Source organism: Humulus lupulus, chromosome 1 (assembly GCF_963169125.1).
Source record: "Humulus lupulus chromosome 1, drHumLupu1.1, whole genome shotgun sequence".
Classification (NCBI taxonomy): Eukaryota; Viridiplantae; Streptophyta; class Magnoliopsida; order Rosales; family Cannabaceae; genus Humulus; species Humulus lupulus.
The window spans coordinates 105,653,188-105,725,276 of NC_084793.1; the positions used below are offsets into that span (position 1 = coordinate 105,653,188).

The 72,089-nt window shown below is 36.6% G+C and overlaps 1 long non-coding RNA gene across 1 annotated transcript; it reads right to left on the reverse strand.

Moving 5' to 3' along the window:
- Window positions 1-42,785: 42,785 nt before the first annotated feature.
- Window positions 42,786-45,980, reverse strand: LOC133815559 (uncharacterized). The gene is made up of 3 exons (XR_009884827.1): window positions 45,466-45,980; window positions 45,290-45,356; window positions 42,786-43,399 (listed from the first exon to the last, which is right to left on the reverse strand). It is a non-coding gene; the product is annotated as an uncharacterized LOC133815559 (long non-coding RNA).
- Window positions 45,981-72,089: the final 26,109 nt, after the last annotated feature.

Consider the following 72,089-nt stretch of genomic DNA (forward strand, 5'->3'; position numbering starts at 1 on the left):
TGGTGAATAGAAACTAGATCTTATCTTGCCAACGAAAAAAGTTTTCCCCATCAAAGCAATCCAATCTAACAAAGTCTTGGTGCATGACTTTGAGAGCCACCATGGATGTAGAGTCTTCTTCCATTATTGAAGATGATAGAGATTCACAAGAGTAGGATTAAAGGTTTTGGTTGTTGGGGGTAATCGGTTTTCTCTCAATAAACAACGAACAACTCAAGGTTTTAATCAATGACAATGCAGGTACACAAACTTAGAACATAATGTTAGGGGTTATGCCTTAAAAGGTTGTATTAGACATTTTCAATATTAAATAAAGCGAACAATTTAAATATGTTTGATTATTAAATTATTATTTAAATAATTTATAGTATATGAATATCCAAAAATTCCATATTCATTTATGAGGGTATGATCTTGTATGAGTACGAGAAAACTAAGGTCATACACAATAAATAATGTTGTTAGCAACATATTAAAGTATGAAATCTTTAATCAATGGTTGCTAGTACGATTTACTAAGCATGTTATTCGATGCAAGCAATTTAGATTCAGATTGTTGATGTAGATAAACATCTTAGTAAATGTGTTGTATATAATTATGATTATATATGACGGGACCGATATGAATTAATTTCTTTATAGAACTTGTCGTTTATTATAAAGACTTAATTCATATCACTTATGTTGACCTAGGATTTGGCCAACTGACACGGAGTCAGAATATGCTTGATATGAATGAATGTGTAGAGAAGAACGTAATGACAAAAAGTAATAACAACACGATATTTTTATAGTGGTTCGGCCCCAGGATCTGGTAATAACCTACGCCCACTTAGACTGTTATTGATTTAAGAACCAAAGGAGTGATCAAAGAACAAGGGTTCAATGAGTTTCACTAACCTCTCAAGAACAATACAATGTCACTAGGAGAATTACTATAGTCTCAAATGATTCAAAAGCAAAAGTCCCTTCCTTGAGCTATCTTTTGCTATTTATAGGCTCAAGGGGGATTACAAAAGATTGTTACAGATATTCTTTCTTGAATAATCGGATACTCAGGAGATTTTGTGAGTTAAATTCGGGATTTACAAAGATCTTCACAGTAATGTTGCTTTGTATGTGGAACCATCAACCAGACTGGTCGCAGGTAGGACTGGGTTGCTTACTGCTTCTAATGCGTCTTCTGGTCGATACTCTAGCAGAGCTTTTCGAGGTGTCAGCCACGTGTCCAGGGATCACTTGCCACGTCATTAATGCTAATTTTTTGGATAACAACTTAGATGATTAATTAGTAGATCAGTCTAAATCTTGAGTATTCATGAACTCCTGTTCATGTTTACTAAGTTCTTTGATTCACTAGTTAAAGTTTCTTTATTAATGAAGCTTACAACTTTTGTTTTGGGAATTTAGTAACATGGATGGCTAGGAACATGATTTACAAGATGGAATCATGACTTTCCTAATGGATCGAATATTAGTTCCCTTTCATTGTTAATTCTGGAACTGAAAAGTTGTGCACAAATTTAGATTTGATCTAAATTAACTTTCACTGATGAATTAATGGTACTAAATGATAAAGAGATAATTAGAAGAGTAAAACAGTAATTTTCACCAATTCTAATTATGAATCGATAATAGGAGGACAAACTAATGGTATTGATTATATCAATGGACTACTGCTAATAAACTTAGTAAATATAATTCTAGAATAAATAAGAGTGCAATTCCATATTTATAGTGGAGTAATACTGGAATTAATAAATAAGATTATTGTATTGATGAGTTTAATAAATAATCTGGTTTATTGGAGCTTAGTGTTATTGGTCCATGGTCCCCGGGTCGCCTCTATACCACACTGTCAAGGGTATGGATGTCACAAAATAAAAATGAAATGAGGATTTATTTTGCAATAGAAAAATAGTAATTATTTATTTTATAATAAATAATTAATATTAAATAAATTGGGAAAACACCATTGTCTCGACAAAACATATGTTGGTGTCACCTATGTTTGTTTTGACAAGGTGCGCCACCTATGCTGTTTGGACAACAACATTGCTGCCAACCAATGTATAAGAACAATGGTGGGCGCTTACATCATAGGGTGGAGCCCACTGAGTTTAATTTTGGATTATTATTTTAATTTAAAAATTAATATTTATTTAAAATTAAATTTAAAAGATAGTTATAGATATTTTAATGTGGTTGATATATTCTCTCAATGGTAGTTGAGAGATTCTCAACTAATGGTTGAGATATTCCCTCAAGTGGTTGAGATATTCTCTCATTCGGTTATTAGATATTTAATTATTTAAATATTTAAATTTGAAATAATATCTATAACAAAATTGATTAAAGATATTTATTTAAACATTTATAATATGATTATTTAATGTTTAAATAAATAAATATCTTTATTAAGTATTATTATCTTAACCTAAATAATCTTTTATAAGGTTAATTTAATTATATCTGTATAATCCTAAATCTATATGTCGATACATTTAGGAACCTAAAAAGGTTAATCGAATCATTTTATCCCTTCTCCCATTACTGTTCTTGTTCATGAGTTGAGACAAAAACAAGAACACATAATTTTGTGAATCCTATTAGCCCTCACTAATCCTTGAGTGTTGGGGTAGGCTTGGAAGACTACGGTGTGAGTTTTTCATCATCATCATTTTCTTCAGCTTGGATAGGAAGATTGTTTTTAATTCGAAAAGAAAGCAAGGACACTTGATAGGCATCAAGAGTTATTTTTATGTTACCATTATTGCTTTCAGTTTTAATATATGTCACATATGGGGGTTCCTTGGGGTCGGTACAAATAATTAACCTAAATGCTTCCGCTGCATACCTGATTTAGTACCGTAAAACCAAAAATTGGCATCAAAGTCAGGTTCCATATATTCATAGATTTAATGTTGTGTGGGTTTCTTGCATTTTATATATATGTGATATGTATCATTATGAATAGTATTGTTTTATTTTTTGAATATATGGTTAAATGGTGAATCGTTAATTGTATGGTAGCTATTGGGTGTAGGAAATTGCTTTTAATTTTTGTTAGAAAAATTGTAAGCCATTAATGGGGCATAGGAATTTTTGTAAATTTATTTTTGAAATTTATTTTGTGAAAATTATGATCACACCAAGACAGGAAGCTTGGACTCCATTTTTTGGAGTCCCAGCCTTGTCACCCCAACCGGAGCCACCGTGGACCACCGACCGAGGTTCCTCGGGTGCCGTGCCCCACCACCATCCGGAGTTGAACGACCTCATGGCCTTCCTACTGTGTGTTCTCCTGGGGATTCGTGTCCCCCCCCCCCCCCCCCTTCGGTCCGAGTTCGTAGGGACCGTTCGGTCCCCTGGTCTCCGCCTGTATGCAATCGTAGCAGCTAGGCACCCATCGGGTTCGTCGGTACCATCCGCATGCAATCAGTTGCATGCACGTGTGTGCACCCCTAGTGCCGCTGCCACCCATCTGTGGCTACTGGGCAGCCAGCCGAGTATGACTCGGCAGCTAGCATATGCATCCTGTGCGAACCAATTCGGCTTGGGCGAGTGAGGCTCGACCGAGCCTATGCGCTGCCAGCAACGTGGGACCCCTCGAGTCTTCTCGATATTGCCCCAGCCGTGCACCACCGTGACCTGGTGGCTCCTCCTTGAGCTATCGGTCACACTATGGGGTGCCCTAAAGGGACACCAACTAATTCCCTTTTTTTTGGATATTGTATTTTTTCCTTAATTTTAATTGTTTTAATTAAAAATTAATTATTATGTTTTAATTTATTTGTTTAAATTAAGACAAATTTAATTAGTTAAGACATTTTATGTCCTAAGTTTAATTAAATAACAAAATTGTTTTATTATTTATTAAATCTAATTAAAGATAAGATAAAAGGAATTAGTTGTCTAAATAAAGATTGTCTTTATTTTAGACAAATTAATTAAAAATTGTTTTAATTAATTTAATGGGCTTAAGGCGATCCTACAAAATTACAAAATTGACCCTAAAGGAGAGGAGAATCAAATGAGCTCAATTTTATGTAAATTATTATTTACAATTTTCCAAAGGTTGTAAAATTATAAATACCCAATAGTTACTCGGTTCATCATTCTTGTTTATTTATTTATTGTATTTAATTATATAAATATTTATTAATTTTTAATTGATAACATGACCATGCATTAGTAAATAACATGTCATACATGAAATCCCACACACTTTTATGTTAATCACACTTCTCATCGTAGAAACATGATTATTTAGGATTGTCATACATGTTTATATGTTTATTGCTTTAGAGAAACCAATAGCATGTAAATTACTAAGTATTAATTAGTTACAACTTGGTAAATTTTAAAATTAACCAATTTATTTAAAATGATTTTTAAATAAAATTTTAATGAATGTAACATGTAATTTAATTTTTATAAAATCAGGCTCTTTTATAATAATTAAATTAATTACATTCATAAAGGATTAATATGAATTAATTACAAAAACACATTAATCCTAAAATAGTGAGTGGAGAAGGTTGACATGTCAATGTAACCTACGGTCTCCATTATTAGTACAACAACGTTTGATATGGGGAGGGCCTCGCGACGATTTTGTTTTCGTCCCTGTAAGGAAGGTGTTGAAACATATATTTACATGGTTGGCTTATTTCGTAGATAGGAGGAAGTGATGTATCTTAGTTTGACTGACCCTAAGGCGACATTTCTAAGTTAAGTCATGGAATCTGAAATAATGGATTATACTCACAAAGTACAACTAAGCTTCGAGCGAATAGTTGTTACTTGACCAAAAAGCGGTACTTTAACTTTGAAAAAGAAAATATGAGTTATTTTGAGTTTCAAATGATAAAGATATGAATAGTCTTACAAAGTTTTTGAAAATAATTTGACCGACCCTAAGGCGGCACTTTAATTGTCAAAAAGTTTTATCGTGGAAAAATAAATGTTTATTTTATGTGTTTTAGTTGTTTCATTTATGCATCATGTTTATTTTCTAATACTTGATATTTATTTTCAAATGTATTTATTGTTGCTTCATTTATTTCAGTCATGTCTACTATGCACAACCCTTTAACTGCTTTACTAGCACTTGAAAAACCGAATGGAGAGAATTTCCTTAATTGGTAATCAAATCTGAATTTGATGCTGGTTTGTGAGAACCACAAATTTTTCCTCCAGAGGATTGTCCTGAAGAGCCCGTTGCCAATGCCTCGAAAAATGTTCGGGATAAGTATGATGCTCGGATTCAATCCAACAACAAAGCCAAGTGCTTCATGCTTGTGAGCATAGATGATGTTCTGCGCTAGACGCATGAAAAGATGGAGAATGCATATGAGATTATGGATTCTCTTCAAGCCATGTTTGGGCAACAATCTGATCAAAGTAGACATGATGCTACTCACAGCTACATGAACACTAAGATGAAGAAATGTGTATCTGAAAAAACTCATGTATTACACATAATTAAGTTAATGCATGAGGCAGAGATACATGGGGCTACAATTGATGAACGTACTTGAGTCCCTCACTCGTTCCTTCCAACAGTTCACCACAAACTATGTGATGAAAAAACTCCAATTCAACACGACTCAGTTGTTGAATAAGCTTACGATATTTGAAATCCCCAACAAGGATAAATCCAAGGAAGTTGAGGCAAATAACGTGGAAGAGAAGCCTACTTCAAGAGGAAGTGGAATGATAAGGACAAGAGAATCAAACCCAAGAACGGAAAGAAGACACCTAAAGCCAATGAGAACAAGAAAGACCCTAACTCCAAAAATAAGAAGGACCCTAAAGGGAAATGTTTCCACTGTGGAGTTATGGGACACTGGAAGAGAAACTGTAACAAGTATCTCGTTGAGCTGAAAAAGAAAGGTAAATTTGATTTACTTGTTCTTGAAGCTTCATTAGTGGAAAATGATAAATATTTATGGATTGTTGATTCGGGAGCCATTAACCATATTTGTTCTTCTATGGAGATACTTGTATCATCAAGGGAACTAGCTGATGGAGAGGTGTCTATGCGAGTGGGGAATGGAGCACATGTGTCGGCCGAGGGTGTTGGACGAGTCCGTTTAAATTCTGTAATAAGTTCTTGTTATTGAACAATGTTTATTTTATTCCGGATTGTATAAGGAATTTAATTTCGTTATCTCTTTTCCATGAACAACAATATGGAATTTCTTTTTATAATAATGAGATTGTTATTTTAAAGAATGATTTAAATATATGTTGTGCAAAACCAAATAACAGACTATATGTGCTTAAACCAAATGAACAATTTGTTTTAAATAATGAGTTGTTTAGAGTAGCTAATCCACAATAAACAAAAAGGCAACAAGTTTCTAAAGATGATGATACATATCTTTGGCATCCATATTGGCCTAGACAGACTAAACCGGTTAACAAGGGATGGACCTTTGAGAGAACGAGAGGTTGGAACTCTTTCGGTTTGCGAGTCTTGTCTTGATGGCAAGATGACTAAAAGAACTTTCTCAACAAAAGGCAATAGAGCCAAGAAACCGCTAGAGCTCGTACATAGTGATGTATGCGGACCAATCAATATTCAAGCTTGTGGTGCTTATAAATACTTCGTCACTTTTATTGACGATTATTCAAGATATGGTCATACTTACCTAATGGCTAAGAAGTCATAAACTTTTGGTAAGTTTAAAGACTTCAAATCGCTAACTAAAAAGCAATTAGGTAAATCTTTAAAAATGCTTCGATCTGATTGAGGTGGAGAATATTTGGATTATGAATTCAATGCTTTCTTGCTGGAGCATAGTATCCTATCCCAACTCACAGCATGTAACGCCCTGGATAACCAAGACCGTTGCACTGTGTGTTTAAAATAGTGCAAGACTTGCTAATCAAGTCATTTAAACAAAGTGTGAATTCAATGTCATCAACAGATTAGGAATAAAAGATTTTGGTCACAAACAGGCCATTTTCATTAAAAATGACAGTTTAATACATGGAAACTCAAAACAGGATTTAGACGTCCTAGTTACAACAAGTTCCAAGAGTTACAAATAATTCAAGCCACTCTAATGGAAAAATATACATTTTAGGTTTCCGTCCCTGTACAATTCCTCGACCGTGGCGGCCGAGCAGCTGACAATGTACACCTCGCCCCCATAGCTCTCCAACTCATGGTTGATTCAGCCTATCCTTGCCTTTACCTGCACCACGTAGCACCCGCGAGCCGAGGCCCAACAAGAAAGCATGATAACATAGCAAGATCAACATAATTTATCAAATATTTCACAATGCGCAACCAGGAGTTCAGCATTTCATAACATTTATCCATTCAGTGATATCACACAACAGATTAACAGTTTGTCATCCAGACAGCCAACAAATCACGTTCATAACACAATATTCACGATCATAATCAAATGATATTCAGGGTCAGCGCCTTTAGTCGCACCCTCTATTTAATACACTGTCTTCGGCTCTCTTGGGCCGCCCCCAGTGTAATACTCACTGACTCCGGCCAGCTTAACTGAGCTCAGTGATAGATAAGCTGCCTCAGCTACCAGTGGCCGAGCAGCGCCCTGTGCGCAAATATTGATTCTGACACTCTTAGGCCGGTTATCGCATGTCCCATGGCATAATAATACCATCTCATGACATGATATACAATTGTAGGGAGCTCTTAATCCCATCGTGTCCACATGGTTAATCACATTCACATAGCAATGCATACAAACATAGGGAACACTTAGTCCCAACCTAGCCACATAATCAGGTGCAACTTTCTTACCTTTGGCTTTCAAACGAGCTAGTTATAAGCGATGCTCCTTGAGCGCGATCCGATCCCCGAGCCCTAGCTTAGCACCTAGTCACAACCAAGATAAAGGATACCATTAACAATCTTAAATGAGCTTCTAAACCAAGTTCTAGTCCTCGGAACATTAAACTTCACCAAATATGGTAAAAGACTCAACCCCGAGAACCCTAGGTTAAATTCCCAAGCCTAAATTCTCAAAATCCCTTAAGCGTCGCGGCATGGACCATCCATGCCGCGGCATGGCCCCTGACAGAACCCTCCATGGGCACAAAAACAAGTAAGGGCCACGGCATTGCTTGGACCATGCCGCGGCCCGCCCTCCTTCCTCAGCATGCAACAACCTCGAAGGGCCGCGGCTCACCAAGAACCATGTCGCGGCCCGACCCTTCGAACCCAGAAAAATCCACAATTTTCAATCTCTAAACCTCATCTTAAGCCATCTCAAAGACCCCAACTCAAAACCAATTAATAACAACATCATTAGAATAATTTAAACAACGCAATCCAATCAGAAATCCAGCCTAACACTCACCAAAATCCCAATTCCAATTTCTGAGATTTCAAACCCATAAACTCAAAACCAGCCATGGTATTTCTAGAATTCGACCATCAAACTTTAAATTGAAACTTACCTTAGCAGTAGTATCACCTCTCCACAAGTTTCCCTGACCTAGCTTCAAAGTTCCAGCCTCAAATTCCACCCTAAATGCCAAAACCACAAATATTCAAAACTCAGCCATTTTTCTTAAAGTTCCTAACCACAGAACAAAAATCAATGCTTACCTTGGATCTAATTCAGTCCTTGATTAGTTCTTGAGCTAATCCTCTAGCTTATCCCCTTCAATTCCCAGAGATTAGCTGGTTTCCCTTTACAAAATCAGAGTTTTTCTTCCTTAAGAGGGAGAGGAAAGAGAGAGAAGGGAGAGAAGGCTGAAAGGTCGGTTTACATTTTCTATCTAGTATTTTCTAAGTCTTTCCAAGTATATCCTTAGGTTGTTAGACTAATCCCAAAGCTTGGGGGTACCGGAAACGTCCCCGAGGGCAAATTAGTAAAATTCCCCAGTACTCCCGCCTAAACATTCTAACCTCAAATATATCTCCATATATTTATTTTCATCACCCGATATTCCAAATCACTACATGATACCTAAAGTACCCCTGACTTGCCCAAAGTCAAGCATTAAGCCCCGTTGTGACTTTCCTGCTATCTAGCTCCCTAGGATCGCCCCAAGTCACCGGCTGCATATTTATCCACATGATAATGTAGTTCTCATATATTTCACATATATATATATATATATCTACCTATCCACATAATAATGTGGTCTCAAAAATTTATCACACACAATTATGTTTATGCCCTAACGGGCCAAAATTACGATTAAGCCCTTACCAGTCGAACAGGGCCCGCATGCTCACCCAATACTCATAAACATGCATTCTCACACTATTGATTCACATAACCTCCAATTTTTCCCTCCCGGCACACTAATCAAGGTCCTTAAACCTTATTAGTAATTTTGGGTCGTTACACAGCACCTGGAACACCTCAGCAGAACAGTGATTCAGAAAGGAGAAACAAGACCCTGTTGGACATGGTCAAGTCTATGTTAAGCTATTTCTCATTACCACTTAACTTCTGGGGTTACACACTTCAAACAATGACATATATTTTCAATGTAGTGCTATCAAAGAGCATAAGCAAAACTCCATTAGAACTGTGGAATGGCACAAAACCCAGTTTGTGCCATTTTTGCATATGGGGTTGTCCTGCTCATGTTCTTAGACCTAAATCAGGGAAACTTGATTCAAGGTTAGAAGTGTGTATCTTTGTGGTTTATGCTGAAAAGACATGTGGCGGTTGCCTCTACAATCACGAGGACCAAAAGGTGTTTGAATCGACAAATGCAACCTTCCTCGAACATGACTATATCAATAACTACAAACAACGTAGTTCTCAAGGAAATCAGCAGTAATCAAAATTTATTACCATCATCATCATCTGATAAATTACGAACCACATAAATCATTGTTCTCGTAAGGGAAACCCTAGTGCAAAGCCGTAGTGGGATGTAATGATCCAACTATCTAAGACCTTGGACCATTAAAACTACTAGACATAGCTACTCTTTTGGGAAACATACATAAGAAATAACATAACTTTATTTAAAACCCCAAAATAAATATTGTTCAAAATACAAAGTAAAATATGAAATATAAAATACGGTATGGGTACCCATTGTTTAATACCAAAAAAAAAAACATAAACCATAAACTTAAATCAATTGTTTAAAAAAAAAAACTAAGTGTAGAATTACAAAAGAAACATAATTCAAAAGACTTAAAAATAACGTCATCCTCGATTGTCACGCAGTCCATTCATCCTTAACACACAATCCAAGCTGCCATGAATGTTTCCACCTTCCATAATCATTTTCCTGCATCAAGCTAAAAATAGAGGAATTAGCCTAATGCCCAACAAGGAAAATCTACTAACAACATACATCGTATACATAAGACTATAACATAAACATATACTATAAATCATATGACTATAATAACATATATCATATAGGACTACAATATTAGTGGTCATTAACTCATTAACATGGCATGTGATAAACCATCTAGGTCCTTTGTCTACTAATCAAGGTAGGTTAGAACACATGGTAGTATATGATAACCCATCTAGGTCCTCTGTCTACTAATTGAGGTAGGGTAAATCATAACTCTAAACTATGAAAATGATAAAAATTCTTGGGGCTTGCTATCTAAGCAAGTCATATGCCCAAGCGACTATAAAACATATTTATACATATACATATTATAGCATAAAATATATCATAACATAAACATATAAACACATATAATCTATCCTATTTTCCTTACAAAAAACTGGGATATTTGAGAACAAGAATGGGATTGGATCACTCCTAAAAACCAATAGCAAAACCATGAGTATTTCTGAAGAATGAAGATGAAAAGAGAACTAAACCATCAAGAAGAAACTTACCGAAAAGAACCTTAAGTTTCAAGAAAGTTAAACACCTAACCAAGATTCATAAACAAGAGTTAGGATCTGAAAGAAAATAAAAGAAAACTAAAGAACCATAAAGAACTAAACTTAGGGATAAGAATACCTTAAATGATCTTATAAATTGATCTAAACCTTGATACCGAAATCTCACTATATCTCACTTCCCAAGTGTTTAGAAAAGCTTAGAATGATAAAGTTTTTAACCCAATACCCAAGTGTTTCTCTCTATAGTAACCTTAGCGACTTGGAGGCTCTAGACAAATGCTTAAAGAATGAAGAAAATCGATGAGTACTAGGTCCTATTTATAGAGTTCAAGGAGTGATACTAACCCCTTTTAATTTGAATAAATAAATGAATATAAAATGAAAAAGATTTGAATTTTTGTTCAACAGACGCCCTGAACTCAGTCAAAATTGTTCAAAGGCAGGTCTAAGTGGTTAAGGCTATTTTTAAATTTAAAACCACAAATTTTTTTTTTAAAAAAAAAGAGGGGGAGCTGATATATCGCCCTCTATAGGCGATATATCACCTCCTCCATATTCCTGAGCCCCGTTCGATCGTTTGTGCGAAGTCGACGTGTTTTTTGTATGTTCCGTAGGCGATATATCGGCCCCTATGGTTGTGATATATCGAGATACGTTGATATATCAAACACGTATTTGCACTTTTTCAACATATTTTGAATTGATAAAACAACTTTGACTAAGTCTAAACGTGATCCTAACTACTGCTGGAAGGTTCTAGAGCTTCTAGAACTTTCTTTTATTTAAACTATTCATCAAAAATTCTTAAATCCTTAATAAACATGATTATGACAATTGTCATGCTCTTAATAATTCTATCTAAACCGTAGGTTATAATAAATAATATTTCTAGAACCAACAATATTAATCAAACCTTATGTTATAATTAATATTCTTAAACTATAGGTTAAACTTATAAAATCCATTATTGTTGCTATGAGTTTCCAACTAAGTCCCGGCTTGAACCAAAATCCACGGAAACTAACATACTACATACTATACTAACTACTACTACTACTACTACTACTACTACTATCTAGCTAAGTAAAATTCCGGGACACTACAATTCTCCCCTACTTAAAAGAATTTCGTCCCCGAAATTTACTTACCAAAAAATTCCGGATACAATGCTAATATGTCTTCCTCCAACTCCCACGTTGCCTCTCGTTCAGAACTATTACTCCATAGGACCTTGACTATTAGAATACTCTTAGACCGTAATTCCTTCATCCCTCTATCTAGGATGCTAACCGATCGTTCCTCGTAACTCAAGTCTTTCTAGAGTGCTATCGTATCGTACTTGAGGATGTGAGATGGGTCTGACACATATCTACGCATCATCGAGATGTGGAGCACATCGTGGCTATCTGCTAGAGCTGGCGGTAGGGCTAATCTATATGCAACTATTTCCACTTTGTCCAATATCTCAAAATGACCTATAAACCAGGGACTAAGCTTGCCCTTCTTCTGAAACCGCTTCACACCTTTCATAGGAGATATCTTTAAGAAGACTTGATCTCCGACTTTGAATTCCAAATCACACCGTTTGGCATCTGCATAACTTCTCTGTCGGCTCTGAGCAGCGAGCATATGCTTTAGAATCAGCGCTACTGCATCTTGAACCTCTCTAATAGCTTCAGGTCCAAGAAGTTTCCTTTCTCCTACCTTGCCCCAATGTAACGGAGATCGACACCTCCTTCCATAAAGTAACTCATAAGGTGCCATCCTGATCATTGAATGGTAGCTATTGTTGTAGGAGAACTCTATTAGTGGAAAATACTTACTCCATGATCCTCTAAAGTCAAGTACACAAGCACATAACATATCCTCTAAAATCTGTATGGTACGCTTGGACTGACCATCGGTCTGAGGATGAACTGTCGTACTAAGACTTAACTTGGTACCCATGGCTTGCTGCAAGATTTCCCAAAATCTCGATGTAAGCACCGATCCTCTATCGGATACTATGGTTTTAGGGATTCCATGCAGTTGTACTATTTATCAGACATAAACATTTGCGTACTGATCTACTGTGTACGTAGTCTTGATAGGCAGGAAGTGAGCTGACTTGGTTAGTCTATCTACTACTACCCAAGCTGAGTCGTGCTGCTTATTTGTTTGTGGTAGTCTTGACACGAAATCCATGGCTATGTCTTCCCACTTTCATTCTGGAATACTAAGCAGTTGCAATAAGCCCGCAGGCCGCTGATGTTATGCTTTCACTTGCTGACATACTAAGCATTTAGACACATATTCTGCTACGTCTTTCTTCATTTCTAACCACCAATACAATGCCTTAAGGTCGTAAGTCATATTGGTCGACCTGGGTGAACTGAGTATGGAGTATTTTGTGCCTCTTCTATCATCTTAATTCCATAGTCATTCGGCACGCATACCCGGTCCTTATATCTCAAGAACCCCTATCCTGATATAGAGAAATCTATGGCCTTGACTTCTTTAACTGCAACTATGTGAGATACTAATGTGTCATCATGCCCTTTTTCGATCCGTATATATTCTAACATACTTGATTGGATGGACAAGTTAGCCAGTCTATCAATGACTACTTCTATTCTGACATTGATCAACTCTTGCTGAAACGACTTTTCTATTCCAGATAATGCTTGTAGATTCCCATAACTCTTCCTGCTTATCACATCAGCAACTACGCTTGCTTTTCCCGGGTGGTATAGGATTTCACAGTCATAACCCTTTACTAATTCTAACCACCTGCGCTGCCTCATGTTGAGCTCCTTCTGCATGAAGAAATATTTTAAGCTTTTGTGGTCCGTATAAATCTCACACCGTTTTCCATAAAGATAGTGGCGCAAGATTTTCAATGCGAAGACCACCGCAGCCAACTCTATATTGTGCGCTGGATAGCGTTGCCCGTATTCCTTCAGCTTCCTTGAGGCGTAGGCTATCACTTTGTCGTTCTGCATTAGCACACAACCCAAACCTTGCTTCGACACATCACAGTAGACTACAAACTTGTCGTTGGGTGTTGGTACACAAATTACTGGTGATGAGCATAGCTTATCCTTAAGCAACTGGAAGCTTTCTTCACACTTATCCGTCCAATTGAACCTTTGCTGTTTTCGAGTCAGGTTGGTAAGCGGAGTGGCTATCTTAGAAAAGCCTTCTACAAACCTCCGATAATAGCTTGCTAGCCCAAGAAAACTTCTAACCTCTGATGCATTCTTAGGTCCTGGCCAATCCCTTACAGCCTTTACCTTAGCTGGGTCTACAGTAACTCTGTCCTTAGATACTATGTGGTCGAGGAATGCTACTTGCGAAAGACAAAATTCACACTTCTTGAACTTGGCGTAAAGTTAATGTTCCTTCAGTCACAACATGGTCATTCTTAAATATTCCTCGTGCTCGACTTCGTCCTTAGAGTACACCAAAATATTGTCGATGAACACTACGATGAATTTGTCCAAATAATCCTTGAAGACCCAATTCATTAACTCTATAAATGCAACCGGAGCATTGGTAAAACCAAAAGACATAACTAAAAACTCGTAATGTCCATATCGAGTTTTAAAAGTTGTCTTGGGAATATCCTCTTCCCGTACCTTGAGCTGGTGATACCCAGATCGTAAATCAATCTTAGAAAATACGGTCTCTCATTGGAGTTTATCAAACAAGTCATCAATCCGAAGTAGCGGGTACTTATTCTAAATTGTCACTTTATTCAACTCTTGATAATCTATACACATCTGCATGCTTTCCTCCTTCTTCTTCACAAATAGATTTGGGGCTCCCCATGGCGAATGGCTTGGTCTGATGAAACCCAAGTCTAAGAGTTCTTGTAGCTGCGTCTTCAACTCCTAGAGTTTGGTTGGTGCCATCCGGTATGGTGCCTTTGAGGTAGGCTTGGTTCCCGGTACTAGCTCGATTGTGACATCAATTTACCGAGTTGGCGGCCACCCTGGTAAGTCGTCAGGAAATACTTCTGGGAATTCTTTTATGATGCGGACGTCTCCAACCTTTAGTGGTGTTTCCTTTACAACATCCATGATGCTGGCTAAGAATGTGTGACATCCTTTCTCTATCATCCTTTGAGATTTGAGAGACGAAATAAGAGATGTTCATAGTCCTGAAACTTTTCCCATAAAACATAGTCTCTGACCATTAGGAGTTTCGAACATCACTTGCTTGCATCTACAGTCGATGGTTGCGCCATGCCTTGCTAGCCAATCCATGCCCAGTATCATGTCGAAGTCTTTGTTCTCTAACTCTATCAGGTCTCCTTCTAGTTCTACGTCCTCGATTTTGATCGGTACGTCTCGTACTATCTGTGATGATAGGAATATTTCGCCCGAAGGCAATTTTGTCACAAACCTAGTTCTAAATCTTTCACAAGGTTTGTCTACTTTCTCTATCATTCCTAATGAGATATACTAGTGTGTTGCTCCCAAATCAAATAATACTGAACATATATTATTGAGGATAGGAATTTGACCTGGGACCACTTTGTTACTAGCTTCAGCTTCTCCCTACGTCAAGGCAAAGACTCTGGCAGGAACCATCTTGTTGTCCCTTTTCTCTTCTTGCTTGAGCTGTGGACATTCCCTCTTCTGATGATCTTCCTGGCCACAATTATAACATCCCTTGGTGTTTGCACGACACTCACAAGGATGTTTCTTTTGGTATTTAGAATACTGCGGGTATTATACATAACCTGACCTAGTGCCCTATTGTTTGTCCGTGCTCTTTTATCATTGTTGGACTGCTTATTGTCAGGATGCCTTCTCTTCTGGCCATTATTGTTGCTATTCTGATGGCTATTGTTGTGGTTCTGACCATTCTGAGGTTGATTCTGTTGTTTAGGTTCAGGCTTACTGGTCTCCTCCTTACTAACATTCGCCTGAAGCCTTTCCAATTCTATAGCTGTTTCTATAGCATCGGCGTAAGAAGTGGTTCTTCTAGGAGTTGCTAGCTTGACTCCTAGCTAAATATTTGGTCTGAGTCCTCTAACGAACTTGGTGACCCTCAAAAAGTCTGTTGGAACCAACTCTGGTGCATACTTGGCTAGTCGGTCGAACTGTCGAGCATTCTTTACTACCGATAAGTCGCCTTGCTTTAGACTGGTGAACTCTTCTACCCTTGTAGCAATGACTGCTGAGTTGCAATACTTCTTGTGAAAGAGCTCCACAAATATAGTCCATGTCATAGTGGCGACGTCATGAGTCTGCTGAACTAAATCCCACCAGATTCTAGCATCCTTCTTTAGAAGAGACAAAACGTAGGATATGCGGTCCGCATTGCCGAGATTAATATGTGCTAGGATCGACTCTACATTCCTAAGCCATTCTTCAGCCTTGAAGGGGTTGGTTGTCCCTTCAAATTTGGGAGCATGTTGCTTACGAAACCGCTCGTAGATTGGCTCCATGTACTCAGCTGGGTAGGATGCATAGTTCGCCATTGGCCATCCCCCATAAGGATCTACTTGTTGGGGTGCTTGAGCCATTTGCTGAGGCTGCGGTTACGGCTGAGGCTGAGGCTGAGGCTGAGGCTGAGGCTGAGGCTCAGGCTGAGTCTATGGCTGAGTCTGAGCCTGTTGTCGTTGTTGCTGCAGCAGTTATTCCACTTGTTGCCGTAGCCTGACAATTTCAGCAGTGCTATCAATCGGAGGCGGCAGTGCACTTCTATTAGCAGTAGTATTGGTAGCACGCATTCCCCTTTTGTGAACTGGAGGGGCTTCACTAGTCTCATGAGCGACGCTGGAGGCATTGGCATTTGTGCATGCAGACCTTCTAAGCGACATCTTCAGTGAAGTTCTAACAATCAAGAAAAACATGTTAGAACTTACCCTAATAGGCTCTAAGGAAAAACTTAATCTAAGAAAACATAACTCGGACCTACTAGTTATGATTTCTTATGAAGAATTAGGTAAACCTTCTTTATAATTAGGGTGTGTTTCTATACTTAGAAAAATAACCCATCTTTATTACTTTCTAAGTCTGTTTCTAATCATCCTATATGACTTAATTCTCAGGCTCGAAACTCGTCGCTATTCCAAACATAACCATATTGAGGGAGGGCTGGGATCAGTAAAATCGTTCCCACTACTATGGCCCCCTAAACTCTCAATATAGAACCTGGTTCATTAATTTGTATCTACCCTCATCGAACTTGGTCAGTATTTATTAGATTTATTATTTATTATGATTGTAAAAAAAAATCAAACTCATACATGTCATTCAAAAATAACAATAATATTCATTTGGAAAAAGGTTTTCACTAAGTACAATCATAAATACAAAATAAATAAATAAATAAACTAACATAACTAGGGTGAATCTAAAAATCAGGATCTTCTACATCTGACCCTTCATCTAACATATCATCATCTATCTCCTCATAATCATCATTGAGCCTCAAAATTTCCTCAGGGAGGAATCATAAAGATTCTATGCTTTTGCTCATTTGTGAATTGAAATTCCAACTTAGAGTTGAACCTAAGTACGAGAAAATAATATCTCATGGCTACTGATAACTCATCTTCATCATCTATAGTCTCCCGTATTTCTTCTAAAGTTGAAATTATAGAAGGAAAATCTATGAAAAACCTAATTACTAAGACATATTGCTCCGTAGCTCTCATCATAATTTGCTTTGTAGTCTGAAGATGAACTATCTCCTTGTGGAATAAGATTAATCTCTGAGTGATTCTTTCTAACACTCCTACTGTATTCCTTGGCTTTCTATTCCTTTTCAATGCCTTAATGGCTCGGATATCTTCTTAGGTCAAGGCTCCATCCATTCTTCACTGAAAATATAAGGGCTAAAACGTTAGCTAATAACATAAACATAAACACTTACATTGGCAGTTAGATTCGAAGCTTGTGCGTGTGTATCAAGGAGAACTTCATGCATATGAACCGTTTTCTCTGATACCAACTGTAATGACCCAACTATTTCTAAGACCTTGGACCATTAAAACTACTAGACATAACTACTATTTTGGGAAACATACATAAGAAATAACATAACTTTATTTAAAACCCCAAAATAAATATTGTGCAAAATACAAAGTAAAACATGAAATATAAAATACGGTATGGGTACCCATTGTTTAATACAAAAAAAAAACATAAACCATAAACTTAAATCAATTGTTATAAAAAAACTTAGTGCGAAATTACAAAAGAAACGTAATTCAAAAGACTTAAAAATAACGTCATCCTCAATCATCACGCAGTCCATTCAATCCATTCATCCTTAACACACAAGCCAAGTTGCCATGAATGTTTCCGCCTTCCATAATCATTTTCCTACATAAAGATAAAAATAAAGGAATGAGCCTAATGCCCAGCAAGGAAAATCTACTAACAATATATATCATATACATAAGACTATAACATAAACATATACTATCAAACATATGACTATAAAAACATATATCATATAGGACTACAATATTAATGGTCATTAACTCATTAACATGGCATGTGATAAACCATCTAGGTCCTCTGTCTACTAATTGAGGTAGGTTAAATCACATGGTAGTATATGATAACCCATCTAGGTCCTCTGTCTACTAATCGAGGTAGGGTAATCATAACTCTAAACCATGAAAATGGTAAAAATTCTTGGGGCTTGTTATCTAAGGAAGTCATATATGCCCAAGCGACTATAAAACATATTCTTGGGGCTTGCTATCTAAGCAAGTCATATGCCCAAGCGACTATAAAACATATTTATACATATAAATATTATAGCATAAAACATATCATAACATAAACATATAAACACATATATTCTATCCTATTTTCCTTACCAAAAATTGGGATATTTGAGAACAAAAATGGGATTGGATCACTCCTAAAAGCCAACAACAAAACCATGAGTATTTTTAAAGAATGAAGATGAAAAGAGAACTAAACCATCAAGAAGAAACTTACCGAAAAGAACCTTAAGTTTCAAGAAACTTAAACACCTAACCAAGAATCATAAACAAGAGTTAGCATCTAAAAGAAAATAAAAGAAAACTAAAGAACCATAAAGAATTGAACTTAGGGATAAGAATACCTTAAACGATCTTATGAATTGATCTAAAACTTGATACCGAAATCTCACTATATCTCACTTCCTAAGTGTTTAGAAAAGCTTAGAATGATAAAGCTTTGAACCCAAAACCCAAGTGTTTCTCTCTATAGTAACCTTAGCAGCTTGGAGCCTCTGAACAAATGCTTGAAGAATGAAGAAAATCGCTGAGTACTAGGTCCTATTTATAGAGTTCAAGGAGTGAAACCAACCCCTTTTAATTTGAATAAATAAATGAATATAAAATGAAAAAGATTTGAAATTTTCGTTCAACAGATGCCCAGAACTCGGTCAAAATTGTTCAAAGGCAGGTCTAAGTGGTAAGGCCATTTTTAAATTTAAAACCAAAAATTTTCAAAAAAAAAAAGAGTTGGAGCCGATATATCACCCCCTATAGGCGATATATCGCCTCCCCCCATATTCTCGAGCCCTGTTCGATCATTCGTGCGAAGTCGACGTGTTTTTCGTATCTTTCGTAGGCGATATATTGGCCCTTATAGCTGCGATATATCGACATATGTTGATATATCAAACACATATTTGCACTTTTTCAGCATATTTTGAATTGATAAAATAGTTTGACTAAGTCTAAATGTGATCCTAACTACTGCTGGAAGGTTCTAGAGCTTCTAGATCTTTCTTTTATTTAATCTATTAATCTAAAATACTTAAATCGTTAATAAACATGATTATGCCAAGTGTCATGCTCTTAATAATTATATCTAAACCTTAGGTTATAATAAATAATATTTCTAGAACCAACAATATTAGTCAAACCTTATGTTATAATTAATATTCTTAAACTATAGGTTAAACTTATAAAATCCATAACTGTTGCTATGAGTTTCGAACAAAGTCCCGGCTTGAACCAAAATCCATGGAAACTAACATACTACAAACTATACTAACTACTACTACTACTACTATCTAGCTAAGTAAAATTCTAGGACACTACATGGGAGGATTGTGAGACAACTTGTTCGCTACGAACACGAAGCACATGTCCTTGTTTCCGATATGGACAAGGAAGATCCATTGACTTTTAAAGAGGCAATGGAAGACCCTAAAAAAAGAGAAATACTGAAAGGAAAGTGAAGATGTACAAAGTAAGGCTTGTAGCCAAAGGCTATACACAAAGAGAGGGAATCGACTATGAATTAATCTTCTATTCTGTGGCCATGCTTAAATCCATTTGCATTCTCTTATCCATTTCCGCCACATATGATTATGAGATTTTGCAAATGGACGTCAAGACAACTTTTCTGAATGGCTCACTTGACGAAAATATCTATATGGTACAACTAGAAGGGTTTGTAAAAAACGGGGATTATCAAAAGGTACGTGAATTGCTGAAATAATTTTATGGATTAAAGCTAGCCTCTAGATCATGGAACATTACTTTTGATGAGACAATTAAAACAAACGATGCCGTGCAGAATGTGGATGAAGACTGTGTATACAAATACATCAAAGGTAAAGTAGTGGTTTTCTTAGTTCTTTACGTTGATGGCATTCTACTCATTAGCAATGATGTAGAAACGTTGTCAAACATAAAGAAGTGGTTAGTTCTGGGAATCCGTATCCCAAGGGATAGGAAGAATAGAACATTAGCGCTTTCTTAAGTAATTTACATAGATAAGGTGCTGGAAAGATTCTCTATGGAGAATTCCAAGAAAGGACAGTTGCCGTCCTGTCATGGAATTACTCTATGCAAAGAGCAGTGTCCAAAGACACCTCAAGAGCAAGAGGATGTGAGAAAGTATCCTTATGCATCAGCTGTTGGTAGTCTTATGTATGCAATGATGTATACTAGGCCTGACATATGCCATGTGGTGGGGATGGTTAGTCGTTATCAATCAAATCCAGGTTTGGAACACTGGATAGCAGTAAAAGCACATTCTCAAGTATCTTCAAAGAACGAGAAATCTTATGCTTGTTTATTCAGAATGTGAATTAAACCCTGATGGATATACTGATTCTGATTTTCAATCAGATAGAGATAGTCAAAAGTCGATGTCTGGATCAATATTCACTCTTGGCAGTGGAGCTGTAGTCTTGAGAAGCATTAAGCAATCCAGTATTGTAGATTCAACCATGGAAGCTGAATATATAGCGGATTGTGATGTAGCCAAGGAAGTGGTTTGGTTAAAGAAGTTCTACACTGATCTGGAAGTAGTTCAAGAAGTGGAGAAGCCACTTGTTGGCCCTCAATTTGGTCAACGACACGGAGTCAATAAAAACGATAGAAATAAGATCAATTGAACTCAAGAAGATAAACAACACCAAAGTTTATAGTGGTTCGGCCCCAGATATTGGTAATAACCTACTTCCACTTAATATTGTTATTGATATCTTATTGAACCTGCGATCAACAAACAAGGGTTTACTGAGTTTCACAAGCTCCGAAAAGGTATCCAGGTCCCCTTTCAAAGGGTCCCTTGAGTCCTATTTATAGACTCAAGAATCTACTTGTGGGCCGACGGGGCTCAATACACCATGATTTATAAATATTAGAAAAATAACAGAAAACATAATTTTTACATAAAAATAGGATAAAATATCTTAGGAATATCTTATAACTATACTTGAAATGTGACTTTGTTACCATGACCAGACCTGGTCGTATATGCTAGCACAGCCTTTACCGTACAGGTTTAGCATTCTTCTTAATTCCATCAACTAATTCTCTCTTGGTTGTTGGTCGACCTGATTATAATCACTGAGTAGACACATTTATCTGTACAAGAATCTTGCCACGTCAGCGAGTAGTATTTTTAAGGGTAAACATTTGCCCCAAGTTTATTTTACTGCGACCAACATTTAATAAACTTACTCAATCAGCTATTCATCTGATCTGTCACATCTATCAGTACCTTTTCGAGAAAGCCGCAGTCATGACCTTCTACAGTTTCCCAAAAATATTTCGACATTTATTGCGATTTCTTATGCCTCGAAAATCCATTCTAATTATTACCATGCATTAATGTTCCGATCAATATAAATATATGCCCTTCCTCTTCTTTTCATTTTTTACCCAAGCCTTCTCTCTCCTCAATACCACTCAGAAAAACCTCCAAGAAAACCAGTGTCTTCAGTTCACTCCAAGGAATCTATGATCCACTTTAAGCACCATCCTCGTGCTTTCTTCAACAAATTTGCACTTCAAGTAAGTTTTAAAATTCATCTTCTTACTTTTTTAGCAATTTTCACGTGTTTTGGCCCTAATTTTCCTATTCCCACAACTGGGCTCACACTGTTCTTGCAAAGTTTTTTCTTGGGTAATCGAGTTTAGGAAAAAATACATAGAATAACTATGCTAGAAGAGATTTTAGGCAGTATAATGTATTAGGCAATGCTTAAACAGAAATGTGGGGTATAAGAATACTGATGTTAGGTCAAAAATCGAAGTAAAAATTCGAGTTTAAGCTTCTCGAAAAAGCTGGGTTTTTCCCGCTTATTTTCGGAGTTGAAAAGTTTTTTGTTTTAGAAAAATTTTTCACTTTCGCATTTTGATCTGTTTTTTCAAAATGCTCGCACATTTATTGTGTTTTTATTAGGATGCTGTTGGTTGTATAAAAGCTTAACTTTTATACACGAGAAAAGTTATCCTTGCTTTTCTTTTTCTTCTAACTAATGGTCGTAGATTCTCACTTCCCCTTTGCTCTTCTCAGATATTCATGCATGATCCCTGGGGAGGTGAGAGACCAATAGAAGAAGACCTTCTTGCGTTGCTATTCGAGGATCAAGAACAACCTTCTTTACCGTTTCTTGAGCCTTTATCTTCACAACAAAATCCCATGACCAGTCCTTCAGCCAATCAACCAAACATGGGTCGTGTCAACTATCTTGCTCGTTAGAAAAAGAAAACTACCAATTCACCTTCTAACCATCCTGCAACCAATACCGAGGGTCTGTCAAACGACCCTCAACCTCTGAATTTCTCACCACCAGACATTCAGCCAAAAGCTCGTCCTCGCGATGGCCCTCAAGCAGAAACAGACTGGTATGTTTCCCCTCCTAGTGTCATGTCGACCAGGATGGTGGAAAAGTATTCCAAGAAGTATCGGCTTCCTGGCATTACCTTACATAAACCCACACCTGACCAATGGGAAAATGTGCGTGGAGGTGCCTTCAGCGCTTGGTCGAGGTATCACATCGAGATAGGGGCAATCTTGCCCTTGCATGATTTTTTCCAACGGGTGGCCAATTATTTTGAGGTCGCCCCTTTTTAAATAACACCCAATGGATATAGAGTACTATCAACACTCTATACCCTTTACAACCACAAAAAATGGCCCGTGCCTACCCCGCACGAGATCAACTATCTGTTCGATCTTAAATCCAACCCCAACCAAAATAACACGGGGTTTTTCCAATTCTGTCACCAGGAATCTGCTCGCATATTCCTAAGTGATGTTACCCATAAATCCAATGTAGGAAAATACTTCTAGGTGTACTTCCTCACTACAGACCTGGTTGCTAATAACTTGGCCTTCACATGAGGAGGTAAACTTTTCTATCTTTGGTCAGACTTTCTGGTCATTCATTTTTGTTAGTTTTTCCTTTCCTTGTCCTTAGAAATTTGGTATTGCGCTTAGGTCCATGGCATCGACCAGACCCCACTCCAGAGATGGAGATAAGGGCCACAACCCTAGCCAGCATGACGAACATAGAAAAGAGCGTCAAGGAGTTGGTTACTGAAAACAATTTAAGGCTGCTCGGCCTTTTGGGACCTCATCAAGAAGTGAAGGAATTCACTACGGGGAGTGCCACTGGAGAGGGCACCGAAGGACAGGAAATCCCCGAGCCGCAGCTGTTATATTATTTCATATAATATAATTTTAGATTAAATAATGTGACAAAATGTGATTTGTCACACCTTGTAACATATTATTGAGAGTCACAAAATTGGACACATGTGTGTGCCCAAATGTGACATATTTTGGAGTTGCAAAATCAGTTACAAATTTGTAACTTCCAAATATTACCCAATAATGTGTATATTATATGTTACACATTTGAGATTGGATTTCATAAAGCCATTATGAAATATGGCTGTTGGAGATATGATTTTAACCCCAATAATGTGTTTTGGGAGTTAAAAAATCATTTGGGAGGGTTTGGAACCGTTTGGAAAAATAGCACATTTTCAAGTGCTGAAAATGGGCTGTGGCCGTGGCCACTGATGTCCCTGGCCACGGCCACAGGTGCATTTCAGGCCAAATTTTCAGTTTTTTCCAAATGTGTTGAACGGTTCTAAAAACCCAAATAACTCCCAAATCTCAATTTTAATTCCATATTAATCCAATTAAACATTGGTAACAGCCATGGGGGTTGGTGGAATTTGAAATCCAAAGGGTATCTCAAACTCTATAAATAGGAGCCTAATGCTCGCTTGTATGATACACCATTTTTCATCCACAAAGCACTTGGCTGAAAAATTCACTTTAAGGCTTGATTATTCCAGAGAGCTATTTCCTTGAGAGATTCCTTAGTGCTTAGAGAATAGGGGGAAATAAGCTTTTGGACAAAGGTCTTGAACCTTGTTCAAGTTGGTGATCCCCACTACTCTACACTTTGGTTGTGTGAGAGTTTGTTTGTGTTTTCATTCTTTTGTTCCTCTTGTTCTTCTTATTTATTTGTATTATTATAGTTTGAGCTTGTAATCTTCTTCCTCTACATTTGATTTCTATTTACTTGTATTTTGAGCAATTGAGTTGTAATGTTTATTTAATCAATATTATCTAGTCCATTGTATTCTTTGCATAGAGTTGTATTTTTGGTTTTTCCACTTTTCCATTGAGCAATAAAATATATTCTCTAACAATCAAAAGCTTATTTCTTTTTGTTTCAATGGAAGGAGAGACCATAAAGATCATGAACGATTACTTAGTGAGGTTGGATAATTTTGATGGTTCCAATTTAACTAGGTGGCAAGACAAGGTGAAATTCCTTTTGACAACACTCAAGATAGCCTACATCCTTGAGTCATCCTTGGCACCTCTAGCCGAGCCATCCGACAAAGACACTCCCGAAGAGGTGGAGAAAAGAAGGAAGAGAGAAGAGGACGACCTTCTTTGTAGGGGTCATATCCTTAATGCCCTATCTGATAGGCTATATGATCTCTATACCAATACCAAATCCGCGAAGGAGATTTGGGATGCCTTGGAGAGTAAGTACAAGGCTGAGGAAGAAGGTACAAGAAAATTCATAATTTCTCAATATTTTGAATTTTCTTTCATTGATGGGAAAAATCTTTTACCTCAAATTCATGAGTTACAAGTGATTGTGAACAAGTTGAAAGTTCTCAAGATTGAGCTTCCTGAGGCCTTCCAAGTTGGTGCAATAGTGGAAAAATTACCACCAACTTGGAGGAGCTATAGGAAAAGAATCCTCCATAAGAATGAGGATTACACTTTGGAAGAGATCCAAAAAAACATTAGAATTGAAGAGGAATCGAGAATCAGGGACAAGGGTGTGAATGAGTCTAAAGATGAGACTTCCAAGGCTAATGCGGTTTCACACAAGCATCCAAAGGGCAACAACAACAACAAAAAGGGTAGTGGGAACCCTTTAGGTCCAAAGAAAGATCATGGACAATTCAAAGACGTGAGAGGTCATTGTTTTGTTTGTGGAAAACCCGGGCACTATGCTAGAGTGTGTAGGTACCGAAAGGACCCACATGAGAATGAGGTAAATGCTATAGAAAAGGAAGAAGAGATCCTAGCATGATTACCATGTTTATGTGCCTTATTGGGAAAATTGTTATTTTTTAATAAAGCTTGTACTCTTGAAAGCTATCAATAAAATTAAAGTATTATTCTATGATGATTCTTTATTTTGCTATGAGACATTTGTGTGAGACATTAAGAAAGTTTCAAAATGAACTTGTTAAAATAATAGGTAAGTGTGTAGACCTATTATTTCGTAATGTGATTATTTGTTTGAGAAATTCTCACATTACACTTGTGTTCACATTTTATTTTGTGAAATATATAAAAGAAAGCAACCAAGTGAAAGTTACTTTCAAATAAGTGTGCCTTGCTTTAGCAAGTAAATGAATCAAGATAAACATTGAGGTTTTTTATCTTGATCTATTGAGTGTTTATCATGTAGCTTAAGGACTCATGATGAACTTTGAGAATCATAGGTCTAGAATCTTGGAGGATAAATGACTTATTAGGAATGAAGAGATTTCTATTTTAAAGTGATATTTTATTGTCACTATGTGAGAAATGTGGGGGTGATACTCCAAAGTTAATCAATTTATTTTGTTGTTAATCAATTGATTAATTTGGTCATCCTATCAAATAGGTGATTTGGAATTCCACATTTTAAATCACAGTGGCTATATGTGGATAAATCTAGACATGCTTGGTGTCTAAAGTTACTGTTTGTAATATTTTGATTCAAGAAGGAAACAATTTAAAACATAAAGGAGAATTTTAGAAACAAAGAGATTTCTAGAATTAATATTCAAATGTTTATCTTGGATATTAAACTATAAAATGGTCGGGGTGTTGACTATGGTCAAAATCACTATTTTAAAGGGGTAACTATTTTAATCAAACTATGGCTAGCAACAAAGTTTGAATAAAATAATGGCAGTGTCTAAGTATGCATACATGAGCAAACAAATTATTCAAATGGAATCATTTCTACATTTCAAGGGGTGGGACTTAAACTCCCTAAAGAGATTCACGGTTGATGGTAACCTATCTTAATACTAGTAACCAAACTAGTATTAGGTTCAATAGGTAATAACAAGTCAATCAAGTGAATAGATAGTAGAACTCAAATTTTGTCCCATCTAAGATATGAGTACTAGTGTGTTACCAAAATGAGGGTTAAAACCGAAAGGTTTTTTAATAAAACTTTGTCTTGAAAAGACAAGTATTTTAGGGTAACAAAATACTGTAAGAGTTCTTCCTATATAGACCTAGGGGTGGTGCCGCCCCTCATGAGAATTGGGAGTCATTATCAAGAAAAGTCTATGAATGGAATGTGCACATGGCCATTAACGGTGCAAAAGCAAGACATTGAGGTCTCAAGTGAACATAGCAAAGGTGTGTGTGTTATCACCGGTTTGTTATCAAGGGATAGTGGTTCAATGCTTCGGCAACCAAAATTTCAACAAACTTTGTGATAATTATAATAAGGTAAAATTCAAGTTGAAAGACATTTTAGTTTATGCACCAATGCAAAGGTTTCTATAGAGAGTGATTATTTAATCAAGTGGGGGAATATTACATTTTAATATAATGTTTGATTGATTAAATAAAGTGTTACAAAAAGTAATTATTTAATCTAGTGGGGGAATGTTATATTATTTTATATAATATAATATTAGATTAAATAATGTGACAAAATGTGATTTTTCACACCTTGTAACATATTATTGAGAGTCACAAAATTGGACACATGTGTGTGCCCAAATGTGACATATTTTGGAGTTGCAAAATCAGTTACAAATTTGTAACTCCCAAATATTACCCAATAATGTGTATATTATAGGTTACACATTTGAGATTGGATTTCCTAAAGCCATTATGAAATATGGCTGTTGGAGATATGATTTTAACCCCAATAATGTGTTTTGGTAGTTACAAAATCATTTGGGAGGGTTTGGAACCGTTTGGAAAAATAGCACATTTTCAAGTGGTGAAAATGGGCTTTGGCTGCGGCCACTGAATGATGGTGGCCACGGCCTGGGGGACAGAGAGCAGTGGCCGCAGCCACTGATGTCCCTGGCCACGGCCACAGGTGCATTTCAGGCCAAATTTTCAGTTTTTTCCAAATGTGTTGAACGGTTCGAAAAACCCAAATAACTCCCAAATCTCAATTTTAATTCCATATTAATCCAATTAAACAATGGTAATAGCCATGGGGGTTGGTGGAATTTTAAATCCAAAGGGTATCTCAAACTCTATAAATAGGAGCCTAATGCTCACTTGTATGATACACCATTTTTCATCCACAAAGCACTTGGCTGAAAAATTCACCTTGAGGCTTGATTATTCCAGAGAGCTATTTCCTTGAGAGATTCCTTAGTGCTTAGAGAATAGGGGGAAATAAGCTTTAAGACAAAGGTCTTGAACCTTGTTCAAGTTGGTGATCCCCACTACTCTACACTTTGGTTGTGTGAGAGTTTGTTTGTGTTTTCATTCTTTTGTTCCTCTTGTTCTTCTTATTTATTTGTATTATTATAGTATTGAGCTTGTAATCTTCTTCCTCTACATCTTATTTCTATTTACTTGTATTTTGAGCAATTGAGTTGTAATGTTTAGTTAATCAATATTATTTAGTCCATTGTATTCTTTGCATAGAGTTGTATTTTTGGTTTTTCCACTTTTCCATTGAGCAATAAAATATATTCTCTAACAGCAGCAAGATGTGTTACAACCCCAGAGGCAATGACCAACGGGAGTGACCATCCGAGAGCCCTCTAGCAACCCTCGAACCACTGCTGCCCCTACCTTTCATGGGAGGGGAAAGCAAAAACTACCAGAATATACCGGTCCTATACTTGAGTCATCGGATGAGAGCAGTATAGACTTTTCACTTCTAGATAATTTTCCCTTCCCTTATCATTTATTCAATAGGGATGGAAATTTTAAATTTACGACTAGTTATTTTATCGAGACAGATAGTGAGTGTAGTTGTAGTTCTTTAGATAATATATCGACCAGTAAATATAGTTCGGGTATACTACTTGGTATTTCTCTTTACATTATTCCATTATCACTCCACACTGCTTCTTAAGATATCTACTCGTTTATTTTTGTTTTGTAGTCATGCCATCTGAAGACACTTTTGACATGTACTCCTCTGCTGAAGCTCCTTTGAGCAAAAATAAACTGAGCAGAAGGCATGCTGGGGAGAGCAGTAGTGAGCCTTCCAAGAAAAAGGCTCGATCAGAAGACCCTCCTGCTCCAACTCCTTCTAAAACTACAACGCCTCCTCCTCCTCGCAGTGGCCCTTCCTCCAAGTAAGCAGGAAGATCCTCGCCCACTGATTTGCTGAAAAATGCTTTTAAAGCAACCTACAAGAACCTACAAAGATTGTCCAAGCACCATCGCAGCCAGGAAGCCTTTGCTCATCTTCCCCCACTGAAGCACATCCAGGTCATGATTCGTAGGCTTTCTGAAGTCCTCAGTGTAAGTGCTTTTTTTTCCTGTTTTAGTCGACAAACATTTTCTCTAATTGCCTATAATTGTTTCACTTTTTCTCTGTTTGCAGGGTATCCTGACCATGAACCATGGTTGGCATCGTGCTGAGGAGATCGAGACCAAACATGCCGAGTATATCAAGGTGATTGAAGGCAAAGTCGTTGGTTTAACCGAGGAGTTGAAAAGGAGCCAAGAAGAGCTGGCCAAAGCCGTTGCTGCTAAAGAGAAGTTTAAGGATACTTCAGAAAACAACTTCAAGGAAGCAACCAAACTCCAAGAAGACCTGGCGGCCAGCATGAAGGAGGCTATTGGGCTAAAGGAGTGGGTCAAGCAGCTCGAGGAATAAAATTCCCAAAACCTGGAGAGGTTCAGGGAGCAACCTTCAATTGATTCTATTTTTTTTAGAAGAAGAACCTAGGGGCGAATTTCGACTACCTTCCTGAGCAGATGAGGCAGGTCAAACTGGCGAAGTGCGCTTCTCGCCTAGAAGAGGAAAAGAATGCTCAGGAATCTCCTAAAATTTACCTGGCGACAGGCATCGATGGTGTTGAAGAAGATGCAGGAACAACAGTCGACCAACAATCTCAGCAAGACCCTCTTCCAACTGCACAATAATTTGTTATTAATAATTTTTTTAATTTTGTAACTAAAACATGCGAACAATCAGTTCGTGTTGTTGAGACAATTTTGCTGCATATGGCAGCTTTTCTTTTCTATTTTAATTACATCCGAGCGGCAATTGCTCGTGGTGTAAAGACATTTCATTATGATATTATAATATACTTATTGCTATTATAACATCTGCTCGTATGACCGAACATAGCATAACACTCTGTTAAGATTTTCACAAAACCAACTAAAAGTTTTGAAAAATACACTACGTGTTGTAGTATGCTTTCCCTTATTTTTCTCGTGTGTTTACATATGCCTGTTGATATGCTTTGCTTGCTTAGTATCTTATATGCCCCCCAAGTGATTGAGGAGTTTAAGTTTCTCGGTCACTTTCCATGAACAAGCCTTGTTCGAACATTACTGCTCGTGTATTAGCTAAACAATTATTGATAATATAGCAAAACAACACACGTAATGAGAAAATTCTTGTAATAAATACAATAATTGGCAAGAGTAACTAGCTGCGCATAGTTCCTTTTATTTCTCGTAATAAAATGGACAATATCGTGTCTGTACGAGTGATCAAAGATTGACCTTACACTTATAAGCGACCAGTAATTTAACTAACCAGCCCTTATTCATAAACTTGTAAAAAGTAAAATTAATACAAGCCAATTCTTTAAAAAGATTTGTTCATTGATAGTACTTGCGTAGGTGTTCTCCATTCCAATAGCGAGGAATGAGATCTTCATTTAAGTGAGCAAGTTTATATGTGCCTGGTTGAAATATTTCTTCAATTTGATATGGGCCTTCCCAGTGTGGGCCGAGCACTTTAGCATTATTGTCGCGAGTGTTGTGAAAAACTCTTCTGAGTACTAAATCTCTCATGTCAAACTTTCTTCCGTGCACTTTAGAGTTGAAATATCAAGCGACTTTTTGTTGGTAAGCTACAACTCAAAGTTGATCCTGGTCGCACCTTTCATTGACTAAGTCCAAAGACTCCATCAATAATTGGTCATTTGTATTCTGGTCATATGTTAGTAGCCTTCTATGTGATGGGGAACTAACTCAACAGGCAACATGGCTTCATACCCATATGCCAAAGAAAATGGTGTATGGCCTGTTGCTGTTCGGTTAGAAGTTCTATACGACCAGAGTACTTATGGAAACTTTTCTGGCCATGCCCCTTTTGCTTCTTCGAGTCTTTTCTTCAGTGTGTCCTTTAAAGTGTAGTTAACGACTTCAACTTGCCCGTGGGCCTATGGATGAGCAACTGACGAAAAAATCTTTATAATACCACGCCTTTCGCATAAATCAGTGAAAAGATCGATGTCAAATTGCGTGCCATTATCTGAGACAATCTTTCTTGGTAGTCCATACCGACATATGATATTTTTAACGACGAAATCCAATACTTTCTTGGTCGTTATAGTTGCAAGTGGCTCAGCTTCAACCCACATAGTAAAGTAGTCAACAACAACTACTGCATACTTGGCACTCACTTTACCAGTAGGTAAAGATCCAATCAGATCAATTCCCCAAACTGCGAATGTCCACTGAATTGGCATCTATTTGAGCTCATTTGGGGCTGATCTTGGTATCTTGGAGAACCTTTGACACTTGTCACACTTTTTAACAAATTCCATAGAGTCCTCGATCATGGTAGGCCAGAAATGTCCTTGTCGGAGAATCTATTTTGACAAACTTTGCCTCCCAGCGTGATCTCCACAGAAACCTTCATGTACTTCTTGCATTAATTCCTTACCCTTCTCCTTAGAAATACACCGTAATAGAGGCATTGAGTGTCCTCGTCTATACAAGACTCCGTTGACCAGAATAAATCGCACTGATTGTCTAAGCATCCTCGCTTTGTTCCTTTTTGTTGGTAATATTCCTTGGTCGAGATATTTGATGATGGGTGTCATCCACGTGTCTGCCGCTTGTATCACTAGTGAGGATTCTTCCACTTGAATGATTGGCGCTGACAAATGTTCGACGGGTACTATGCTCAAGGCGTCAGCATCTTTAGCACTTACCAACTTGGCTAAGGCATCATCATTTGAGTTCTGATTGCGAGGAACTTGTTGGAGAGTATACTTTTCAAACCGCGCCAGCAAGTCCTTCTCTTTGTTCAAATAAGACACCATCTTGAGACCCCTGGCCTGATATTCTCCCATAATTTGATTAACTACTAGCTCAGAATCACTATATACTTTTAGTGATCTTATATCTATATCTTTCGCTAGTCTTAATCCTGTGAGCAGAGCCTCATACTCAGCTTCATTGTTGGAGGTTGTAAAGTCGAATATGATTGCACAATGAAACCGATGTCCTTCGGGTTTGATTAAAATCAACCTTGCCCCTGAGTTGTGCTCGTTGGATGAACCGTCTACGAATAACTTCCAGGTAAGGGATTGATTTTTATCATTAGTCTCTATCAACGGTTCACTGGCAGAGAGTCCGGTGAATTCTGCAATGAAATCCACTAGGGCCTGTCCCTTTATAGCTGCTCGTGGCACATAGGAAATTTTGAAGTGCCCTAACTCAACTGCCTATTTTAGTAGCTGACCAGCGGCTTCTCGTTTTTGTAGGTTTTGCCGTAGAGGCTGGTCGGTAAGCACTATTATGGGGTGAGCCTGAAAGCAGGGTTGCAGCTTTCTAGATGCCAGAATCAAGCAATACGCTAATTTCTCTATGGGCGGATATCGTAGTTCTGCTCCCACTAGCCTCTTGCTTATGTAGTATACTGCTTTTTGAATGTTGTCCTCTTCTATGATAAAAAAACTCTACCTACGTACTCTGTAATTGCTAAATAGATGAACAAAGCTTCTCATTCGACCAGTTTGGACAAAATTGGTGGTTGCGACATGTGGGATTTTAACGCTTGAAAGGCTATTCGCACTCTTCTGTCCATTCAAACTTTTCGTTGCCATAAAGCAAATTAAAAAATGGAACACACTTGTCCGTTGATTTTGATATGAATCTACATAGGGCCGCAATTCTTCCCGTTAGGCTTTGAACATCTTTAATCTTGGCGGGGGACTGCATTTCGATCAGTGAATGAATTTTTTCATGATTAGCCTCAATTCCTCGTGAGTTTACTATGAATCCCAAAAATTTCCCTGATCCAACACCAAAGGAACACTTAAGAGGGTTCAGTTTCATTTGCTATTTTTTTAAGATGTCGAAGCATTCTTTTAGGTCCTTAATGTGTTCTTCGGTCTTTTTTGACTTGACCAGCATATCATCCACATAGAATTCCATGTTATTGCCGATTAGGTCTTTGAACATGTGGTCGACTAGTCGTTGGTAGGTCGCACCAGTGTTTTTCAAACCAAAGGGCATTAATTTATAGCAGTAAAGACCCATATCTGTTCGAAAGCTAGTGTGATCCTCATCAAGTGGGTGTATACTAATTTGATTATAACTAGAGTATGCATCCATGAACTATATAATTTCATGTCTTGACGTAGCATCGACAAGTTGGTCGATTCTTGGAAGTGGGAAACAATCCTTTGGGCAGGCTTTATTAAGGTCTGTGAAATCCACGCACATCCTCCATTTTCCATTTGGCTTGGGGACTAGTACGGGATTAGAGACCCAAGATGGATAAAATGCCACCTTAATGAATCCATTTTCCTTCAACTTCTCGACTTCTTCTTTCAAGGCCTTAGATCTATCTTTGTCGAGCAGCCTACTTTTTTGTTGTACAGGTGGATTTTTTTCTTCTATATTCAGGACATGGCTGATCACCGTTGGGTTTATCCCAACCATATCTTTATGCGACCAGGCAAAGACCCCCTGGTGTTTCTTTAAAATCTCTACCAATTTGTTTTTCGTTGTTGTCTCTAAATTTTTACCGACTTTCACAACCCTGGTTGGATCTGTCTCTTCTAATTGGACCTCCTCGAGGTCCTCCACAGGTCCCACATTATCTTCAAAATCCCCAAAGCGAGGATCTAAGTCCCTATCCTCACTTTGGGAAACAACCTATTTGGTGACTTGTTTACCTGATTGGGCTTGCGTTTCGTTTACTACCAGCAAACTTTTTTCAGCTCTATCCCCTGATTCGCCTCTTCTTGATTTTGTCATCGAGGAATTGTACCATTCTCTTGCTTCTCACTGGTTTCCCAATACACACGCAACTCCCGCGTTAGTCAGAAATTTCATGGCCAAATGCCAGACTGAAGTTACGGCTCGTAGATTGACGAGTATGGGTCTTCCAATCACAACATTATATGTAGACGGACAATCAACTACTATGAAAGTAGCGAGTAATGTCCTATTCACAGGTGCAACTCCTGCTGTGACTGGGAGTCTGATCGACCCTGTTGGTGCAAGTCCTTCGCCAGAAAAACCGTAGATGTTTTGGTTGCATGGTTCTAAATCTTGCGCTGATAATTTCATTCTTTCTGGTGAAGATTTATACAAAATATTGACTGAGCTTCCTGTATCTACCAACACACGTTTTACCATCATGTTGGCAATCTGAACGTCTACGACCAGATGATCTAAGTGGGGAAATCAAACATGTTGAGCGTCTAGCTCAGAGAAAATTATTAACACTTCCTCTATTCGAGCTTTTTTGGGAGTTCGCTCCTTGAAATTTATCATTTCCATGTCTTGATCGTGATGTAGAGTTCTGGCATATCTCTCCCTTGCCTTACCACTGTCACCTGCTATGTATGGTCCTTCGTAGATGGTCAACAATGTACCAGCGACCAGAGCTGGCTGTAAAGGAGGCGAGCATTGGCGTACAGGCACCTGCTCGTTGCCTCTATGAGCCTCTTTTTGAGAACCTCCACCTGCTCGTACATACCTCCTTAGATATCCTTGTCAGATAAGGAACTCGATCTCGTCCTTGAGCTGGTTACACTCATTGGTGGCATGGCCATAGTCATTGTGGAAACGACAAAACTTGGTTGTGTCCACTTTGGAGATATCTTTTCTAATCGATGCTGGCCGCCGAAAGGGAACAATGGTATGCCTGGCTTGATATACTTCAGCTTGGCTATCGATCAGGGCAGTGTAATTGGTGAACCTTGGCTCATATCTATTTTTCTTGGGGTGCTTGTTATCAAATGTTTCTGACTCGTTGTTCAACCTTTTCCCCCCAATTTTTTAGTTATTTTTGCCGTTTCCGTTGGGTTTACCAGACCCATTGGTGGCATTGGGGTCTTCCTTCTTGCCCTGGTCATCTACAGGAGGTTTCCCTTCATTAGCAATAGCCTCTTCAAGCTTAATATACTTGTCTGCTCGATCCAGGAATTCCTGAGTGCTCTCGACTCCATTGTTTTGTAAGCTACTCCAAAGGGGAGAATGGCTCCGAACTCCAGCTGTAAGCGCCATCATCTTTCCCTTATCTCCAACAGATTTGGCCTGAGTAGTGGCTCGCATGAATCATTGTATATACCCCTTTAGGGTTTTTCCTTCCTTCTGTCGAATCTCGACCACCTGATTGGCCTCTGTTGGGTGTATTCGACCACCATAGAACTGTCCATAAAACTCCCTTATGAACATTTCCCAGGAAACTATGCTGGTCGGAGGGAACTTGAAATACCACTCCTGAGCAAATTCGGATAACGTGGCAGGAAAAATCCTACATTGAGCATCATCTGACACTTTTTGGATGTCCATCTGTATCTCAAACTTGTTAACATGAGACACAAGATCTTCTCCTCTTGCAAAGTTGGATACAATTGGCATCTTAAATTTGCTCGGAGTTTCTGCCATAGCAATTCTATGAGTAAATGGGGTACCCTTCCTCTGATCAAATGCTATATGGGATGCCCTTTTCCCAACTAGTTGTTGCACGACCTGATTCAAGGCATCTATTTAAGCCTGAACATCATTTGGTATTGCTGGAGCGACCAGGGCTGAGGGGAAGTACTCATCGTGTCTTTCCCTCCGGTTATTGAGTACATCCCTCAGGTCTTCATCCTTTCATGTTTGCTCGCTTGCACCTAGTCGGTCAAAGACATTGGTCTCTTTAGGCTGCCCCCAGCGTTTTGGCTTATAGGTCTATTCTCAATTGGCGAAGGATTTTGTCGTTCGCCTCTCCCTTCCTGCTAACAACCAGCGTTCCTCCTGCCTGAATCTGCCTCATTATAATCATGGCCATCTCTAAATTGTCACCTATGAGGGTGCAACCTGCTGTTCGCACTGTTTCCTTTCTCCCTGCTGGCACGTCCCGATAAGTAGGGGGAGCCCTGCATTGGTCGGTGGGTTCTCTAACATTACTCTGCCGTGGGGGACCTCTGACCGCAGAGCCTAAATCCACCTGTCTTCTACTTCTCGATGGATGTTTTCCCATACTAGGAGGGTTTTTCTCCTCAGCTGCCTGGCATCTAGGGCTTCTGGGATGCTGCTCGGCCATATTCTGCCTTTGCTACTGGGAGTTATCTCGACCAACGCGAGAGGGTGGTCGCTACTCAGGATCTTAAACTAGCCTCTCCTGTTGAGCAGCACGAGGTTGCTCTGGCCTTTGAGGATTCCTTGGTTGTGGTGGATTATGATGATATTGATGATGCTCTGAATGTAGATTTTGCTGAGGGTGAGTCTTGGGCGACTGATTCGGTTAGGAGGCAGGTGCAGGCTATCCTCATGCCAATTGAATGGCCGCGTCTAAGGTCGCAATGGCATCTCTCTACTGGTAGTCCATGTCAGCTTGCCGCTCATTTAGTTCTTGGCGCTGCCGGTCAATCTCCCTTGGCTGCAACACCATTGTCTCAGTTACATTCTCTTTAGCTCTAAGATTGGCTAATTCTTCTAGCAACACAATCAAAGTTGACCGCAATGTTTCAGCATCCATCTCCTCCTCTTCCAACTCCATCTGTGGCTCATCCTTTGCCACATCTTGTGGAGGAGGTTGATTTGGCATATTCCCAGAAGTTTGCCCCGTTTTTCTGGTTGTCTTTGCCATTTGATCTTCTTCAAGGTCTTGAGTTCATCTCTCAACGAAAGCACCAAAATGTTGACCCTCGATTTGGTCAATGACACGAAGTCAATATAAACAATAGAAATAAGATCAATTGAATTCAAGAAGATAAACGAAACCAAAGTTTATAGTGGTTCGACCCAGATATTGGTAATAACCTACCTTCGCTTAATATTGTTATTGATATCTTATGGAACCTACGATCAACAAACAAGGGTTTACTGAGTTTCACAAGCTCCAGAAAGGTATCCAGGTCCCTTTTCAAAGAGTCCCTTGAGTCCTATTTATAGACTCAAGAATCTACTTGTGGGCCGACGGGGCTCAATACACCATAATTTATACATATTTGAAAAATAACAGAAAACATAATCTTTACATAAAAATAGGATAAAATATCTTATAACTGTATTTGAAATGTGACTTTGTTACCACGACTAGACCTAGTTGTACATGCCAGCATAGCCTCTACCATACGGTTGAGCATTCTTCTTAAATCCATCCACCAACTTCTCTCCTGGTCGTTGGTCGACCTGATTGTAATCACTGAGTAGACACGTATATCCCACGTGTTCATGAATCTTGCCACGTCAATGAGTATTATTTTTTAGGGTAAACACCACTCATCCTATACTATGAAAATAGTGGAGTGATAGCTAACTCAAAAGAATCAAGAAGCCACAAGACATGCAAGCATATCAAGAGGAAATATCATCTACTTATTGTTGAAAGAGGTGATGTGATGGTCAAGAAGATATCGTCGAAACAAAACTTGGCAGATCCATTCACGAAGACGCTACCTGCTAAGTCTTTTATGGGTCATGTAACCAACATGGGGTTAAGGGAAATGCCCGATTTTCTTTTTGGCCAAGTGGGAGATTGTTAGGGGTTATGCCCTAAAAACCTGTATTAGACATTTTCAATATTAAATAAAGTGAACAATTTAAATATGTTTGATTGTTAAATTATTATTTAAATAATTTATAGTATATGAATATCAGAAAAATCCGTATTCATTTATGAGGGTATGATCTTGTATGAGTACGAGAGAATTAAGATCATATACAATGAATAAATTTTTTAGTAACATATTAAAGTATGGAATCTTTAATCAATGGTTGCTAGTACGGTTTACTAAGCACGTTATTCAGTGCAAGAAATTTAGATTTGGATTGCTTATGTAGATAGACATCTTAGTAAATGTGTTGTATATAATTATGATTATATATGACTGAATCGATATTAATTAATTTCTTTATTGAACTTTCTGTTTATTATAAAAGCTTAATTCATATCTCTTAGATGATCAATTAGTAGATCAGTCTAAATCCTAAGTATTCATGAACTCTTGTTCATGTTTACTAAGTTCTTTGATTCACTCGTTAAAGTTTCTTTATCAATGAAGCTTACAAATTTTCTTTTGGGACTTTAGTAACATAGATGGCTAGGAACATGATTTACAAGATTGAATCTTGACTTTTTTAACAGATCGAATATTGGTTCCCTTTCAGTGTTAATTATGGAACTGAAAAGTTGTGCACAAATTAAGATTTGATCTAAATTAACTTTCACTGGTGAATTAATGGTGCTATATGATAAAGAGATATTTATAAGGGTAAAATGGTAAGTTTGACCAATTCTAATTATGAATCGATAACAAGAGGACAAACTACTGGTATTGATTATATGAATGGACTACTGCCAATAAACTTAGTAGATATAATTCTATAATAACTAAGAGTGCGATTAAATATTTATAGTGGAGTAATAATGGAATTAATAAATAAGATTATTGTATTGATGAGTTCAATAAAGAATCTAATTTATTAGAGCTTAGTGTTATAGGTCCATGGTGCCCGAGTCGCCTCTATACCACACTGTCAAGGGTTTGGATGTCACGAAATAAAAGTAAAATGAGAATTTATTTTGCAAGGGAAAAATAGTAATTATTTATAATAAATAATTAATATTAAATAAATTGGGAAAATACCATTATCTGGACAAGACAGATGTTGGGGCCACCTATATTTGTCTGGACAAGTTGGTGCGCCACCTATGCTGTTTGGACAACAACATTACCGCCAACCAATTTGTAAGAACAGTGGTGGGCGCTTACATCATAGGGTGGAGCCCACTGGGTTTAATTTTGGATTATTATTTTAATTCAAAAATTAAATATTTATTTAAATTTAAATTTAAAAGTTAGTTCTAGATATTTTAACGTTGTTGAGATATTCTCTCAAAGGTAGTTGAAAGATTCTCTCCTAAAGGTTGAGATATTCCCTCAAGTGGTTGAGAGATTCTCTCATTCGATTATTAGATATTTAATTATTTAAATATTTAAATTAAAATAATATCTATAACAGAATCAATTAAAGATATTTATTTAAATATTTATAATATGATTATTTAATGTTTAAATAAATAAATATCTTTATTAAATATTATTATCTTAACCTAAATAATATTTTATAGGGTTAATTTAATTATATCGGTATAATCCTAAATCTATATATCGATACATTTAGGAAACCTAAAAATGTTAATTGAATCATTTTCGCTCCTCTCCCATTACTGTTCTTGCTCATGAGTTGAGACAAAAACAAGAACACATAATTTTGTGAATCCCATTAGCCCACACTAATCCTTGAGTGTTGAGGTAGGCTTAGAAGACTACGGTGTGAGTTTTTCATCATCATCATTTTCTACCAGCTTGGATATGAAGATCATATTTAATACAAAAAGAAATAAAGGACACTTGATAGGCATCAAGAGGTATTTTTCTGTTACCATTATTGCTTTCTGTTTTAATATATGTCCACATGGGGGATCCTTGGGGTCGGTACAATGATAATCAACCTAAACGCTTCCGTTGCATACCTGATTTAGTACCGTAAAACCAACACATAAACACAAATAGGGAGAAAAATAATCACAAAAGACTTGTCAAAATTAGATAATCTCTGTCCAAAACCTTTATTCTAAACAGCTATTGATGAAGCTTAAGTTTTCTTCTCTTTGGAATAAGAAGTGGGATCTAACATGCCTTTGATCTCCAAATTTGCAAATTTTTCTTGTTGAAGAACATGAGAAAACTTTGAATCTTTGAGAGCAAGAAAGAGGAGTTTATTAGAGAGAGAGTGAATGACAGTGATCAAGTCCCAAAAACTCAAAAAATCTATTTAAATAAGTTAGGAACTGCCATTAGGTCTAACCAATAGAATTAGAGTATTTTAAATTGACTTTAGGAGTCAAAACACAAAACTCTATGGTTGTTGTACAGACACATCATGTGACGCATTTCCTGTTGCGACTAGCCTAAGTTTTCAAACTGTATGGTTGTCGTACGGACACAACACCTGAGAGACTGTTTAAGCTTCTCAAAAGTGATCTTACACATCTCCAAACACTCCTGAATGTTTTTGGCATGCTTAGATACCTCATTGTATCACTCCAGACCCAAAAAAATATAATTTTTAAATGCCTACAACAAAAATTCTAATATGTGAAATCGTTAAGTATTTTGTACCACTTTGTGAAAAACACACTTAACTTTATATTTAACGAATTATAACATTGCCCCACTTGGTTAAATATAATCCTCTCTTTACTAGCTCTAACAGTATTGGTGCCTAAAACATAATATCTTTGGATTTGAACTAAGCCTTAGTAAAAATGTTACAAGGTTTCCCCAAAAATACTTGGTTGCTTGAAACACTGAACCAACTATTCTATTTGACAAAAATTGTAACATCTCACACACTTCTACTTGATTCTCAATTTTCCCTCTTAAATCTTAGCACCATGATGGCCATGTGCTCATCCATTCTTGAACTATCTTGGGAGAGTCTCCTAAACTTCACATGAGAGGTAGCACCACCTCTAAGTTAACATAGGTTAAATTCTTACAACATCTTTGTTAGCTTTATAGAAGCTTGTTGCACTCAACTGAATTTCATCAAAAGCTTCTCCGGCTTAACCCTTTTTCCAGTAACAACAAACACTATGTACTTGGATGAGACCTAAGTTTTAAGTTAGTGTTGCACATATTCACTTATCAATGATTTTTTATTACCCATTGAACTCTAGATTAGGTTGTCGTAATTTTGGGTTGAGTTTCTATCATTGGTGAATTTTATTCTAGGAGTTTCAATCTAATTTCTTTTGTAGTAGAACTCACCAAGTCCTTTGTGGGGGGCTTTGTAAAGGGATTTGTTAAATTCTCGCTAGATCCCACATAAGATATAGAGATGATTCCATCTTGAATCAATTATCTGACATAATCATGTCTAAGACTAATATGTTTAGACTTCCCATTGTATACACTATTGTAAGATTTTGCTAGTGTTACTTGAATATTGGAATGGATTGAGATAGTTTTTTAACTTTCTCATTTATGATGGGGATCTCCAACATGAGATCCCTTAACCATTCGACATCTTTACTGGTGGCCACTAGAGCTATGAACTCAACTTCCATGGTTGAGTGTGAAATACAAGTTTGTTTCTTTTAGCCCCAAGAAACTGCACCACCTCCTAGTGTGAATACCCAACCAGATGTGGAGATATTGTCTTCAACAATTGATATCCAACTTACATCAAAATAGCCTTTCATGTACCCTAAGAAACTTTGAGTAGTACAGACTAGAGTTCTTGGTCCTTTTAAGGTATCCTAGAACTCTCTCAACAACCTTCCAATATTGGATACTTGGATTGCTAGTAAACCTACTTAGTTTACTAATTGGAAATGAAATATCCGCTCTTTGGTCAGTTATCGACCAGACATGGAATGGTTTTCTCAAAGGAGCAGTATCCTAAGACACCTTAGGAAGAAGAGGATATGAGAAAGTATCCTTATGATTTATTAGCAAGAGTCTAATGCATGCAATGTTGTGTACAAGACCGTACATCTATTATGCAGTGAGAGTTGTGAGTCGTTATCAATCAAATTATGGTTTGAAACATTGGATTGTAGTAAAACACATTTTCAAGTATCTTCAAAGAACAAAAGAATATATGCTTGTTTATTCAAGATGTAACATGAATCCCACTAGATATACTGATTTTGATTTTCAATCAGATATAGACAATCTTAAGTCGACGCGTAGTTCAGTGTTCACTATTGGTTGAGGAGTTGTAGTCTGGAGAAGTATCAAACAATCTAGTATTGCATATTTAACCATGGAAGTCGAATATATAGCGACTTGTTAGCAGCCAAGGAAGTGGTTTGGCTTAGAAAATTCTATACTAAACTAGATGTCGTTCTAGATATGGATAGGCCACTAATTATGTATTGTGACAACAATGGAGTGATAGCTAATTCAAAGGAATGAAGGAGTTAAAAGAGGGGGAAGCATATTGAAATGAGATACCATCTTGTTAGAGAGATCACACACCAAGGTGATGTGATGATATTAAAGATATCATCGAATTAGAACTTGGCTGACTAATTTACCAAGACACTTCCTGCTAAGTCGTTTGAGGATCATGTGCAAAATATGGGATTGAGAGAGATGCCACGTTTTCTTTAGGGCAAGTGATAGATTGTTACGGTTTATGCCCTTGAAGAATATGTAAAGACATTTTATTTTGAAAGTTAACAAAAGTGATTTTTTCTTATAATTGAATATCTAAATTATTGTTTCAATAATTAATATAAATATAAAAAGATTCATAATCATTTATGAGAGCGTAATCTTGTATGAGTACGAGAGGATAAAGATCATAAATAATGAATAAAATGGTCAACAACATTTTAGTGTAAGGAATCTTTAATGAATGGTAGTGTAAAAACGCCCTTAACTAGTACTTAATAAAACATTCATATTTTCAATGGTTTGTAATAGAAAGCCGCTTATTATAAAGGTTTCAGTGGGGCCTCGCTTAAAACATGCAAGTTGGGCCCAAAAGTTTAAAAAGAAAAATATCAGTTTTATGCAAAGTTCTAAAACAAACATAAGTTTAAGTCCCACTGACAATTTTAAGAAAAAACCCATTAAACATAACAATATTAAATATCGCGTTTAAAGTTGATCGTTTCTCGTCCATAGGATGCCCCCACACCATACATACCACGACGATAGAACTCCCCACATCACCACGCGTGCCATAGAGAAACCTATTTGCTATCTGGAGGGGAAAGTAAGGGGGTGAGCTAAAAGCCCAGTAAGGAAGTACAAACAACAAGCAAGTAAGATACAACAAATTACAAACACTATCATTCATCTTTATACATCATAGCATCATCATAAAATTAGCATCAATATCATAAACATAAACATATCCACGTCAACATAATGCCACCATCATATCATAAACATCATAACAAAATCATAAACATCACCAAACATCATAACATAATCATAAACATCACCAAACATCATAAACAATTCCTTGTGAACATGACCCGCAAACTTGTCCATGCCACCCTTTGAGGTAAACAAGAGTCTCTGGTCCTTGAACAACCTCGGCGTGTCCGCCCATGGAATTATGTCTTCATATCCTTAGTAATTCGGGTTACGTCTTCTTATCCTTAGCAACCCATTTTGATGTGTCGCGTTCATCACGCTAACATCCATTCATATCATACAACGTTCATACAAGCCAACATATCATCACATTATGACATTCATAATTCATAACATTTCATTCACACAACAGTCTTACCATTCATAATATAACAATCATAAATTCTATCTAACTTCCTTACCTCAGGTCCAAGCTAAGTAAAACCACAACTTCTCAACGAGCCTATACCATAATCAAAACGACATTCCTTAGCTTCACATAATTACTATTTTGGCCTCTCATAGAGGAGTTACACACAACATACAAATATGCTTAATTACACATAAGGTCACAAAATAATAATGCTCATTCTACCTATATTGCATGCATGATATTTCTATAAAAACTACATGGTTGCATAATAGACATAATTTTGGACGTAAAAGTGAATTTGCATGTAACATGCATACGTGGGAACATTGCGTAAATGTGGCGTTTAAAACGATAATTCCATGCGTCTTACTTCTATCGTTTTAAAAATAATAGACTTGTAGCATGTTTTGTTTACTATTGTTTATCTTCTTAAAATTACTAGGTTGATTAAATCTCCCACGACGTTCTTTTTATTTCATAAAAATAATTTTATTTAGCCATTAAAATATATATAAAAGACCCATTTATTATTTTTAAATTGCAAAGAAAAGCAAAGGCATTGAAAATTATTTTAAAAAGAAAATACTTATGATTATCATGTATCCTTAGAAAATAACAATTTAATTTAAGTTAATAGAATTTCATAATTTGATGTGAGAAAAATAATAATTTTAAGTGTGAGAAAAATATATTTTGTTTGAATTATTTTTAATACTTAATTTTATGTAACACAAATTCATATGTGAAAATTAAATAACTATTTAAGACTTTTAAAACAAAACTTTCAGCCATTATTTAAAAATGACAAGTGAATTAAATCCAACATTTTTCTTAATCTAATTAAAGAAAATCATGACTTGTAAAATAACCACTCATATTATATTAAAAATATCACTTTTAAATTTTTACCATTGTTTAGGTTATTTATTTATTTCAAAATACCAATCAAATTCCTTTTTTTGAAACACACTTTACATTTTTAAACAAAAATTACAGCAATCAAATTTATCATTAAAATCACCATCCTTATTTTTAAAACTCATATTTTCTAAAAAATATAACAAAAAATCTGTAGGTAATTATTTGTGCAAAAACATCATTTTAATTGTGAATTAGAACACCATTTTATTTTCACAAACACCACATATCATTAGAGTCATTCTTATGCATACATATCCTTATTTCATCAATCTTTTCACCATTTAATCACAAAATCAGCAAGCATAAATCACCATGAATTTAATCTTTTACCTCATGCCTCATAAAATTCATACAAGATCATTCATGTTTCATAAACACAATAATTCACAAATCCTAACATGCTCTTATTATACAAATAATTCAAATAACATAACTAACACATATTCATATACAGCCTTATAAAACCTTATTCTTTTTCTAATGAGTTCATGCATGCAACCCAACAAAATAATAATACAACATGCATGAATAACATAACACAAATATTCATATATGCCTTTATATTAAACCTAACATGTTCCTATTATTCTTCATGCATACCATAATTTATTGATACATAATCTCATATACACCCTATCATGTTTCTAGATTCATAATTGATTTTACAACATACAAGAAAAACAATCATGCTTGAACATCATCCCTAGGCCGAAACACCTAGGATACCCAACAAGAATTTACACAACATCCTCATCTATAAAAACATTAAACCTAGCATATTTCTAACATGTATGAAACACAAGAAAATCAAACAACCTAATATGCCCAAACCCCGTAGGCCGAAACATACATATATAAAATCATAAAATATCATCAACGCCATATTTCAATAATCATCTCATTACACATATTATGAACATACAACAATAAAAATCAAACCAACACCATAAAACCCTACCCATGCTTAGATCAATCTCCCATGCATCAACATATTGAAAAATAACCACAAATCCAATAACTCAAGAGAACACCATAACATTAGGGGTAGAGATTCAATACCTCTCTTGATTGTAAAATCAAGAACACAACTTGATCAATACCCAAGTGATAATCACCCTTGAATACCCTAGGGTTTTTGAAACCCATAAAGAAGAAGAATATAGAAAAAGACTTAAGATAATGAGGAAGATAAACCTAAATCTTAAAACAACAAGGAATCATAAGAAAAACCATACCTAAGACCTCCTCCTTCTTCTTCGTTTCTTCTCCTCCTTCTCTCTCTTTCACGCCTCTCTCTCTCTCTCCTTCTATCACTAATTTCGGCAGCCACAAGAAAAAGAATGCCAAGGCTTCCATGCTCTCCTATTTATAGCCTCTAGTGACCTAACCTTAACAAAAGGACTCAAGTGTGAAAAGCCAAATTCCTATCCCATAATTCAAGCTAAATCCCATCATTTCCTCTCCTTACACCTCACCTAAACCCTTATCCTTATGTGAACCAAATAAAAAATAAACCTTGTCATCTTTTCCTACAAGATGACAACTTATATTTATTTTCTTTTCTATTTTATTTTCTTTTAATAATAAAAGGAAAAATGCTCAAAACTCACATCAGGTCTAGATTCATACAACCCCTTTCCTTTTCTATAATGGGAACAATAACTAAATAAATAAATAAAAGAAAAATAAAACACATTCACATACACACACACACACATTTCGGCACACTTAAAATAAAAATAAAAAAACTTATTTTAATCACATCAATTGTCACACTTATTTAAAATGTAACACTAATAGTAAAATAAACAAGTTGCACAATTATTCACATATTAAAAATAAATAATCAAACAAAAAATTAACAAATTTAAATTAAAAAAGACTATACCAAACAATTCTAACAATTTATTTAGATTAACAAACAACTAAATAAAGCAAACAACAACTAAATAAAATAAACAGCATTTAAATAAAATAATTCACCACACTTAACACTTAAATAAAATAAAACACTTAATAAACTATTTTTTTTTGGTGCACTTGATATGATGGTGGCATTATGTGGACGTGGATATGTTTATGTTTATGATATTGATGCCAATTTCATGATGATGCTATGATGTATAAAGATGAATGATAGTGTTTGTAATTTATCGTATCTTACTTGCTTGTTGTTTGTACTTCCTTACTGGGCTTTTAACTCACCCCCTTACTTTCCCTTCCAGGTAGCAAATAGGTTTCTCTATGGCACACATGGTGATGTGGGGAGTTCTATCGTTGTGGTGTGTATGGCATGGGGGCATCCTATGGACGAGAAACTATCAACTTTAAACACCATTTTTAATAATGTTATGTTTAATGGGATTTTTCTTAAAATTGTCAGTGGGACTTAAACTTATGTTTGTTTTAGAACTTTGCATAAAACTGATATTTTTCTTTTTAAACTTTTGGGCCCAACTTACATGTTTTAAGCGAGACCCCACTGAAACTGTAGAGTCCAAGAACTTTACTTAGCTAAGATAGATAGTAGTATTATAGTATTAATAGTATTATCTTTGTAACTGTGGATTTTTGGTTAAGACCGGGACTTATTTGGACACTCATAGTAGTACTTATAGATTTTCTAAGTTTAACCTATAGTTTAAGAATATTGATGTTAACCTAAGGTTTGATTAATATGACTGATATTAAGGAGAATATTTATTATACTATAAGGTTTAGATAAGAACCAATAGGATTTTAAGCACATGTTATGTATGGGTGATTAAGGATTAAGTATTTTGAGGATTAAATTTAATAAGGGATAAAGTTTGAATGCTATAAGTTCAGTCAGCAGCTTTGAATACGTTGAGGGCTTAGTCAAGGCTGTTTACCCCATTCAAATTTAGCTAAAAATGTGTAATTTCGTGTTTAAATAATCAGTGTGTGCCGGTATATCGCAGCTATAGGGGGCGATATATCGCAGCACGTAGATACGAAAAACACGAGACGATGCACAACAGCCTCGGGCATACTGGCCTAGGCGATATATCGCCTACAGGGGGCGATATATCGCCTCCTTCAGTATATTTTGAAACATTTTGAAATCGTTTTCCATTCAGCCATTCAACCTCTTGATAAGTCCAGCATCTTTTTGAACGAGTCTTCAGCCTCTGCTGAACAATAATTCAAATTATTTTCACCTAAAAAGCTATTATTTTTATTCAAGTAAAATTAAGATCCTTTCATTCCTAAACTCTATAAATAGGACCTAGTACCCAGCCATTATTCATCTTTTGCTCTAAGTTCAGAGGCTGCAAGTGCTAAGTGAGTGTGAGAGTGTAAACACCTGGGTTGGGGAATCATAAGCTTATCGAACACTTTGGGAAGTAAGGTTTTATAGTATTTCGGTTTGAGGTGTAGATTGGTCTTACAAGTCTTCAAGGTAACCCAAAACTCTAGTTCAATTCTGTACTTTTCTTTTAAGTTCTCATAGTCTTCTACTCAGCCTCTATCCTTAATCTTTATTTTGGTTAGGAAATCTAAGTTCTTGAGCAAAAAGGTTTTGGTAAGTATTTTTCTCAAGGTTTAGTCCTTCCATTCCTTTCATTTCTTTTTCTTCAAATCTACTCACCTTGTTATATATGGTTTTAGGAGTGTTCCAAAAGTCCCAACTCTGTCCTCAAATCTCGGTAACTTTGGTAAGGAAAATAGGATAGAATCTATATGTTATATGCTTATGTTATCTTATGTTTTATGCTATGAAATATGTTATAAAATATGTTATGAAATATGTATGTTTGTAGGCTTGGGCATATGACCCATTTGACTAACAAGCCCCAAACAGATTATGGGCATATGACCTACTTAGCTAGTAGGACCCCACTAATCTAATGGGCATATGACTTGATTAGTCTATGGGACCCCAAGTAATAATGGCCATTATAGTATGTGCATGATATAAGTGTTATGTTAAGTTTTATGTTTCTTATGAAATTTATGTATATGAACTATGTGTTAGATTTTCCTTGCTGGGCATTAGGCTCATTCCTTTTTGTTTATATGTGCAGGAAAATAGCTATAGTGGCGGTAAGATTCGTGGATGCTTGGGAGAATGTGTATCGATGATGAATGGATTCAAGGAGTCGAGAGTTCAATTTCGAGGATGTAGTCTTTTTATTTATGGTTTATGTGTAATTTTTCCGCACTTGTTATGTAATCCTTTTTATTTTAAATTATGTTATGTTTTGTTTTTAAAACAATGGGATCCCATATCTTGCCTTGAGTTATGTAAGTTTTAACATTGGTTTTTACAAGTTTTTAATAAAGTTATGGTATTTTCGCAAATGTAAGTTTTACTAAGGATTTGTATGTATAGTTTTGTTAATGGTCCAAAAGTCTAGAGTAGTTGGGTCATTACAGAAACCTTTATAATAAGCGGCTTTCTATTATAAACCATTGAAAATATGAATGTTTTTTAAGTACTAGTTAAGGGTGTTTTGCAAATGGTATCAGAGACAATCGTCCATGTTTCCATGGACCCCCCCCCCCCCCCCCCCCATAGCAGTCTTGAAAACGACAAAGGAGGTTTGTGATCGCATCCAAGGGATGATGAATAATAGGGGAGCCTTACTATGGCCTATTGAGCAACATTGGGTCATGAGGGAAGCATTGTCGATATACTCGGAGGCCTTTCTTCAGTGGGATCAATCATGGAACATTGTTGAACAACAAGACCTGGAGTTTAGCACCATGGATTACGCAATTCGCGAATTTCTGGGTTACTATGGGTTTAGTCGTCTGGAGTTGGTGCTAGTAAAGGCGGATGACGGGGAACTAGAGGAGAGTTTAGAGACGGTGCATGACGAGGAAGGAGAGTTGGCAATAGAAGAAGTAATTCGAGCCATACCGCGTTTGACTGCGAGGATGGAGATTATGGCGAGCGCTCCCAGCTATTTCCACATTCCGGAGAACGTCTTTGACTATAGTTCAGGGGACGAGTCCACCGTTGAGGACTAGAGGCCATTACGTAATCGTCGCAGGGGGTGCTAATAAATAAGATGGAATATGTTTTGGATGAGGGAAATTAGTTCCCTAATGAGGGATAATTATAATTATTTTCCCTTAATGGGGACTTAAACGTACAATAAATGATAAATTCCTTCAGTTAAGGTGCTGGTGGGCCCCTGCGTATCTCAGTTGGCCCAATACGAGGTACCAACCCACTACTTATTGAAAAACACATTCCTAAAAGCGTTAGGAGGGTAGCAGCATATATTCCCATGTCAGGCGGTGTCGTGAGACATCTGGCCTATAAGGTATCGACACCACGATCAGTGCAAGCGTAAGTGTCAGATGTCTCCTTGTGGTCTAAGGTCAATGTGCTTGACTCTTGGCAACTATACTCCATATCTGAAGGATGATTCTCGCAAACCTGGATGACATGAGTAGAAGAGATCATCTTGCATTAAGAGTTGGAACAATAACTTGGAACACGGTACTAGGGAACAATAACATTCTTATGAGGACAAACTCCTCCAATGGTGGTGAACTGCGATTGAAAGCAAGGCTTATTTTCCATGGAGATCGAAGCAAACTCCAGGGGACTTAATTAGCTTCTGTGAAGACTTAATTACTCTTTAATGTGTGCCACGTGTCACTTTATAAAGGGATAGAATCATTTCCCCAAGACCAAGGTTAATCACCAATTACAACTTATAACACTAAGTTTATAGGAGATGGGGTAAGTCCTGAGCACGTGTGGGCTTCATTGTCACTTCTCCGGTGGAGCCTCACCTTGGACTGGCCCTGGACTAAAGAGGAGTACAAAGATTACCAAGAAATGATTGACAATTATCTCCACTGCCTGAAGAGATGGCTGTCTCCTCAAGGGTTTGTGTCTTTGGATGACATGACGTCCTTCTAGCACATTGGTTTTGCCAAGACGATATTAACACACTCAAGAGATGGAGAGGTTCGTACAGGAGTTCACACATTTAATGCGTCACTCGGAGGAGCCATCTAGTTGTAGGGCTTCCCAAGAAGCCCACATGCTCTCGACACTATTGTTATTTGTATTTTATTTACCAGTCTTTTCATTGTCTTTCACAAATGCTAACACCTGATTTTTCTTCTTCCTGACCAAATGAGATTGTCTAATGCAGTCCATGCCAAGAGACGGTGGTTGGAAGTTCATACCTCAGCTGAGGTGCCTACGACTCAAGTTGACGCGCCTGCGGCCCATGTCGAGGTTCTTGTGGCCCAAGTTGATAGGCCTCGGGTGGTGGATCCACCCATCATTGATCTCTCGGGTGGATATCCCACAACTGGAGAAGAAACTTCTGGAGCAGAAAAACTCCTCCAAACTACTAGATTTCTCAAAGTGGTGGAGTACCAAGATGCCAAGATCCACCGGTCACTGATATATCTATTGAAATATAAGGGAGATGATGTTGCCAAGTAAAATTCCACGATGGACCACTTCAATACCCGCCTAGAGGAGGGTGACCAAACTTTTCAAGCACTGGCCGAGTATATCTGCTAGTACAAGCCTCCTAAGGGCATACCTCTAGTGCCTCCAATTGGTTGGGTTGAGTTGGAAAATATGTTCGCTGAGAAGCAAGGCAATCTTGTTGCTCTATTGGCGACGAAACTTCTTCAGGGGAAAAGCTCCACAATGTGCGAGATGACTTCTTGAAGCTTCGCGCAACTGTGTAACGACAACGAGGCTTCCCTCATCGCAACCTACTAGTACTCCACCACGAGGTTAAGTACGTGTCTTTTTTCCTCTATCTGGGAGGGAAACTCCCATTTTGTTTTGTTCTAACTGTCGTTGTTTTAGGCTGCCTTGATGTGCCAACGTCTGGGGGACGTCATGACCAAGAATACCTTCGAGCTAAAGCAAGCCCAAGAGGAGTGGTCATGATATAGGCTGAAAAAACCATCCCTCCCAAGGAGCTGGAGTAGCTCAAGAAGGTGCTGGAGGACGAGAAGGACGTTCTTAGACACTTCAGAAGGCAACAACTGAGACAAATAAGGCAGTAGAGGAGAAGGCACGTTTTTCAGGCATGTGAGGAAGCACTATTCAAGGTAACTGATGAGGAGAAGGCTTGGTCTTGGGCACTTGGGGATGCATTGACCAAGGCAGTTGAGGAGGCGAAGGTTCTCGAGAAGAAGTCGCCAAAGCCTTGGGAGAGGCCTATCACGTCATGGAGGATGCTGCTAGGGCCCGTACCGAATTTACTCAGGCATCTAACAAGGCCTGATTGGCTGCAGCTAAGGTGGAGTCCCTTCAATAAAAGGTGGAGGAGCTCCAAAATGAAGCCGATGAGCTCGCCAAATACACCCTTTAGGTGGCTTCACTGAGTAATCAGGAAATGGACCTTTCCTTCACTGAGCAGGCCAACATGAGGTTGCTATTCGAGGAGCACCTCCGGGCGGAGGAGGTTGCAACTAATGCTGCCAAAGCCGACAAGGAAGCTGGTCGAGTCTCGAAGGACGTCCCAATCATTGAACTTATCCAAGAGATTCCTCTCGACGAGATTTAGGTAGTCCTTTATAATATTTTACTTTAGAAATTAGACCTGCGAGCCATCTTTTATTGGGGTACAAATAAGTTAAATGCTTGAGCCCCCGAGTACAATTGTATATAATTTATTCAATGACCTTTTTCTTTATTTACTAGCCTTTTTTGCCTTTTACTTAACACCTTTTACATACATCGTTTAATAATAATGCAAATTGGACTTACAAAAAATTCCAAGCTTTTTGTCAAAATATTGAACTTAATGTAGCTTCACACAAAAATAAATTTATTTTAGTTTGTGTTTATCAACCATATGTGGGCCCAAGTCTAAAATACTCGGGTCTTGTGTGTCAATGTTTAGGCAACTTGAGACTTGTGCTCGAGTCTAAGTGTAATGCCCTGCATTTCGGGCACCTACAAGTAGCTGAGGATGGGGTGTTGAGTTGCATGTGAATATCATTATGATTGATAATATATGCTTAAGAAGCAAAACTCATATTGCAAATGGCATGCAAAATTAGATACATGCGGTTTGTCATTTCGGTCTCGAACCAAAATGGAACCCTCATCGGGTAAATTCTGTGATAATCATTATTTGAGAAGCACAATTATGGAAAATAATATTGGGTAATAAATTATTTGATTAATTCAAATTAAGGTCAAAAAGTTAAATTGTTGTGTGGAAAATCTCAAGAAATGCATTTTTGTGAAAAATGTGATTTTGGCTAGTGAAATTATTTGAGTTATAAGAATAAGAGTGTGACCCACTTAATTTAAATGTCAAAGCCTATTTAATTTAATTACCCTAGATTCAAATCTCACTTAGGGAATGAAGGGAAAATTTACTAAATGGTAACTACTTTTTTTTTTTGAGAAAAAGACCATTAGCCTAAGATTGACTAAGCTTAAGCTTGATTAATTAAGAAATTAATCAAGGGCTAATTAGGCTTTCTGGGAGGCAGCAGCAAGAGGGTAGAATGATCATCTTTGGATTTGTTCATTTTACATATAAATAGGAAAAAGGGGTCAAAGTCTTCATAAGTTACAATTGGTAAAAGCTTAGGAGCTAAGTTTTCTTCATTTCTCTCTCCAATCCCCTCACATGGAAAACTGCCTTAGTACCAAACTCTATGAAACTTTTCTTCACAAACATGTCATCTCTCATCATTCATCTAACCTTTACTTAGTTCTAAGATCTTGGAGTGCTAGTTTGAAGCGATGGAGATCACACACCAAGTTCACTTCACAAAGGTAAACACTAGATATCCTTATAAAAGTTTTTGTGTTTCATAGGTTTGTGCACTTGGCTGAGTTAATATAGTTCTATAATATGATTTTGGAGCCTTTGGCAAGTGAATATATGTATATTAAAGGCCTAGTAAGGAATTCAAGGTGCTAGGGGATACCAAAATCCAATCCAAAGTCTACAAGAGGTAATGGTCTCCTTCTATGTGTATTTTTGTTGAATTCTTGTTGAGTTCTTATTGAAACTGCCATGTTATAGTTATTTGATGTAATTTTCTGTAATAATATTTTTTGAGGGATGAGTATGCATGCATAAGGGTTTGGATAATTTTTAGTGATACAATCCTTCATTCCCTAGGTAAAAATCTTAATTTATGTAAGAAAATGTTTAGGACCTGGCTTTCAATGGGTCAAACGAATTATGTGTAAATCTGATTATGAATTTCCTTAGTTCCATATTGTATTTTAGGTTGTGTAGATGTCCATAATGTGTAAAAACATGCAAAAAGGGTTTGAATTGACTAAGCTATGGATTTAGCAAAATTTGTGTGCAATCTGGAATTTGGCTTTTCAAAAGCTGGGTAAACAGCGGATTTTGGACAATTATTTCTGTGAGAAAATCATTGAATTTTTTTTTCTGGTTTTTGGAATTAAAATTTTCTTTTTATTGATAAATCAATTGGTAAAATTTCAAAGAAAAATGTTAAAAAGGCTAAGAGTTATGAATTGGAAAATTTAGAGAAGAATTTTAGGAAACTGAAATTTGTTTCTGGACAGCCGATTTTGGAAACCCATTTCACTAAGTAAAAATATTTCAAATAACCTAATTGTTGGTATGAATAATTATTATATAACCCAATAATTTTCTAAGAAATTTCAGACCCAAATAATGAACCAAAAAGATTTAGTGAATTCAAAAAGTTCACTAAAAAGGATTGGTCTATTCTAGACAGTTTTTAAATATGGTTTTTTAAAATAGAATTTACTAAGTAAAAATTATTATTTTTGCATGAAATTTGGTAAAGAACTCCTCGGAATAGCCAAGTTCATTTTTGAAAAGTTTAACAATTTTTGGCAAAATAGTTATCAAATTATAACTTTCTAAACTAAGCTACTTGCAACTTAAGGTTTACAAAATTATTACTTAAGGAAAGTGAACATTTTCAAAGTATTTAGCTAAGAAAAGAATAAAATGATATTTTTTTTAAAAAAAAAATAGATCAATTTTTTTATCTAATTTCTCTTAAATAAATTAAACCTAATTAAATATTTCTTATAATTATTTCTTAATTGATTAATTCAACCTAAAGTATTAAAGATTGTGATTGAAATGGTTTTATTAAAAAATGTTGGATTTTCGGTAAAATCAAAGAAAGGATAAAATTTAGTAAAGCTTTAAGCTTCAAAAATAATATTTTTCCCAGCTAAGTTCAGTAGTGAGAAAGGAGTGGAAAATTTGGTAGAAAAACGACTTTCGAATAACTTGATTCGTTGAGGGAAGTTTTTAGAAAATTTTAAACGCCGTTATGGCTTAAACCTTGTGAGGAAGAAAAAGACACTTGATAGGTATTTTCTTATGACCTTACTGCTCAAGTAGAATGTAATATACTATAATGTCATAATTTATTCGAGTACACTATATACAGTGTTGGCTAACACAGTGGAATTCTTAGAGGGAAGATTGCCCATGCACAGCTAAGGACAGCTGGTAAGTCAGTTTATGATTTACATGTCTACAACAAGAGTTAACTAGTGTATTGCTTCTTAAAAGTAGGTCGTATACACTTTTTAGAGAGAAGGCTCATTGGGAGACTATCTATAGTGGTCTTTATGCTCCACATGAGATGTTGTATGTCGATGGTCCGGGTTATGTCTGAGACCTTAAGGTAATTTGCCAGGTAACCTAGGAGTCTGAATGATCCTAGGGGTGCTTATGCTCCATTATAATATGTTATTTTAATATAGTTTGCGATTGTGAGAATTGACCAGAAGATAAGCAGACCAAGTAAATTAATAGTCTTAACGATCATATGGGTGCTTATGCTTCATTGTGAAACAATATTTTATTGGTCTAGTTAGTTACTGTGACATTTGGCTAGGAGGTAAGTATGCTAGGTAAACCTAGAGGTCTCCATGAGCTCGTGTGGATCCACCAATCTCGTTCTTTGTTCGCATTAGTATGAATGCCCTAGGTAACTGATGGTTACCCTCGACAGGGATTTCTGAATTAGATATCATTGTTGGGACTTGAGTCTCCACTGTGATTTGAGCTGTGAGGCTCTGGGATACTTGGCAACTCTCGAATTGGCTTTTGGGTCAGTTATGTTATTAGACATTATTTCCTGCTTCTGCTTTGGCGTGGATTAATTGTAGAATTTGGTGTTCGAATTATGTTAAAGGCAAGGCGATGATGTTAGGACGCTTAGGAATTTTTGAAATTGTTTAGCTAGGATCTGGATTTATCCGGAACCCTAATTATGGTAAGCTTTGTATTGTGAGGACAAGGAATAGGTCATTGATTCCTATTGTGTGTTTCTACTTGTGCTATTAAATTGACTTACTAAGTATTTTCGCTTACCTAGTTGCTCATGTTGTAGGTAAGGGCAAGGAAAAGCTGACTGAGTGAGAGCCAAAGTTTGTCTGTAGAAGTGTACATGTGGCCTGACCTTTGAGGAGTCTGCTATTTTGAAATGAGTCTTTTGATTATGTTTTAACTATGCTTAAACTATGTTGGGTTTTCCTTAATACTTTTTAAACTCCATGTAAATATTTTTAGTGTGTGCACACATTACGGTAAAAAAAAATTTATTTGCATTGTTGAGTCCTTTTAAATGTTATGAATGATTTTAATTTCACAAGAATTAGTGTTAGTATTTTTGGGTCGTTACAAAGCGGTATCACAACTCGTGTTTGAACTTGTTATTTGTTGGTTGTTTCTTCGTTACTCACCTAATTTCTATAAATTGTAGGTTGAGATGGGGGACAACTAGAGTTTATACAACCTGAGGTAGTAGAGGCACCTATAGTTTATACATTAGTGCAACGTATTAATTCTATGAGAGATTCCATAGGGTGGGGCCACAACTTTATCACAGAGCAGACTGAAACTGTTGGGATACTTTATATATGATCTTTATTTATTTTTCATATAGATCTAATATTAAACAAATTAATATGAGATAACCTAGAACATGTTTCTAAAATTGAATTCAAAGAGAAACAATGATAAGAATACTTACAATATACGCAGCGGAATGAATGAGTCCTTCCTTTAGTTTCTCTAACCCTTGTATCCTTTCTGTCGCAGAGTATTATCAAGAAACTGAACCAATCTTCAATTTTCTTCACAGTCTTCCAAAGTATCATTGGGATCACCTAGACTAGAGTGGGAAATTCTCAACACATGAGATAGACAAAGAGAGAAGAAGAGAAAATAACAAAGAGGCTTAGAAAAGGACTTGTGTTTAGAGAGAATCTAAAAAACTATTAGAAACTTGACTTGTGACTTCTGTTTTCTTCTCTCACTTAGCACTCATTTTATAGACTCAATTAGGCCATTTAATTTAATTAAAAAATCAATAAAATAATAGCCAATTAACAGCCCTAGGTCGAAATTATCATGGGCTTTAGGCCTGTGAATTTTCCCATTTGATTATAAGCCCATTGGACTTAAAATCAAGGAATGTATTACTTTCTATTGATTTTATTAATTAAAAAATTATTTAAATCCTTTATCAAATTAATTATTTATAATATGAACCTTGATTTAAACTTATTTATTAATTTAGATACCAATTTATCTTAATTAATAAATCTGACATAATTTCTCTTTTCTTCTCAAAATTACATAACTCTGTGAAACTATCCAAAATTGACCTGGTCAACTTTGATAATTCTAATTGATAATTAAATCAATTACTTGAGACTATCTAGATAATTTTATCCAAGGTACAGTGGGGACCATGGGCCTATGAAATCAAGCTCCAATAGGTTATCATAAATTTACTAACTTATTAATTCATTGTGACTCCACTAAAGACTCAAAATTGCACTCTTGAATTCATAGAACACTCTATAACAAATATAGATACGTTATTAATTATCCATTATTACAATCATCATTGTCACTCAATCCTCCATAGATGGTCTACAATGAGATGGGACTAAGATACTATTTTACCCCTCATTGTATTTTATCCTTAAAATACTTAGTTCTTTGTAAATGATATTTCAGTAAACTAATATTAATTACTGAAATGAGATCTCTATCATTTAGCACCTTGAACCAAACTAAAAGGAAACCATTGTTTCACTTCTTCATCATAAGCTATAGATGTTCATATCTATGATTAACACTCCCACTCAATTATACTACCGAGTTCCCAAGATGTAAGTATAGGCTAGTCCGTAGGGTAAGCTAGTAATGAACAAGTCAGAGAACTCAAATAATACAATTAGTTAGAATAATAACCACTCAAAATTGAGATTGAATTGACCTATGGTCAACTATATGATATGACTAGAATAAATAATAACGGTATGTTTACTTATCCTATCTAGTGTCAATATCGGTCCAGTCTGATGTAACAAATACATCTGATCTTAACAACTTTGCTAATGTTCTGGAAAGAACCTAACACTGTGATGTGTAAGTATATCATATCATAGATTGGTAAGTTATTGTAAATCTTGTGCACTGACTAATCTTAGGACTAACTTATTTTGATCATATAATCATATTTACATTTTACTATGATTACGTCACTATAAATACGATTAGCTATATGCTCGGGATTTAATATAAGTTTATATTAAACATACAATCATGAAAATAAAACATGTGAGCAAAGTGATTGACCAAGTCAAAAAAATAATTTCTATTCTTTTATTGATAATAAATGAGATTACAAAGAAATTGGGTTTTAATTAGGGCATAAAACCTCAACAGAAACTGGTCATATGTGTGGGCCTTGACCTATGGCATGGATCACATCCTTGGTACAACTCATATTCCTGCCCAGTTTTGGGTAAGGTTAGTTAGCCTATACCTCAGAAGTGATGCTTCTGTACGGTTTCATCATCAATACTCCAACCTAGACACTGCCACATGGTTGGATTTTCGTATCTCAATAGAGTTTGTCTTCGAACCACTCAACAATAGATCACCGTGTTTCCAAGAGTATCAGGGGGTTCTAGTGGCATGTCACCACCAATAGATCTAGGAAGCGACAACCGAGGAAGAAATAGGTGAGAATGCAGTCGCAGCGGTGGCACGAGGCAGAGAGGTCATAGAAGAGGATCTCGAGGAATATCCAGAAGAGGATCCCGAGGAGGACCCAAAAGTAGATCCCGAAGAGGACCTAGAAGAGGATCTCGAGGAGGATCCAGAAGAGGACCCAATGAAGGAAGATATGGACGAGGAGGTTGACTTTGACATCGAGATCATAGTGTGAGCATATAGATAGACAATTTAGTTGTGTATTTTTTGATAGTAACTATATGTATAGTTGTATATTTTTTTAACGCTTGTAAAAATTATAGGTTGGAGTTCAGTTTTTAAATCTGTTAGGATAACTAACTTCAACTAACCGACACCTAGGGTTACTTTTGTAAATCCATATGATAATCGAGCCAAAATTTGGAATCTTGTATAGAATTATGTATATATGTAGTAAAGTTGTTATATCTACCTTGTTATTTGATTCTTTATGTTTTGTGGATATATTTGGTGTACTTATTTGTATATTAAGTAACAATTTGTGCTGTCACTAATTCCTCACTATTATTTCACTAAAAGAAGTTTGTTTACGAAAAACAATGGCACCCACAAAGAGAGCATGAAGAACTAAACCTGCTCTTGCTGAACAAGTCTAGCAATTGCAAGAGATCTTCAGGAGCAAAGAGCTCTGTGAGAACAAGACAGGAAGAGACAAGACGATCCCGAGGCCTGTCAGGCCGAGATGTTCCAAACATTGCTACAACAAACACTAGTAACAGCAGTGGACGCTCAGAATAATCTGGTCCCACCAAGCTCTAGTAGTACAGGATCTCGAACCGTAGGCCGAACCTGAATCGGTGGATATGATCGAACAGGAGAAGGTTGTATGTGCAATTTATATGTTGAGAAAAAAAGAATCATGATGCGAAAAATATGGAAAGGCCAGAGTTCTTACAATTATTCAACTCCAAATACTTCTACAAGGTAGTGGTTGATTATAAGGATGTTGAATTCTCTAACTTGAAGCAAGGATCTATCAGTGTCCATGAGTTTGTACGAAAATTTGATCAGCTATCAAGGTTCGCACAAGACTTGATCAGCACAGAAGCCAATAAAGTAGGGAGGTTTTTGAAGGGGCTCCGAGCAGATATTGTGCAATTTGTAGATAGTGGAAGAATGGGCCCAGAAACATACGAAGAGGTGGTGGAGTGAGAAATCTGACAAGAATCATGGGTTGCACAAGAGAAGAAGGAACCTTAAAGGGTTGAAGAAATGAGGTTTGTTCCAACCAGCCATGGCCAGTTTCAGGCCAATCAAAATGGACCTAGGGGAAGATTCACTCCCTGGTTCAATCAAAATTTTGGATGGGGAAATGGAAAAGGGGTCCAAGAAATAATAATAACAATGGAGGCAATAAGAGGTGGACAAGAACTCCCAATCGGAGCTCAAAATTTAACAAACAACCCCGACGCAAATTTGAAAACTAGCCTATGTGTACTAGATGCAACTGACGTCATTTGAGCGAATGTAATACCAAGGTCAGCTTTACATGTGGTGGCTATGGAAATTTTTCCAAATATTGCCTGAGTTAAGCTCTGAAGGGTGGAAATGGCCAGTATAAATAAATAGGAGTTTTACCTTGAGTCTTTACTCTCACCCAAGGCGAAAAGGGGGCTAGATCATCTGAAATAGTGGCAGGTCAGATTCCTATTGCCCAAACTTTAGCATATGCATTGGTGGACAGTAGTGAATCACATTCTTTTTATATTTTCTTCCTTTGCAAAAAAGATAAATAGAAGGCTTGACCGTATGTCTAATATGTGTGAAGTATACTTACCTTCGGGAGAGGATATCCTAGTGCGGTCATTGGTTAGAGCCATACCCATTTCGGTAGAAGGGCGCGAACTGACAAATGACCTGTCAATATTGGACTTGCATCAATATGACATCATATTTGGCTTGTATTGGTTGACAAAGTATGGTGCTAACGTTAACTGTAAGTTCAAGAAGGTAGTGTTCACCCTAGCAGGAGAGCAACCGTTCGAGTTTAAGGGCACGTCCTGAGAAAATAAATGGGCAATGATCTCAGCACTAAAGGCGAGAAGGTTCTTGATGATAGATGCATTGGATACCTCACAAATGTCATGGACAAAGATATGGAGACAATGTTGCAACCGGCCGACATACTGGTGGTATGCAAATTACCAGAGGTATTTTTCAAAGATCTTCTAGGCATACCACCAGATAGAGGTGTGGTGTTCAAGATAGAGCTACTTCCAGGAATGACACTAATCTCAAATGCTCCATACTAGATGGCTCTAGTAGAAATCAAGGAGTTATAAACACAATTATAAGGGCTGCTGGATAAAAAATTCATTAGACCATGCCATTCTCCAATGTGATCACCAGTCTTGTTTGTGAAAAAGAAGATGGCTCCATGATAATGTGCATTGATTATTGGGGGTTGAATAAAGTGACCATTAAGGACCAATATCCCTTTCCACAAATAGACAATTTATTCGATCAATTACAAGGCGCGTTGATATTCTCAAAGATCCATCTGCGATCAGGATATCATTAGTTAAAGGTGAAAGAGTCGGACATACCAAACACAACTTTCCAAACTCGCTATGAACATTACGAGTTCATGGTGACATCCTTTGGACTCACTATTGCCCCTGCAACATTTATGAAGTTAATGAACAGGGTGTTTTGTGAATACTTGGATAAGTTTGTTGTTGTATTCATAGAAGACATCCTTATATATTCAAAGAATAAGGAGGAGCATGTGATGCACATAGAACTAGTTTTGTAGTGGCTACATGAGAAAATGTTGTATGAAAAGTTCTCGTAGTGTGAATTTTGGGTGGAAAAGTAAGTTTTCTTGGACACATTGTGTTAAGAGAAGGAATTTAAGTAGATCCAACAAAAATTGAAGTTGTGAATCAATGGAGACCTTCGAAGAATGCACCTGAAGTTCGAAGTTTCCTAGGGTTAGAAGGCTATTATAGGCAGTTTGTGGAAGGCTTTTCTGAAATTGCCATACCAATGACTGCTCTCACCCATATGATGTTAAATTTGAATGGACAGATAAGTGCGAACAAAGCTTTCAAGAACTCAAGAAGAGACTGACAACTACTACAGTTTTGACTATCCCCAATGGTACAAAGTGATATACCATTTACAACGATGCGTCAGGGCAAGGGTTGGGGGCAGTATTAATGCATAATGGCAAAGACATAGCATATGCCTCCGAGTTATGAAAAGAATTACCCTACACATGTTCTGGAGTTAGCAAAAGTGGTGTTTGAACTAATGATTTGGAGGCACTACTTGTATGGAATCCACTGTGATATTTATAGTAATCACAAGAGCCTTAAATATTTCTTAATTTAGAAGGAATTAAATATGTGGCAACGTTTATTGATGGAATTATTCAATGATTAAGACTGCAACATCCTATACCACCCAGGGAAAGCAAACAAGGTGGCGAATGCACTGAGTGGACAACCAATGCTCAATTTCTTATAAGTATGAGAAGTACCATGGGAGATAAAATATGACATCTCTACTCTAGATTTAGAGATAGGTATTGGCTAGTTGACAACCCTCTCGGTACAACCAACTATTATCGACCCATGGTTGCAAAGGCTAATTCATGAGGTGGAGAAAGATATGTGGTCGGGATTCCGTATCTCAGAAGATGGGGTGCTAGGATTTAAGGGTAGAATCTGTGTTCGTGACGATGAAGAAATCAAGAAACAAATTTTCTATGAGGCACATAATGCCCCTTATGCTAGTCAACCGAGAGACACTAAAATGTACCAAGACTTAAAGAAGTACTTATGGTGGTTGGGAATAAAGAAGGAAGTGGTGGAGTACGATGCTCACTGCTTATGTCAGCAAACATAGACAGAACATCAACGACTGGCAGGGTTAATACTGTAACGTCCCGCATTTTGGGAACGTGGTGATAGAAATTTGGATTGGGATTTTCTTCTTATAATATATATCATATTGGAGTTGTATTACGATTTGAAAATCAAAGTTCAAATTAAGATATTGCATTATTTTGAATTTAATTGGCTTTTGGTCAAACTAAGAAATCTCGGTCCCCAACCAAAACAAAAACCTTACACGTGTAAAATCTTAGATAATAAATATTGGAAAATAAATGATTAAGGCGAAAAAATTTATTTTGGGCATAGGAAAATTAAGAAAGATATGAGAGAATTTTAAATAAAATTCTTAAGAAAGAATCCTAATATGTATTTTGAGAGAAAATGCTTATTTGGCCTTCTCGAGGTAAACAAGTTAAAATGGTTTCCATAATGCTATAAGGGGAATTCAATGACATTTTGGGTGGCTATATTTATCTTTTTATCATGTTTTAATGGGATTTAGGTTTATACCACCCTGGACATTATTTTTTGGCTCAGCCACCCCTTAAGTGGACTTTTAGGCATATTTCAAAAGACACTCATGCCAAAATCCGAGACTGCACTATAATTGTAAGTTTTTTACTTAATTATTTAAATCAAAGTAGAAAAATTAAGGAATCATTAGTATTGGATGAGTGTATGAGGCTAGTGGTATGATGTAGTCAACTCTAAATAGTGTCTTGTGACACTTGCTGAGCCCAGAAAGCCACTCCACCCCAACCCACATCACATCACCCATCCTCTCACTTGGCAGCCACCAACTCCTTCTCTCTCTCTCTCTCATTTATTTCAATCAAGCTCTACAATATTCAGAGCACTCTCCTCTCTCTCCTTGCCAATTTCATTGTTGTCTCTCTCCCTTATTTCATCAAGGAAACCTCCATGGAAGCTTGAGAAACTAAGTTTCAAGGTGAGTTCTTGCACCCTTTCTTCTTGTTCTTCTCTATGCCAAGCCCAGGGCTCCATTTGTGTACCATGATCTATAAGTTTTAACCACTTTTAAACATGGTTTTATGGTCGAGAAGCTTAAGGCAGCCACTAGTCTCTCAAGCTCACTTAGAAGCTTGCATGCAACCTTGATCATCATGGAGGTAACCCTCTATTTTCAAAATGTCCATTTCTTCCCTTGTTTTCCTTCTTTTCCTTGGGTTATGATCTTACTTGGTGATATTTTGGGAGAGGTTTGAAGGCATTAAAGGATAGTGGTGAGGCCTGAAACCAAGGAGGAACACATGGAACCAAAACCTAGAGCAACTAAGGTAAAACTCTAGTGAACTTTGGTATATGTTTTGTACAAGCTTAGGAAATTTGTTTTGTATGAGTGTGTTATGTTCTTCTTTTCCCTGTAATACTGTGTTTATGAGATATTGTTTTTGCATGCATGGTGGTAGGTTTTGTTGATAGCTTAGAATCCAAAGTTCCGCTAAGTTGTATGATCTTATGGTTGCTGCCAAAATTTTAGACTTGACTTCCAGGGGGTCAAACACTGCCATAACGACTTAGTTCATAAAAATAAACTCCATAAATCAATTTTATAGGAAGATTACATGATATTTGGATTTTTAAATGCTTTAAAATATTTTTCATGCTAGGAGTTATGCATGTTTTGCGACACTTGTACAAATTTGGGAAAAATGTTTGAAGACAGGATTCACGAATTTTGGGCAGTGTGTTGAGCAAGTAAATCATAGTAATTTTTAATGAAGTTCTGTAAAAATATTTATGATATATCAAATTTTAAATCTGGAAAGTTTCATAGAAATTTGATTAATGTATTGGGAGTTATAACATGTTAAATTTGACAATATATCTGGAAAAACGTTTTTGGTCAGTTTGGCACTTGCACATTGGAAAAATGTTTGAGTAGACAAAATTAAATATTTTTGGCCGATTTTAAAACTCAACACTCTCTCCATATTGGTAATCAAACTGGAAAAGTTTCATAGAAAGATAATAAAAATTCTAGGAATTATATCCTTTTAAATTTTGAAGAAAATATAAGATTTTGAAATAAAACCTTCTAGATAGTCACCTTGAAATAATATTTTTGGCCCAATTTTTCTCAAGGATATTTTTAGCATAACCTAATTTGGACCTAAGAAATATCAAATCAAAATACTAAGCCGACTGGATTTTTTATGTCTCCTAAGTTTAGGAAAATTTTAGATTTCAAAATAAACCAGTTTCAGACCATACTTTTTGGTCACTGCTTGCACCTTGGTAAAATATGTATTTTTATCTTAAAATTGGTATGAAACTTTTGGGATATCCAAGAATGGCTCTGTAAACATTGGGAACATTTGGGTCTAGTGCTTCCAAAGTTGGAAATTTTACCAAAAAGTAAGTTTTAAAAGATATTCAAAAGTAGGCTTAGATTTTCACCTTAACTAAGTAATATGGTTATTTTAAACACCAAAAAATGGAATATACTTATATTGTTAAGATTCACCTTAAAATAATTAATTAAAATGGGGTCCTTAATTAAATTATGTTCCTTATTATCAAGTATTAATTGAGCAATTTTCTTCGCCACTAGTTGTTAAGGGATTAAGCTTTGTACATAATTAGTACCCTACATTTAGATAAACCGTCTAGGGTCGAGAATAGAAAAAATCTTGGAAAGTAATTAGTGTCATATCATTATGAAGATTCTAAGGTTTCCTCGGGCTTAGAGGGAAGTTTTGAAAAACCAATAACAAATTGGTGTACTAGTTCAATATTCTCAATATTGATCTTAACGCCCAAAGAAAACTTAATAATTATTAATCACCATAATTAATCTGAGTTTACTGTATGGCTAACTACAATGTTGGCTAATCGAGGACGGGACTTCTAGTAGAAGAATATCCTCCATATTTCTAAGGACTACTGGTAAGTCAACCCTGACTTCTTTGATTACAGCATAAATGACCAGTGTATTGCTTGTTAGATTGAGGTCATGAGCACAAGTATACACAGTTGTTGTAGAATGTCTATAATGGTGTTATTCTAGTGGACATGAGTCGAGGTTTAATTCTGACATTGATGAAATGGCTTAGAGCATTATTCCACATACCTCGTATGTTTGTGAGGTGGTAAGAATACCTAATGACACTTATGGCACTAATGGTTAACTATGTAAATTTATTTCATTTATGAACAAATTGACCCAGGTTGATATTATGGTGGTGTATCGTTAAGAAAAACTAAATGAAAGTGTAATTGTGTTTGGATACTAATGAATGTGTTTGGTGTGACATTGTGTGTAGTTTGTTTTGTCAATTACATTTTGCATTGGTCTTGAACGAAATGTTTTCATGATAATAGAAGTATACTATTGTGAATAGGTTTGTCTGAAGTAACTCGTTGTAGTTGCTATTATTGCTTGAGTTAGTCCTTAAAATACTGCCTATTTAATAGGATTAGTGGGAATCGGACTAAGCCCTCAAGCTGAACAACCTGGGATGGATCAAGCTCATGTGCTAGCCCGTTCCTCAGGATTTGTGGAACAAATTACGGAAATGTGTCGAATGATGGAAGGTCAAGTGGTTCAAACTGAATAAGGTCGAAAAAGATAAGAGGACATAGAAGCTCGTTAAACATGAATGATTGAAGCACTTATTCAATGGCTTTAGTTATTACCCAATAATGTCTATAATAACTCTAGTTAATTTACGGCTAAAGAACAAAACCAAGAGCAACCACAAGAAGTTTAGCAACTAAATGCACTAGTCATGGTGCCTGACACTGTTCGAATGGAGCCTATCACAAGGAGATTTGTCAAGCAAAATCTTCCAACTTCTGAGGGGACTATTGACCCATTGGTAGCTGATGAATGGATTGATATGTTGGAGAAGATTTTTGACTTCAATGAAATCATTGAGTAGGAGAAAGTGAGATGCTCAGTCAATATGCTTAGACAAGACTCTAGAATTTGGTGGGATGCGGTAATGAAAAGTTGTGTATGGTGGAGATGCAATGGACATAATTCTTAACTCTTTTCAATTCTAAGTATTACATTAGAGCAATAATCGAGCACAAAGTTAATGAGTTTGCTAATCTAAAGTAAGGATCATTGAATGTCTTGGAGTTAGCTAGATTCCCACTATATCTAGTAAGTACTGAAGCAATCAAGATATGGAAATTTATGAAAGGACTTGGGGAGGCATAGTAAAGTTCTTGTAGACACTGGGATGATTGGCTCATGGTCATATGTTGAGGCAATAGAACGAGCTATTTGCTAGGAGTTGCAGGTAGAATGGAGAAAAGAGAAATACTAAAACCAGACGAAAGAAAGTATAATACTAACAACTTGGGACAATTTCAATTTAATTATAGTAGACTAGGAAGGAGATTTACTCCTAGGTTTACAAACAACCCAAGAGACAGAGTAATCAAGGTTGCTCAAACTTAGCCAATAGTGGAAATAATAAGAGGAAATGAGGCTTTGTTAACTAGGGATGAGCTTATCCTAACAAGCAGCTTAGGCATGATTTTAAGTATTGGTCTACAAAGAATGCAATCAATGCCACCAGTGTGAGTGAGTTGTCATAAGCACTAACTGTCGTAATTGCAAGAAATCGAAACACTTTGCCAAGGAAAGCCTGAACCTACACTTAATATTTCTAGCATGCCCTTACTCTCGGGAGATGATATGGTGGTGCAATTTTAGGTTATAGTTGTACCAGTCAGTGTAGATGGTTGTGAACAGACAGTCGTAGATCTATTAGTATTGAAACCAAATGAGTATGACATCATATTTGGCATGGATTAGTTAACCAAATATGGGGCGATCATATATCCAAGAACAAAAGAGTAGTATTCACTCTAGTGGGAGAGCTCCTGTTCTTATTCAAAAGCACACCTAGGGTAAAGAGATGGCCAATGATCTCTGCATTAAAGGTGAGGAAAAATAATGAATGAAGGATGTTTTGGCTATTTGGCGAGCATAGTGGATAAGTACAATGAGACAAAGCTACAACAAACAGATGTCCCAGTGGTATGCAATTTCTTCGAGGTATTTCCCAAAGGACCTTCTAGGAATACCGCCAAACCAGGAAATCGTGTTTGAAATAATTCTAGTTCCGAGAACAACACCGATCTCAAAGGTGCCATATTGGATGGCATCGATCGAGCTGAAGGAATTATGGACTCAATTGCAAGAGCTACTAGACAAGAATCATAATACAGAGCCATTCCCCATGGGGAGCCTCAGTCTTGTTCGTGAAGAAAAAAGGACATTTCCATGAAAATGTGCATCGATTACTAGGATTTGAATAAGGTGACAATCAAGAACCATAACCCACTATCGACAATCGATGACCAGTTTGATCAATTACAAGGGGCATCAGTATTTTTTAAGATAGATTTGAGATTAGGGTACCATCAACTCAAGGTGAAAGAGTCAGACATACCAAAAACAACGTTTCGAACGCGTTATGGTCACTTCGAGTTCTTTGTAATGTCCTTTGGACTCATGAATGCGCATGCAACCTTTCAGGACCTTATGAACCATGTGTCAGCGAGTTTATGTATAAGTTTGTTTTGTTTTTTATAGATGATATCCTCATATACTCAAGCAACCAAGAAGAGAATGTTTCAAATCTAGATATGGTTCTTCAGCGGTTGAAAGAGCAGAAACTCTATGCCAAATTTTTGAAATGTGAATTTTGGCTAGAAGAGGTTGGTTTCCTAGGCAACCTAGTGTCTAGAGAAGGAATATCAGTGGATCCCGCAAAGATTGAGGAAGTGGGAATCACCAAAGAATGATCAGAAAGTAAGAAATTTTCTCAGAATGGTAAGATATTATAGGCGGTATGTTGACGGTTTTTTCTAAAATAGCCATGCCTATTACTGCTCTTACACGTAAGAACGGTAAATTCGAATGGACCAAGAATTGTGAGAAGAGCTTTCAAGAGCTAAAAATGAGGTTAATCACTGCCCCATTGCTGAATATCGCCAATGGAATAAAGGGATGCACAATTTACAGTGACGCGCTAGGTCAAGGACTAGGTGCATTGTTGATGTAGCACGAGTAAGTGATAACTTATGCGTCTTGAAACCTAAAGAATTATGAGAAGAATATGCGATGTGCAATTTAATGCTGGCTGTGGTGGTGTTCGCATTAAAGTTCTGGAGACATTACCTCTATGGAGTTCCTTGTGATATTTACACTGATCACAAGAGCTTAAAATATTTCATCACTCAAAAGGAGTTGAACATGAGGCAGTGATGATGGCTCGAGTTGTTTAACAATTATGATTTTGATATCATATATCATCGTGGATGGCCAATAAGGTGGTAGATGCCTTGAGCCGGCAACTAATGGCCTATGTGATGACGGTGCGAGAAACTCCCGAAGAATTACAAACTGAAATCTCCGTATTAGATTTAGGGACATCAGTTGATAAATTGATGAATCTCTTGGTACAACAAACCATCATGGAGGCAATTCAAGGAGGAAAACTTGCCAAATCATGGATATAGAGACTGGTGTACGAGACGTTGAGTGAAGTTCGACCAAGAATCCATATCTCTGATGACGGGGTGTTAGGTTTAAGGGTAGTATTTTTGTTCCAGATGACTATCAGATTAAGATACATATCTTTTACGAGGCACACAATGTCCCTTATTCCATGCCCCTGAGCACCATAAAGATGTACTAGGATTTGAAGAAGTACCTCTGGTGACCGGGGATGAAGAGGGAAGTAGTGGAATATGTGGCTCATTATTTCACCTGCCAATAGACAAAAGAAGAACACCAACGACCATCTGGGTTATTCCATCCTTTAGAAATTCCTAAAGGAAAATGGGAGATAGTGACAATAGATTTCATCACAGGTTTACTAGCCACTCCAAAGGGGCAAGATACGATCTGAGTCATTGTCGACTGACTGACCAAGTCAACCCATTTCTTACCAATCAAGAAAATGGATTCTGCTAACAAGTTGGTGCGGTTATATATCATGGAAATAGTGAGAATGCATGGAGTGCCAATTTTGATAGTGTCCAACCGTGATGAACGTTTCACATCTGCATTCTGGAAGGAAATGCAAAAGGGATCCATCTAAAGTTTAGCACTGCGTTTTGCCTGCAAATAGATGGACAAAGTGAGGGGATTATCCAAACCCTAGAGTATATGTTGAGAGTGTGCGTACTTTACTTCCAAGGGTCGTGGAATGAAAATCTCTCTTTAGTAGAATTCGCGTACAACAATTGCTACCATGAATCAATCAAGATGGCACCATACGAGGCACTCTATGGGATAAAATTTTGATCCCTAATCCATTGGCATGAAGCTTGAGAAAGAAAATTCTTGGGATCTAATGAGGTCAATTAAGTTACCAAAACTTTTAGAAAGATAAAACAACAGTTGTAAACTTTGGTTGATCGACAACACAATTATGCAGAATGGCAACGAATGCTGTTGACTTTTGAAGTAAGAGGTAAGGCATTTTTGAAAGTAGCGTTGCTAAAAGGGGCTTTGTGTTTCGGTAGAAAGGGAAAGCTTAGCCCGTGGTATATCAGACCTTTCGAGTAACTAGAAAGAATTAGGGAAGTGGCATACCATTTAGCGTTGCCACCTGCCTTATCTCTGGTACATGACATGTTTCATGTATTCGTGCTGAGGAAATATATCGATGACCCCAATCATGTAATTAGCTATGAGGAATTAAGCTTTGATCCAAAGATCTACTATAAGGATAAGCTAATGGCGATCTTGGATCGAAGGACAAAGTATTGAGAAACAATTCCATACCTTTGGTAAAAGTGTAGTGGTGTAACCACGGGGTCGAAGTGGCAACTTGGGAACCAGAAGATAACAATAGAGAGTTGTATCCTCACCTACATTGAGTTTCAGGGATTAAACTTTCATAAATTGTAGGTATTGTAACACCCCACGTTTTGGGCACATGGCAATAGAATTTGGATCAAGATTTTATTCCCATAATATATATCATAATGGGGTTGTATTGCGATTTGACAATCAAAGTTCAAATTAAGATGTGGGATTATTATGAATTTAATTGACTTTTTGTCAAACTAAGAATTTCGGTCCCGGACCGAAACAAAATCCTTACACGGGTAAAATCTCAGATAATAAATATTGGAAAATAAATAATTATAGCGAAAACATTTATTTTGGGGCATAGGAATATTAAGAATGCTATGAGATAATTTAAGTAAAATTGTTAAGAAAGAATCCTAATATGTATTTTGAGAGAAAATGCTTACTTGGCCCTATCATGTTTTAATGAGCTTTAGGTTTATACAACCCTTGATCTTTATTTTTGGGCTCAACCATCCCTTAAGTGGAATTTTAGGCACATTTTAAAAGGCACTCATGCCAAAATTGGAGAATGCACTATAGTTTCAAGTTTTAAAGTTAATTTATTAAATCAAAATGGGAAATTAAGGGATCATTAGGAAATGGCTGAGTGTATTAGTCTAATCACATGTGGTAGTCAACTCTAAATAGTGTTTTGTCACACTTGCTGAGCCTAGGAAGCCAGTCCACCCCAACCCACATCACATCACCCATCCTCTCACTTGGCAGCCACCCTACTCCCTCTCTATCTCTCATTTCTTGTAATCATGCTCTAAAAATTCAGAACACTCTCCCCTCTCTCCTTCTCCATTTCGTTGCTCTCTCCCCCTGGTTTTCCCATGGAAGCCTTAGAAACCATGTTTCAAGGTGTGTTCTTGCACCCTTTCTTATTGTTCTTCTCTATGCCAAGCTTAGGATTCCATTTGTGCACCACAATGCCTAAGTTTTAACAACTTTCCACCATGGTTTTAAGGTCTAGAAGCTCAAGGTATCCACAAGTCTCTCATGCTCACTTAGAAGTTTGCATGCAACGTTGATCATCATGGAGGTAACCCTCTAGTTTCAAAATATCCATTTCTTCCGTTGTTTCCTTCTTTTCCTTGGTTTATGATTTGACTTGGTGATGTTTTGGGAGATGTTTGAAGGTATTAAAGGATAGTGGTATGGCCCCAAAACCTAGGAGGAACAAACCCAACAAAAACGTAGAGCAACTAAGGTAAAACTCTAGTGAAATTTGGTTTATGTTTTGTACAAGCTTATGAAATCTGTGTTGTATGAGTGTGTTATGTGTTATGTTCTTCTTTTGGCCAATAATGTTGTGTTTATGAGGTACGGTTTATACATGCATGGTATTATGGTTTGTTGTTAGCTTGGATATCAATTTTTAAATCTGGAAAGTTATATGAAAATATGATTAATATATTGGGAGTTATACATGTTAAAATGGACAAGAAATCTAGAAAAACGTTTCTGGTCAGTTTGGCCCTTGCACATTGGAAAAATGTTTGAGTAGGCAAAATTAAATATGTTTTGCTGATTTTCAAAATGAAAACTCTCTATATATTCGTAATCAAACTGGCAAAGTTTCATAAAAAGATAATAAATTTTCTAGGAATTATATACTTCTAAATTTAGAAGAAAATATAAGATTTTAAAATAAAACCTTTTAGGGTGCCACCTTGGTGAATGTTTTTGACCAAGCAAAAATCATCTTTTTGGCCTAATTTCTCTCAAGGATATTTTTAGCATAACCTAATTTGGACTGAAAAAAAATCAATTCTAAATACCTAGCCGACTAGATTTTGTATGTCTCCTAAGTTTAGGAAAAATATGGATTTTAAAATAAAACAATTCCGTACCATAATTTTTAGTGACAACATTCACCTAGTTAAAATGTGTATATTTGTCTAAAATTGGTATGAAACTTCTTGGAATATCCAAGAATGTCTGTGTAAAAATTGGTAACTTTTGGGTCTAAAGATTTAGATTTGAAGCATTCAAAATTTTGAAAATTTTAACAAATGGAACCATTTTTCAACTCGTAGAAATATTTTGAGACTTTTTACCAAAAAGTAAATTTTCAAAGATATTCAAAAGTAGGCTTAGATTTTCACCTTAACTAAGTAATAGGAATATTGTAAACA